The 72,089-nt window shown below is 33.4% G+C and overlaps 4 protein-coding genes across 4 annotated transcripts; 2 read left to right on the top strand and 2 right to left on the bottom strand.

The window, feature by feature from the left end:
* Positions 1 to 33,326: 33,326 nt before the first annotated feature.
* On the top strand, positions 33,327 to 36,366 carry LOC100775554 (reticulon-like protein B12). Its single transcript, XM_003516885.5, has 4 exons — positions 33,327 to 33,897; positions 34,188 to 34,368; positions 35,507 to 35,718; positions 35,843 to 36,366. The coding sequence occupies exons 1-4, from the start codon at positions 33,831 to 33,833 to the stop codon at positions 36,010 to 36,012; spliced, it is 630 nt and encodes a 209-aa protein (XP_003516933.1). The 5' UTR covers positions 33,327 to 33,830; the 3' UTR covers positions 36,013 to 36,366.
* A 10,584-nt stretch (positions 36,367 to 46,950) lies between these two features.
* Positions 46,951 to 51,461, bottom strand: LOC100820456 (mitochondrial uncoupling protein 1). Its single transcript, XM_003516884.5, has 9 exons — positions 50,890 to 51,461; positions 49,438 to 49,656; positions 49,249 to 49,327; positions 48,940 to 49,073; positions 48,739 to 48,837; positions 48,549 to 48,653; positions 48,155 to 48,229; positions 47,694 to 47,780; positions 46,951 to 47,180 (listed from the first exon to the last, which is right to left on the bottom strand). The coding sequence occupies exons 1-9, from the start codon at positions 50,971 to 50,973 to the stop codon at positions 47,145 to 47,147; spliced, it is 918 nt and encodes a 305-aa protein (XP_003516932.1). The 5' UTR covers positions 50,974 to 51,461; the 3' UTR covers positions 46,951 to 47,144.
* Positions 51,462 to 52,206: 745 nt separating this feature from the next.
* On the top strand, positions 52,207 to 56,627 carry LOC102665180 (uncharacterized). Its single transcript, XM_006574082.1, has 9 exons — positions 52,207 to 52,332; positions 52,410 to 52,705; positions 53,004 to 53,110; positions 53,298 to 53,437; positions 53,670 to 53,746; positions 53,820 to 53,940; positions 54,054 to 54,224; positions 54,295 to 54,354; positions 56,379 to 56,627. Exons 1-9 carry the CDS (start codon positions 52,207 to 52,209, stop codon positions 56,625 to 56,627), a joined length of 1,347 nt encoding a protein of 448 aa, XP_006574145.1.
* Positions 56,628 to 66,759: 10,132 nt separating this feature from the next.
* LOC100799632 (probable sugar phosphate/phosphate translocator At3g11320) lies at positions 66,760 to 70,844 on the bottom strand. Its single transcript, XM_003516280.5, has 4 exons — positions 70,026 to 70,844; positions 68,141 to 68,244; positions 67,775 to 68,003; positions 66,760 to 67,311 (listed from the first exon to the last, which is right to left on the bottom strand). The coding sequence occupies exons 1-4, from the start codon at positions 70,482 to 70,484 to the stop codon at positions 67,159 to 67,161; spliced, it is 945 nt and encodes a 314-aa protein (XP_003516328.2). The 5' UTR covers positions 70,485 to 70,844; the 3' UTR covers positions 66,760 to 67,158.
* Positions 70,845 to 72,089: the final 1,245 nt, after the last annotated feature.

Below are 72,089 nucleotides of genomic sequence, written 5' to 3'. Positions count from 1 at the left end.
GAGTATCACTTGTATGGTTTGTGGTCTCTCCATCGGTGCAAATGTCTCCTAAAAGTCAACTCCTAAACATTGAGTGAAGCCTTTTGCAACAAGGCGTGCCTTGTATCTATCTATTACACCATCACGATGATGTTTGATGTGGAAGAGCCATTTTCATCCCACTATGTTTTATTTTTGGGAGGTGGTAAAAACAACTAAGTGTCATTGCGAAAGAGTGCATCAAATTCATTTATGATAGGTTGCCACAAGGGGTCATATCGCATGCACAACCCTAAATAGACTATTCTACGTCTATTAAAAAGACTATTCTATGTCGCTTATTAACCGTTGTCATAGACATCATCGTAGAAAGTAAAGATTTTCTACGACGGTTTCATAAAAACCGTCTTAGAAAAATATACTCTTCTAAGATGATTCTTAGCTAAAAATCGTCTTAGAATAGTACCTATCCAAGACGGTCTTTAGTTAAAAGGTTATCTTAGAAGGATAGACTTTTGAAGACGGTTCTCTCATAAAATGTTTTTTTAAAACAAAAAAAAGTTAAAAAATTTGAAGCTTCTAAGATGATTTTTTCAAAACCCGTCTTAAAAAGTAGACATTTTAAGACAATTTTTCAGAGAATCGTCTTATAATATTTTTTTAAAAAAAATTAAAGATTTTAGATGGTTTTGACCTAAAAACCATCTTAGAATGTCTTTTTCTAAAAAAATGAAAAATTATTTTTTTAGTTTTAAACATAAGCATGTATTATGTTAAAAAAAAGCTTTTTTTATATACATAATTAAAGGAAATGGAAAATAACTTAAAATGTTTTCCTGGCATATTTTTTCCTTTTGTTTTCTCTTAGTCATCCTCTTGATGTGTTTCTTGATTCTTGCGGATTAAGGATATAAAAATAATTTGAATACCGATTAAATATAACATTAATGCTATATATTTATTAAAATTAAAAATAAAGCAACTAATTTCGACTTAAAGTTGGCTGCTTGGTGTTGTCGAGGGTAGGGCAAATGTGTTCAATAATAAAAAAGAGCTAAACTTAGATTAGAGAATCACGTCAAATTACCATTTCTAATGGAGATCCAACTACACCTAGGGGTATTTTCCTTCTCCCAACACTTTAAGTACCGTAAATAAATCCTGGCCTTAGAATTACTCATGAAAAAAGCATGTAATAGTCCATAAATAAATTTGCACTACCATCCCACCATGTCAAACATGATTTAAATAATTACACATACACATGTACACGTTATGCTGCAAAATTAGATATATTAAAGAAAGTTAAGGTTGCAATACGCACAAGTGCCTCATGGGTGTAAGCATTCTTGCAAAACACAAGGGCACATGTCAACCTGAGTTTCTGGGATCACTAACTTTGTCAACCTGCAATAAGAAGTCAGATACACCAGAATGTTTAACCTAGACTTCATGATGTACTAAATTCAATTTTGGGTGAACAATAAAGCTTGTTGATGAAGGGAGAAATTGACCTTAGCCCTCTTAAATAACATACTTGTGCCAATTTTAAGAGAAGAATTTCATTGCTATCAATCAAGCAAATTTTAAAGAAATAAAAACAATTTTGAACCAAACGCAATCCATTAAATCCTGAAACCGATTTGAAGCATTCTAGTTACATGACTTACATCCCAGTATCTGATGATGCTAATTTAAATGACACGATATCAATGCTGATAAAAAAAAATGAAAACAGGATAACAATTAAAAGAAAAAGCTAAATGAATGGAAAACTTAAGTCTAAGATTAGAAAAGGAGAGGATATTAATTAAAAGGAAACTTTTACTTTATATTATACTAAATTGAATTTCATTAGCTAGATAGTGTGCATGTGAGACCATAAATATGAACAAGAATGCCACCATAAACATTTACTATTTATGGTTTTACCTTTGGAATATAAGAAACATTTACTTTATATTATATTAACAAGTAAAATATACTATTTATGCAACTATAAATCACCACAAGCATCTTATACGAGTGTTAGTCAAGTACTAAAGTGTGTAGACCAAACTCATCATCAGAGATTGAAAGGATATTGATAAAAATAAGTTAGTAAGTACTTACCTGATCCACTTGAATATAGTTCCAGGTTTTGGGTAAAGATTGAACTACTTAATCCTTGAGGTACAGAATTGTTCAAGGCAATTGCTTCTTCCAGAGTCTAAGTAGCAAATTACAAAGTTCAATCATAAACTAAACTCCAAAAGAAATAGTCCAATGATAGAAGATATAGAATATATGCTACCTGAAATTTCATAACATACAGAACTGGACCAAACAATTCTTCTTTAACTACAGGAGCATCTAGAGAAATTTCAACAATTGTTGGTTCTACAAAATTTTCTCTTGACTCTAATACAGATTCATATGTTAGGATACTCCCTCCCTGATAATCAGAGTATCAAGTAAATTATCTCTACAATCCATTGTATATGTATGAGCAAAAGCTTGCATATCTTATTGAGCAAAATTACAGATACGAAATGGAAGGTTACATCCCCTAAATATTTAAAATAACTAGAAAAGAGTTAAATGAAACATACTTGAGATTTTATGACTGAAATACCCTACACAATTTTGTTCGAACCTGTAATCATTAACTTATATTGAATACACATTACACTAACTAATCTTATTAACTTATTGTCACTAACTTAGTACAAGAATCTCTCGTGTTCTACATAGCATTCCAGTGGCCATATAATATGACCAGAGAATCAATTTTTTCTTACTCCAATAGTTCACATTATGTGGTGAATTTCATTGGTAAAAGAACAACTTAATACACCACAAGCAAGAAATAAAAAAATGAAGCACTGATTTTAAACCATGAACCTATGACATATTCTATATTGAGCTTAGATAATATCAGTCAAAACATAAGGTAGGGGATGAAAGAAGTAGGCAAGGTATCACTTTCTCATAGCATGAGACTAGGTATAGTCAAATTCCATATGATTCCATGTGCTTCTCGTTTCAATGCTCCCCAATGATTCTAACTTTGCATTTACATCACCTATTGTCGTGCTTAATAAGGCTTTGTATTATAAGGTCCAAGAAAACATTCTAAATTATTCAGCTTTGTTTGTGTCTTAAAATGATTCCTTTGTCCAAAGAAACACTTTGTTTGTGTCTTAAAATGACTCCTTTGTCCAAAGATATGTTGCCTGCATGCCTGTTTAGTAGATACTACAAATATTCTCTACAAGAGATATAATTATGCTCAAGTCAAATAAAATACTATAATCAACAATATTATCCCTTTAAATAAACTATATATATGAAATTTAAATTTAGATTTTTAAATTAAACTAAAATAATTCTATATCAGTTGATTTACACTTTCGATATTCTTTTCTTTTAATTCTCAAGTATATATCCATTATATTATGTAATTTGATCGACAAGGAAATGGCCTAGTGGTCCCATTAAACAATTATCTAATGTGCTCCAATTATTAAGGCAACACCTATTGTTCATTGTGTAGTAGAAATAATTATATAGTCAATCACAATCAAGGAATATCTAAAGACAACTTAAAAAAAAGAAGATAAAAAGGATAGCATTTTTGTTGGAGTTCACTATGGCCGCTCTTGTGTGTTACATTTGTATAGTTTTTCTGACAACTTTTCTTTTCCCTTTTTATTTATTATGCTAATTAACAAGAAAGTCCATATCAAGTTTCCAAATAATAAAAATTCCCCCTATAGGTGACAAGACGCTCACCATGGAACGAAGGCAGTCCTAGAGGCCATGGCCATTGAAGCCTAAGGGGGAATCGAGATGGGTACATAGGAAATGTAGTTAATGGCTCAATTTCCCATAGAGACACTCTAGGTTGCCTATCTCCAGTTGTGGATTCATCCCAGCCAACTTGCAATCCAAGCCAAAGCCATGTTTTAATTTTTAAAATCCTTTCTGAATAGAGAGAAATTGTATATGACAACATATTAGAAAGGAAGCCCTTAATGCATACTATCACTTGACAACACTAAAGAAGGCATCACAATTTATGGTCGATTAGCACGGTGGATGCCAAGTAGTAGTTGATTCTTTTCATTCCTATAGAAGAAAATTCACTTGAGTCACACAAGATAACATATCACATAATTACAAACAAAATTAACATCGCATTGTATATTATCTTAATAAGGCAATCATATATAAGAAATAAGAAGCAACCACACATCTTAAAGGCTAAGCCACATGTCAATGAGAATGTTTTCAGTGTAATGATGTATTCTTTTATGAATGGCCAGGCCAAATGACATACAAGTGACATGGCTTGGTTCAAGGAGAAAAGTCAATCGGCCAAATAAAAGCCAAAGGAAAAATTCAAAACTGAAATGACGAGAAACTCAAGGTGGAGGAGCAAAAAAATATTAATGTTGTCCAGAATATAGCAACATGCCACTTTGGGGGGATGGAAACAATAAAATTACTTGCCAGATAAACAACATAGAATCACCAACAACTAGTCTTTTAGCAGCCACAAAGACACTCCATCCGGTTGTAAGTAGATGCCTTTTGGGCTGGCCTACAAGGGAAAAGAAATAAAAGCCAATTTCAAACATTGTAAACAAGAAAGAAACATAGAAGTCTCATACTGACAGAAAAATTCCCACATTTGCAATCAAACTGCAGGAAACTCAACTTTGTAACTCACCCCGGAAGATATGCCTGAATTTCCACTCATTACCATGCATATCCCTTGCAATTAATTCTTGAGCAGGAGGTTGTTGAGAGAAATCCTGCATGATCACAATTATAAATTATAAATTCAAGACATGAGAAATTAATAAATTTGACGAATAAGTTGACTTTTTGTAACATGGTCTTTTTCACAAAGGTTTTACCAATGGAGGAAACACTTTTTCAACTGCCCTACGAGGCACAGAGAATCCCCCATGAGTGCTTGCGCCACTGATTGTCAAAGTTTTGTAGAAATAGTTTGTTGGTTGTTTACTTGGGGTGACCAGCTCTGCTGGCTAGTATGCCTCCTTTTGGTCTTACCACAAACACGGTCTTAGTTAAAACCTAAATAACTACAAAAGCAATAACACTAGTTATCAATGAAAAGTTAAGACAGTGTTATCACTTATCGTACAAGATTCAGAGGTTGCAAGGTCATTTGCGAGTACACTTCATCGGTCTTGGCATCAGCCTGAACCCCAAATAAGCAAACAAATAATTAAAGACACAAGGTGCAGGAACCAACAATGGAAAAATTGAAATAATCGAAGGCCAAAACAAACCAGACTTGTTACTATATATAAAAAAATGTAAACAAATATCATACATGCATAGTCATATTAGGAAGTTGACAAATGAGTTGAGGAGGCAAGCTTGGATAGTTTGGGATATGAGCATCTACTTCCTTGTTGGTCGACACAGGAAGAAGAAAAAAAGTGCCATGTAGTTTATGTAGAAAAGGTTCATGTTGGTGGTTTCTGGGAGGAGGTAAGCGAAGTTACTTTATTAGCCTTTCAACATTTCAAGACTAAAGAATTGAGCTTGGGAACCAGTTAAGCATAAAACCACACGTGGTTCCCCAGAGTGAAGGAAAAAAATAGGTTGTGCTAAACAAAAGTGTAACAGTAAACCCCACCCATCCTCCAAATTACAAGCAATACGGAGACAAAGCCAAAAGACAAGAGAACATCATCCTTGGCTTGACAAAGATTTTCTATTGACTGAATAGAGCAATGTTGTCAGTATCAGGTCCAAGTAGAGATCAAAATAATAAAAATAAAAATAAAAAATATTTAAAAATGAAGGGATGAATAGAGAAATGTTGTTAGTATCAGGTCCAAGTAGAGATCAAAATAAAAAAATAAATAAAAACAATATTAAAAAATGAAGTGGATTAGCCGCAAGAGTCATGCCATTATTTTGTAGTTGCAATTATCAATCCATGTGGACTTGTAGAAGCAAAGACTTTGACTTTAATGTTTTGATGATGCCATATGATCATGCGCTTCTCAAGTTTAATTCAAGACAAAAATCCAAGAAATTCAAGATACATCATCAAGAAGATCTCTAGTGATTTAGGAAGGGAATTCCAAGTTAAAACAACAAGAGGTATGGCCAATGAATTCAAGCAAAAATGTTTTTACAAGAGATTTACTCTCTGGTAATCGATTACCAGTGACCAAAACACTTCCTAAAACGTTTTTAAAATGGTTTTGAATATTTTTGAAGGCATGTAATCGATTACATGAGGATTGTAATCGATTACCAGCAGTTGAAAATGTTTACAACAGTCACTAGAAATTTGAATTCAAAATTTATAATGTGTAATCAATTACACATGGATGGTAATCGATTACCAGCAGTTATTGAACATTTTGATTCAAACTTTAAAGCCTGTAATCGATTACACAAATCTTGTAATCGATTACCAAAGGAGAATTTTAGAAAATAATTTCCAAGAGCCACATCTGTTCAAATGATCTTTTAATGGCCATCAAAGGTCTATTTATATGTGACTTGGAACACGAATTTGCTCAGAGTTTTTCAGAACAAAAACTTCTTATCCTCTCAAAAGAAAAATTATCTTATCCTCTTAAAAATTCCTTGGCCAATACACTTGCAATTCAATAAGGAATTATTTTGAGTGCTCCATTGTTCAATCTATCTCCTTCAAGAGAGATTTCTTCTTCTCTTCATCTTATTTCTAAAAAGGGATTAAGAGACCAAGGGTCTCTTGTTGTAAAGCAATCTGAACACAAAGGAAGGGTTGTCCTTGTGTGGTTCAGAACTTGTAAAGGGCTTTTGCAAGATAGTGGAACTCTCAAGCGGATTGCTTGGGGACTGGATGTAGGCACAAGGGTGTGGCTGAACCAGTATAAATCTGAGTTTGCATTTTCTCTTCCCTTAAACTCTTTTATTTATTATTGTTTATTGCTTCTATTCAGTAAGTTTAATTTCCATAATTATTTAGGAATTCATTTTGAAAGGAATCTTGGGTTTTGGGTTAAAATCAAAATAGAATTTTTAATTAGGAAAAATTTTGTGATATCTTAATTCAACACCCCTTCTTAAGATATCTGAGGTCACTTGTCTAAGAAGTGGTATCAGAGCTTCATTCTTGTATAAAGTTTAGAAGCATCAAGAATAATGGCCTCATCAAACTATTTATTTCCTGAAGGGAATTCAATAAATAGGCCTCCTATTTTTAATGGAGTGGGTTACCATTACTGGAAAACCCATATGCAAATTTTTATAGAGTCAATAGATTTAAATGTTTGGGATGCAATAGAAGTAGAGCCTTATATTCCCACCATGGTTGCTGGAAATACAACAATAGAAAAGCCTAGGGAAGATTGGACTGAGGAAGAAAGAAGACTAGTACAATACAACTTAAAAGCCAAAAATATAATCACATCTGCCCTAGGAATAGATGAATACTTTAGGGTATCAAACTATAAAAGTGCAAAGGATATGTGGGATACCCTACAAGTAACACATGAAGGTACAACAGATGTATTGTACTAGTCTTCTTTCTTCTTCAGTCCAATCTTCCCTAGGCTTTTCTATTGTTGTATTTCCCGCAACCATGATGGGAATATAAGGCCCTACAATACAACTTAAAAGTTCTAGGATAAACACATTAACTCATGAATATGAACTATTTAGGATGAATGCAAATGAGAGCATTCAAGACATGCAAAAGAGGTTCACACACATAGTAAATAATCTTGCATCTTTAGGGGAAAATTTTCAAAATGAAGATCTCATAAATAAAGTATTGAGTTGTTTAAGCAGAGAATGACAACCTAAGGTAACAACCATTACTAAATCATGAGATTTATCTAACATGTCTCTTGCTACACTATTTGGAAAGTTACAGGAACACGAAATGGAACTGTTGAGACTAAATCAACACGAAGAAAATGATAAGAAAAAGAAGGGAATTGCTCTTAAAGCTTCATCTTCAATCCAAAAAGAAAGTGATAAAGAAGACTTAATTGATTTGAATGAAGATGATGATCTTAGCCTTTTTGTAAAAAGGTTCAACAAGTTCCTGAAAATCAGAGGAAATCAAAGGAGACCAAATTTTAAACCTAAAAGAAGGACAAAAGATTCATCCTCTACTCCAAAATGCTTTGAATGCAATCAACCTGAACATCTGAGGGTTGATTGCCCAATCTTCAAGAAAAGAATGGAGAAATCTGAAAAGAAAAATTTTAGTGAAAAGAAGATGAAGAAGGCCTACATCACATGGGATGACAATGATATGGAATCATATGAGGATTTAGAAAATTAAGAGATAAACTTGTGTCTAATGGCTAAAAGTTATGAAAGCAATGAAGAGGTAACATCTTCAAATAACAACTTATCCATTTCTTTTGATGAATTACAAGATGCATTTGCTGATTTGCATAGAGAATCAATCAAACTTGCAAAGTTAGTTTCATCTTCTAAGAAAACAATTTCAGATTTAGAAAATGAAATTTTAAAATTAAATAAAGAATTAGATCATCTTAAAACTGAAATTTCATCTTCTAAATCAAATGATAAAGTTTATGTCTCTACTATTCCTGATAAAAAAGTAATATTTGATTCATATAAATGTTGTAGTAAGTATGAAAAAGAAATTAAAGATTTGAAAAACTCACTTGCAAAATTTTCTATAGGTAAAAATAACCTAGATGTCATATTAGGAAAACAAAGATGTGTTTTTGATAAGGCAGGAATAGGATATAAACCTGAAAAACAACAAAAATTTTACAAAAATTTCTTTGCTTCCACACAAAAATATAATTCTCCTTTCATTACTTGTTTTTATTGTGGAAGAAAAGGGCATGGCACATCTACATGTTATTTTAAGAAAAATTACAACAATATCAAAATGATATGGGTTCCAAAAGGATCTTTAGTTAACACTAACACACAAGGACCCAATAAAGTTTGGATACCTAAGTCACAAACTTGATCATGTAGGTATCCTTGAAGAAGAAATGGTACATAGATAGCGGTTGTTCAAAACATATGACGGGAGATTCATCAAAGTTCACACATATCTCTCCCAAGAAAAGCGGACATGTAACTTATGGTGACAACAACAAAGGTAGGATTCTTGGAGTTGAAAAAATAGGTACGAATTCTTCAAACTCCATTGAAAATGTTCTACTTGTTGAAGGCCTTAAGCACAACTTGCTTAGTGTTAGTCAATTATGTGATAAAGGCTATCTAGTATCATTTGATTCTAAAAAATGTCTCATTGAACATAAACATGATACTAATATAAAGCTTATAGGGTATAGAGTCAACAATGCTTATATGATAGACTTAAGCCAAAAATTAGATAATAATAAATGTTTTCTTAGCAAAGATGATGATCCATGGCTATGGCATAAACGTATTGCTCACATAAACATGGAATACTTAAATAAATTAATTGCAAAAGATTTAGTTGTTGGTTTGCCTAAATTGAAATTTGAAAAAGATAGACTTTGTGATGCATGTCAAAAGGGAAAACAAACTAGAGTGTCTTTCAAATCCAAAAATATTGTTTCAACTACTCAACCATTACAATTGTTACATATGGATTTGTTTGGTCCCTCTAGAATTATGAGTTTTGGCGGAAGCTATTATGCACTTGTCATTGTTGATGATTATTCTAGATACACTTGGACATTATTTATCACTCATAAGAATGATACATTTCAAGCATTTAAGAAACTTGCAAAAGTTATTCAAAATAAGAAAAATCTCAAAATTACATCTATTAGAAGTGATCATGGGGTGAGTTTGAAAATAAAGAATTTGATTTATTTTGTGATAAGCATGGCATTGAACATAACTTTTCTGCACCTAGAATCCCTCCACAAAATGGAGTTGTTGAAAGGAAAAATAGGTCTTTAGAAGAAATTGCTAGAACCTTATTAAATGATACTCTTCTTCCAAAATATTTTTGGGCTGAAGCCGTTAATACTGCATGCTATATCATGAATAGGGCTTTAATAAGACCCATTTTAAAGAAAACTCCATAAGAACTGTTCAATGGTAGGAAACCAAACATCTTGCATCTTCATGTTTTTGGTTGCAAGTGTTTTGTATTAAACAATGGAAAAGAAAACTTAGGAAAGTTTGATGCTAGGTCAGATGAAGGAATTTTCCTTGGTTATTCTTTGCATAGTAAAGCTTATAGAATTTATAATAAGAGAACAATGACAATTGAAGAATCGATTCATGTTTCCTTTGATGAGTCTAATGATATTTCTCCAAGAAAGGATATTTTAGATGATATTGTAGAATCTTTAGAACAAATGCACATTCATGGACAAGATTCTAAAGGAAAAGGAGAAGGAAGCAATGAAGATCCTCTAGTAGAAGTCAAAGCAAATAATGATCTTCAAAGAGAGTGGAAAGCTTCAAGAGATCATCCCCTTGACAACATTCTTGGTGACATCTCAAAAGGGGTAACAACTAGACATTCTCTCAAAGATTTATGCAATAACATGGCTTTTGTATCTATGATTGAACCTAAAAATTTAAATGAAGCCATAATAGATGAAAATTGGATAATAGCTATGCAGGAAGAACTAAACCAATTTCAAAGAAATAATGTTTGGGAGTTAGTTGAGAAACCTGAAAACTACTCAATCATTGGAACAAAATGGGTGTTTAGAAATAAATTAGATGAAAATGGCATAGTTATAAGGAATAAGGCTAGATTAGTCGCCAAAGGATATAATCAAGAAGAAGGAATAGATTATGAGGAGACATATGCTCCAGTTGCTAGATTAGAAGCCATCAGAATGCTATTAGCCTATGCATCCATAATGAATTTTAAGCTTTATCAAATGGATGTAAAAAGTGCATTCTTAAATGGCTTTATTCAAGAAGAAGTATATGTAGATCAACCCCCTGGATTTGAAAACTCAGACAAGCCTAATCATGTTTTTAAATTAAAAAAGGCTTTATATGGCTTAAAGCAAGCCCCTAGGGCTTGGTATGAGCATCTAAGTAAGTTCCTTTTAGAAAAGGATTTTTCTAGAGGCCAAGTAGATACTACCCTTTTTATAAAGAGAAAATCACATGATATTTTATTGGTTCAAATTTATGTTGATGATATTATTTTTGGATCTACTAATGAATTATTGTGCAAGGAATTCTCTCATGACATGCAAAGTGAGTTTGAAATGTCAATGATGGGAGAACTTAATTTCTTTCTTGGATTACAAATTAAACAAACCAAGGCTGGTATATTCGTCAATCAATCCAAGTACTGCAAAGAGTTAATTCACAGATTCGGCATGGAAAATGCTAAGCACATGGCTACACCAATGAGCACTGCTTGCTATATAGATAAAGATGAAACCGGTCAGTGAATAGATGGTAAGCAATATCAAGGTATGATCATATCCCTTCTTTATGTATCTGCTAGCAGACTTGATATAATGTTTAATGTGTGTATGTGTGCTAGATTTCAATCAAATCTCAAACAATCACATATTAGTGCCGTTAAAAGAATCATAAGATATTTATTAGGCACTATGAATATAGGTTTATGGTATCCTAGGAATTCCACATGCACCTTAATAAGATACTCTAATTCAGACTTTGTCGGTTCTAAAACAGATAGAAAGAGCACAAGTGGAACTTGTCAATTCATTGAATCTGCTCTAGTTTCTTGGCATAGTAAGAAACAAAATAGTGTTGTTTTATCTACTGCAGAAGCGGAATATATTTCTGCCGGAAGTTGTCGTGCACAGATTTTATGGATGAAGCAACAACTCTCTGATTATGGAATCTTTCTTGACCATATACCTATTAGGTGTAATAATACAAGTGCAATCAATCTTTCCAAAAATCCAGTTCAACACTTTAGAACCAAGCATATAGAAATTAGGCATCATTTTCTAAGAGATCATGTTCTAAAGGGAGATTGTGTGCTAGAATTTGTTGATACAAAGAATCAACTTGCTGATATCTTTACAAAACCTCTCCCCAAAGAAACATTCTTTGCCATTAGAAGAGAATTAGGCCTCTTAGGTGTTAGTGATTTGGATAAACAAGGATTGATTGATTGATTGAAACATTTATGCTTAATGATTGATTGATTGTGTTGGTTAATTAAGTATGTTATTGTGCTTGATTTTGCTTGACTACTAGAAATTCTTGTTAGTATGATTGATTGATAGAGTTTGATGATGATTTTAGACTTAGACTTAGGAATTTTTAAGAGAAAAGGCTCCTATAGTGTTCTGGTAATCGATTATCCACCTGTGTAATCGATTACACATGAACAAATGGCCTGGTAATTGATTACCCCTGTGTGTAATCGATTACAGTATCCTGTAATCGATTACCAATGGTCCTCTCTATAAAAGCTCACATAAATCAGTAGTGCTGCGTAGCCACACTCCCCTCGACGTGCCTCTTTCTCCCTAAACTTCAAATCTTCATAACTCCCTCAATTCTTAACCAAATCACGCCCCACAAAGCCCAAACTTCATCATTTTCAATCCTCATTTGATTCAACCGATTGAAATCTGCAAAATTTTATCAAATGGCTAAATCATCAAAAATGCGAAAGGGCTCATCCACTTCCTCCGCCGCTGCTGCCCATCGACACCACGGACCATCTGAAGCTCCCACAGCACCACTTCCCCCTTCCTTGTCATCTCCACGATCATCTACTCTATTTTCTTCAGATGATCAACGTCTACGGTACACTTCTCAATTTTCTTCTAGGATCATCTTAGACCCTAAGTACCTAGACATAGATTTCTTTAATGATGAGACATTTGACTGTTATCAAGTGTTTCAAAACTCTGGATTAGTTGATTTTATGTCCTTAAAATTGCCTTATTATCCTGAACTAGTTAGAGTCTTTTACAGTAATTTAAAAATTCAGGATGGTACGATTCGCTCTGAGGTGCATGGTATTCCTATGATCATTGATCAATCTCTGTTCTTTTTATTAACTAAATTACCCAGTCAAGGTGCACCTTTAGAGGGCACCATTGTTTATGACTGGAAGTTCGATTATTCTAGTCATGATGCTCGTCGTATGGTCTGTAATGACCAGACTGATATGACTAGTAGATTGCTGGCCGAATCATTAACCTTTGATTATCGTATCATGCACTATATCATAGTTAGAATTTTGCTTCCCCGTTCTTCTAATCTGGCTCAAGCCTCTGAGGAGGACTTGATTTTGATGTGGGCTTTCCTTATCGGTTGTCAGATCGACTGGGCTCACTTGGTTAGGTACTGAATGCATAAGGCATTACGGGCCAATGCACCTCTTCCGTATCCTCAATTGGTCACCATTTTTCTCTGTCATTTTCAAATTCCTCTTGATGATGAGCCTTTTGTTCAAGTCAAGCAATCTTTTGCCATTGGTGCTAGTGCAGTAACTTCATTTGGTTACCGTAAGGATCGTGATGGACATTGGCTGAAGAAGGACACGTAACCTCCGCAAGACGAGCGTACTCCCTCTCCTTCTCCTCAATGACATGATTCCTCAGCCCTTATGAATGAAGTTCTTTCGGAATTACGGGGCCTCCGCACCTATGTTAGCAAACACTTTGATTCCTTGGATGGTCGCTTTGAAGGAATGGATACCCGCATCACCCAACTTGAAGAGGATGTGAGTTATCTTCGTCGGTGCTTCGACCTTCCACCACCTTCCTAGTTTTAAGATTATTATTATCTTTTATTTTAAGCCGTGTATTTGGCTATGCCTTTTAAGTTATCATTTTCTGCACTTTAGTTATATTTCGGTATTTGGCACTTAGTATTTTATGACTGGATTATATTTGGTTTTGACTTATGAATGATTATGCGAACTTTAGTTATATTTAATTATTATTCTTCCACCTTGTGTTGCTTACCACGTACTTTGGCTTTTTGATGTTGCCAAAAGGGGAGACAAACAGGGAGGTTTAGAAGCTTAGAAATCAAGAGATCATTAATTCCAAAACATAGGGGGAGTATGGAATGAGTGAATGTAACATTATATCTTGCATATATTCTATCTTGTATCTTGATTTTAGAAATTAAATTGTCATCATCAAAAAGGGGGAGATTGTAGAAGCAAAGACTTTGACTTTGATGTTTTGATGATGTCATATGATCATGCACTTCTCAAGTTTAATTCAAGACAAAAATCCAAGAAATTCAAGATACATCATCAAGAAGATCTCTAGTGATTTAGGAAGGGATTCCAAGTTGAAACAACAAGAGGTTTGGCCAATGAATTCAAGCAAGAATGTTTTTACAAGAGATTTACTCTCTGGTAATCGATTACCAGAGGATGTAATCGATTACCAGTGACCAAAACACTTCCTAAAACGTTTTTAAAATGGTTTTGAATATTTTTGAAGGCATGTAATCGATTACATGAGGATTGTAATCGATTACCAGCAGTTGAAAATGTTTACAACAGTCACAAGAAATTTGAATTCAAAATTTATAATGTGTAATCGATTACACATGGATGGTAATCGATTACCAGCAGTTATTGAACGTTTTGATTCAAACTTTAAAGCCTGTAATCGATTACACAAATCTTGTAATTGATTACCAGAGGAGAATTTTAGAAAATAATTCCAAGAGTCACATCTGTTCAAATGATCTTTTAATGGCCATCAAAGGTCTATTTATATGTGACTTGGAACATGAATTTGCTCAGAGTTTTTCAGAACAAAAACGTCTTATCCTCTCAAAAGAAAAATTATCTTATCCTCTTAAAAATTCTTTGGCCAATACACTTGCAATTCAATAAGGAATTATTTTGAGTGCTCCATTGTTCAATCTATCTCCTTCAAGAGAGATTTCTTCTTCTCTTCATCTTATATCTAAAAAGGGATTAAGAGACCAAGGGTCTCTTGTTGTAAAGCAATCTGAACACAAAGGAAGGGTTGTCCTTGTGTGATTCAAAACTTGTAAAGGGCTTTAGCAAGATAGTGAAACTCTCAAGCGGGTTGCTTGGGGACTGGACGTAGGCACAAGGGTGTGGCCGAACCAGTATAAATCTGAGTTTGCATTTTTTTCTTCCCTTAAACTCCTTTATTTATTATTTTTTATTTCTTCTATTCAGTAAGTTTAATTTGCACAATTATTTAGGAATTCATTTTTAAAGGAATCTTGGGTTTTGGGTTAAAATCAAAATAGAATTTTTAATTTGGAAAAAGTTTGTGATATCTTAATTCAACCCCTCCTTCTTAAGATATCTGAAGCCACTTGTCTAGCAGGACTAACCAGCAAGAAACATTTAAAGGACTAAATTAACCTAGTGTATTATATTATAATTTGTAAGGCAGAAAGCTGAGCAACATCGTCCCTTCCAATAAGGTAATTTTGCAAAATATAATCATGTTGCATTTGTAGCAACACATCCAGTATCAACAAATCAGACTAGTTCCAAGTGCACACATAATGATATTTTGGCCCTTTTAATAGCTTAACTTTTTAGTTTATAGGAGAGCTAATTAAGATCATGTTTGTAGTACTACAAATTAAGATTCAAAGTTAATATCATGTATTATATTGAATAACATCATTAGTGAAAGCTAACTCTTCGAGACTAATAATCCACTGCTATCTATTATACTGAATAACAACATTAGTCAAAGTCATAAAGCACCCTCTATGTCACTTCCTACTATGGGGAAACACGGTTATTGGTACATTAACACATTGATGCATGCAAATAAGGCAAAAAAAAAAAAGGTACATTCTGAACAGAAAAATAAAAAGAAGAGTTATTCAAATTAGTATGAAAGAACTCACTGAAGGTTCCAAGAGTTATTCAAAAAACTATTAGTATATTAATAATCAAATTGTAATTATATACTAAGTGGTTGTTGGCCTATGAGACCTTGTTACTCCTCTGTACATGGAAGCCCCTCTTGAGAATCCACTGCAAAGTAAGCTAACAAAAAAATAGAAAATTAAGATTTTCCAATAAAAAAAAGAAGCAAAGTAAGCACAAAACATAACCAAGGCTACAATCAAAATAAAACATTATGCCATAAAAAATAAAACCAATTTTCAAATTTGATATTTTTGCACCAAAATGGTTTCTCTTCATTAACCCTACTACTTATATCTATCAGAAACCTAACCAATAGTAATTTGTGAACCATCATTACGAGGAAAAACTGAAAACTATTAAACTAATAATCACCTAAGGGCTATGGCAACACCTGAATTACCCTCTGAGAGCATTATAAGTAGAATCAAATATATCAGTATAAGGAAAAGGGACAAGACAAAAAAAAACTCATTAGGACCTCTGTCACAATCACAAGAGTGATAACATTTCTCAACCCCTGACACCAACTCCCTACCTCTCCAATTTTTGCGAGAACAACTTGGTGGGGAACATGTTGTCCTCAAAATACTCCTTGTAAGGGTGGTCCTTGGGAACAAGCCTGAGAAACTTGTCGAATTGTTTATCAGCTTTATCTTTCTCCCCTCCCCCCCATGACTTTAACCTGGGCAATCAAGAGCTTGAAGTCTCTAACATCGGAATCCCTTGTTTGCTTCTTGCACACCTCATTTGCTTCTTCCATTTTTTTTAATAGCCCTTTCAAGGGCTTGTTGGACTACGAAGTTGCCATGACAAAGCCGTGGAACACTTCCATGCGAAGCGATTCTTTCTTGAGGATTTCCTTCAACAGTTCGCACACGCTGGTGTGGTTGTCATTGTAGATGTGCATGTTTGCCTTCAGGAGCGGCCACTCCAACTCCTCCGATTCAAGCTCAATCAAACGATCTAAAACCCAAAACGCTTCATCCATTTTACATGCTCTGATTTTGACCTCCATGAGAGCATGGAGTACGTCGATGTCACACGAGTTGGTGCTGAGACGCTCTTCGAGAAGCCTCTCGGCTTCCTCCTCAGTGAAGACGGCGTCAGACTCGGCAACGGGGGGAGTGAACGGGGCAACGATGATGGGGGGTATGGTGGAAGCGCACAAAGAAGAAGGCAATGGTGGTGATGATGATGCATGTGGTTTCGACGATGGGGCATAGAAACAAGGTTAGGGTTTGGAGGAGAGGGAGGGGGTGTTTCTTGGGTGCGAAACACGGGGTCGTTACGGCAAAGGGGAAGAAGGAAAGTGAGGTGGCGATAAAGAGCGAAAGGAGAAGGAAGTGGATAAGGGAGTGGGAAATGGGTAAGGCCCTAGAAGACTGGTTGTCAATGAGGATAAGGTTATAACCCTAATTAGGGTGCATGAGAATGACACTACTTTCAAAGACGGTTTTTGAAAAAAACCATCTTTGAATATTCAATTTTGACGATGATTTTCGTGAAAGTTGATATCTTTTTGTGGTTACGTAATTGAAATGTTCTTTATATTTACAAAAATGTCACTATCTTATATATTAAGATGGTTTTCTCGTGACCGTCGTCGAATTTGCATTGTAAAAGAAGACTTTTTTTAGTAGTGATGGCTTCTTTGGCTATGGATGGCTCAAGGTTCTCATGAAGTGGATGTTTTGAAGCATTGAAAGCTGTTTTCGGCTTATGGATATTGTTATTTGACAAAGTGATCATGGTGTGCAAGTTTTGTGATGTAGTATTCTCAAGTGGAAGGTTAATGGTAGGAAAATTTATGTTTAAGGGAAGAGCTTGATTACTTAATGACGTAGCAGTCAGTGGTGCTTCTTGATGTGGCTAGGTTAGGTTCATGGTGGTTGCATGGTCATTTTGTGGTGTGGTTGTGGGTGGTGGTGGTAATTTAAGGATTGAGATATTGGTGACAGGTTGAGTGATGGAATTGTGTTGTGCATTTTGAATGAGTTTAGTGTAGGGAACATGGTTGTCATGAAACAAAACATGATGTTAGATTTCAGTGGAAGAAGATCACAAAACTGAATGACAAAATAATGAGAGAGAGCTGAACTTTCTTCTTGATTAAAATGTTGAACAATACAATGTTTAAATACTAAAAACTTGGCTAACAATCTCCACTAACCACGTCTAACAATCCTATGTTAGTAGTGCTAACAATAACTTAAAAAGAGAAACAAAGTAGCTAATTTTCTCTGACTTTTATTCAGCTTCTCACATGCACATATGAGCTTGAATTATGTTGCAACACCTCCCCTTAATTCAAACTCATACATACCAATTTTCTCCATAAAGAACTGATGTTTGGCTTGAGCTAAAGCCTTGGTAAACAGATCTACATTTTGGACGTTTGTGCTGCAGAATCTTAGAGCTATTGTTTCCTCTGACACAAGCTTCCTTATGAAGTGATGTTGAACTTCAATATGCTTGGTTCTTGCGTGAAACGCTTAGTTTCTTGTCATAGCAATCGCGGACCTGTTATCACACCATATCTTAGTTGCTCCTTCCTGCTCACAACATAAATCTTTCAACAACTTTCTAAGCCAAACAACTTGTCTTGCTGTTGCACTAGCAGCTACATATTATGCTTCAGATGATGACAGAGCCATAGTATCCTGCTTCTTTGAGCTCCAAGTGATAGCTCCTAAGCCAAAACTAAAAACTGACCCTGATGTACTTTTCTTGTCATCCAAACTGCCTGCCCAGTCACTGTCTGTGTAGCCAACTAACTTGAATTCACTGACATGTTCATACAAGATTCCAAAACGAGTTGATCCTGCAACATACTTCAAAATCCTTTTTGCTGCACCTAGTTGTTGCTTTGTTGGAGAGCGCATGTATCTGGATACCACACTTACACTATGAGCAATGTCAGGACGTGTGTGAGTGAGATAATTCAGACCTCCTACATGACTTTTGAACAGCTTTTCATCAGCTTTTCCTGTGCCATCCTTCTTCTGCAGCTTCTCATTAGGATTCATAGGAGTTCTGACAGTTTCACATTTTTTCATTGAAATTTTCTTCAGCAAATCCTCAACATACTTCCTCTGACACAGAAATATTCCATCTTCTCCTTACTTTACTTCTAGACCCAAGAAATATTGAAGCAGTCCCAAGTTTGTCATCTCAAATTGCTCCATCATTGATGCTTTGAACTCATTTAGCAGCTTCTGAGAGGAGTTAAAGTAGATGATGTCGTCGACATAAAGACAGACAACAATGAATCCATTCAAGCCTTCCTTTTTCACATAGAGAGTTGGTTCATTCTCACTTCTCTCAAATTGATTTTGAAGAAAGAATGAGTCAATCTTGGTGTACCAGGCTCTTGGAGTCCATAAAGTTCCTTTTACAGCTTGTAAACCTTTCCTTCTTCACCATCTTTGACAAAGCCAAGAGGTTGCTCAACAAAAACTTTTTCTTGTAAGTCTCCATTGAGAAATGCGGATTTTACATCCAGCTGAAACACATCAAATTTCCATTGAGCGGCCAAAGCTAATACCACTCTCGCAGTTTCAAATCTTGCCACTGGTGAGAATGTCTCCTCAAAATCGATTCCTTCTTTTTGTGCATACCCTTTTGCCACCAACATGGCTTTGTGCTTCTGAATACTCCCATTTGTATTGAACTTAGTTTTGAATACCCACTTAAGTCCAATAACATTCTTCTCTTCGGGAAGATCAACCAATTTCCAAGTCTCATTCTTTTAAATGGACTTGATTTCCTCCTTCATTGCATCTTGCCATTCAACTTCATCTTTAGCTTCATCAAAACTGGTTGGATTTGCTGCCATCAGTGCAAAGTCATAGTTTGCATACAAGTCAGCAAGAGTCATGTATCTTCTTGGTGCAGAATCATTCGATGAACTTGATAATGAAGGACTTGAAGAAGATGATGAGCTGTGATTTGAAGATAATGGTGATGTAGGACGACTTGGAGACTGCTGATCATTTGTTGGCACAATTGAGTCCTCCCCTGAACTATCAGTCCCAACTATTTTTTGTTGAATATTGTCACAACTTTCTCTTTGCTCCCAATTCCAGCCTGCATTCTCATCAAACACAACGTTTCTACTGACCATAATCTTGCCAATAAGAGGGTTATACAGTCTATATGCCTTGGATTGAGCAGCATAGCCAATGAATACACATTTCACAGATTTATCATCTAGTTTAGATCTCAAATCCACCAAAGCATAAGTTGTACAACCGAAAACTCTTAAATGACTTACAGATGGTTTTTTTCCTCTCCATGCTTCAAATGGTGTCATGTTCATGACTGCCTTTGTAGGAGAGACATTGAGGATGTACACTACAGTAGCTACAGCTTCACACCAGAAGTTGTTTGGTACACCTCTAGCTTTGAGCATGGTTCTTGTCATCTCTACAACAGTCTTGTTCTTTCTCTCAGCTACTCCATTTTGCTCTGGAGTATATGGTGCAGTCAATTCTCTTCTTATTCCTTGCTCCTCACAAAATGTGATGAATTCATTTGACAAAAATTCACCACCACGATCTGTTCTTAAGGCTTTCACACATAAACCAAATTGTTTCTCAACCATAGCCTTAAAAATCTTAAAGTTTTCAAAGGCTTCAGACTTAGCCTTTAGAAAGTAGACCCAACTCATTCTACTGTAGTCATTAGTTATGAGCAAGAAATACTTACTTCCACCAAGAGAAACTGTCTGCATTGGTCCACAGAGATCAGTATGCAGCAGCTCTAAACTTTCACTTGCTCTACAAGCTCTGCCACTAGGAAATGATCCTTTTGACTGCTTTCGATATAAGCATCCTTCATACAACTCAAGGTCACCAATTTTAGGCAATCTTTGCACCATGTCTTTGGAACTCAGAAGCTTCAGTCCCTGCATATTCAAATGACCATACCTCAGATGCAACAGCTTGGCATCATCATCTCCTTTAACTGTCAGTGCTTTGCTCACACTGCCAGATAAATCAAGAGGGAACATTTTGTTTCTTCCCATAACAATCTTTACAACAACTGCTTTGGATTTCTTATCACAGATCAAACAGAAATCATTCTCAAACAGTACTGAATATCTAGAATTGAGTAATTGACCCACACTCAGCAAATTGTGAGCCAAATTTGGCACATGCTACACATCATATAAGAGCTTAGCGTTTCCTTGCTCAGTTTTGATCGCAATTGTGGCTCTTCCTTCCACTTCAAGTTGCTTTGCTTCTCCAAGCCTCACCTTGCTCTTTAAAGATTCATTTAGTTCTTTGAACATAGACTTGGCACTTGACATATGGTTGGAGCACCCACTGTTAACATACCACACGCCACCTCCTACATCATTGTCAGCTGCACTTTGTGCTAAGAACAACTTTTGCTCATTCTCTACAAAATTGGACTTTTGATCACCCTTTTGTTCATCCTCCTGCTTCTTCCAGCAGCTAGCTTCTTTATGGCCTGGCTTCTTGCAATAGTAAGTGGACCTTTATATGATTTCTCTTTTCCTTCCTTATTTTGTCCTCTTCCACGGCCCCTTCCTCTTGAGCCAGCTCTTCCTCTACCTCTTCCACTTAATTGCCATGTCTTTTCCTTGTTTGAGGATTCTCCTTTCACATGGAATGCCTTCTCTTCCTTCTTCTCACCATTTCTATTGACCCTCTCCACATGAGCTTGCAAGGATCCCATGAGTTCATCAAAGGTGTAATCTGCCATGTCCTTTGACTCTTTAATAGTCGCTACAACATGATCATATTTGCTTGTGAGACTTCTTAGAACTTTTCCAACCACATGCTCATTGGTCATTGTTTCTCCATATGACCGCATTTGTTGTACCACGGTGGATACACGTGACAAGTATTCTTGGACAGATTCTTTGTCCGTCATTAGAACTGTTTCAAACTCTCTCCTTAGTGATTACAGCCTCACTGTAATCACCTTCTTGTCACCTAGATACTCTTTCTTTAGAGTATCCCACGCCATCTTGGATGTGGTTGCTGAGGCAATTCTGGGAAAGATTTCATCATCCAAGGCCTGTTGTATCATAAACAATGCCTTGGAATCTTTCTTTCTCTTCTCTCTCAATTGCTGATCAGGTTCTAGAGGTTGAGCATCTTCAAATCCATCTTCAACAAAACCCCACAGTTCTTGAGACTTGAATAATGTTTTCATTTTCAAGCTCCAAAACTGATAATTTATGCCTTTAAAGATAGGTAATTGTGAAGTGGCGATTCCGGATCCGTTGTTCTGCATTATGAACAACCTTTTCTCTAACCCGTGTTTACCCTTGTGTTTAAGTGCTCTCTCTTCTCACTCAACAATTCCCTGGATATGAACCCGAATAATTAGTTAGCTTTGATACCAAATGTTAGATTTCAGAGGAAGAAGATCACAAAACTGAATGACAGAATAATGAGAGAGAGCTGAACTTTCTTCTTGATTAAAATGCTGAACAATACAATGTTTAAATACTAAAAAACTTGGCTAACAATCTCCACTAACCACGTCTAACAATCCTGCGTTAGTGGTGCTAACAATAACTTAAAAACAGAAACTAAAATTTGCTCCTAACAAATAGCCAAAAAACCAGCAACAGACTTTTGACAAAGTCTTCCAACAAAGTAGCTAATTTTCTCTGACTTTTATTCAGCTTCTCACGTGCACATATAAGCTTGAATTATGTTGCAACACATGACAGGATGTGTAGACTCTATGAGTGATGGGATCAATTCAGTAGTAAGCGTATTGTGATGGTGAATAACCTATGAACAGACAAGGTTTTGACTGGGGTTGGAGTTTGTTTATGGTGTAGGGGCGTAGCCATGGGAAATATAAGCATCCAAATGAGTGTGAGTGAAGTGGGTTGGTTTGGGTGTTGTGAAGGACTTCATGTGGGGATTTCATGTATAGGATTGGTGCAGGAAGACAATTGATAAGGTAAGTGGCAGTGGTAAAGAACCAGTAGTTAGGTGGTAATTATGCATGGTGTAGGATGGCACGATCTATTTCGACTGTATGTCTATGGCAACATTAAGTTTAGGGGGTGAGTGGGGTTGTGAAGTGAGATATGCCATGTTGGTTTAAGTAAGTTTTTAGTTTGAGGAATTTGCCTTCATTATCATAGTAAAGAGATACAAGGGGAGTATAAAAAAAATTACTACCAAATTTTTGAACTGAGAAAATATGATTGAGATATCTGATTTATTTTTCAATGGGTACAACCAAACATATTTTGAAAAGTGATCAAGAAGTACAAAGTAATACAAAAAAAAAAACATCTAAGGACCTAACTGAGGCTGGTCCCCAAACGTCAATATAGACAAGTTCAAAAGGCTTTTTGCCGCTTAGACTCGAATTTAAGAAGGGGAATTTGTGACTCTTGGAACTGTTGCATGAGACGCATAAGGCATGAGAGCTCTCTTTTATTTATGCAAAGAAGTCAGATGTCTAAGAATAAGATGAGAGAGGTGGCCAAGGATGTGATGCCATGGAGGGGTGGACGATGATGTGGAGACTAGTGCCTAGTGCTTTTGGCTTGAGGATGGGTGGTGGTATGTGGTAGAGGCCATGTTTATGTAGCACCTTGAGAAGAGACACCATTGTCTTCTAGTCTTTCAACCGAGAAATGGTTAGAGAAAATTTCAATCGAGACATTTTTAGTTTTACATAAAGATGAAACAAATAACAATCTTTGTGAAATTTGGGAACATGTAAAACTATTTGTAATTGAAGTGGATTTGATGTGGTTGAAATAACAGTGTTACCAGTGTATGTTATGGGAAGGGTTGTATCGTCACCAACGATGAGCTGATCTTGCCCATGGTATGAATTTGCTAAGTGCATATTGTCTAGGTCATTCGTGAGATGGTGGGTTGCACCAAAATCCATGATCCACTTGGTTGGCATTTGTTGAGTCGTTGCGCAAGCATGATGTGTTGTGGGCTCCATATTTCTCTTGGAGTAGCCATGTAGCTTGAAGCATACCTTGGTCGTGTGGCCAGGCTTGTCAAAGTCTTGGCAAAACACCTTTCAAGTGGAGTTTTGGGACTAGATTTGTTGTTATACAAGGAGGGTCCATGATTTTGAGTGTAAGATTTTTTATTTTATTTTACAGAATTGCTTACCCTTATGTGCAGCATGTGCAGTTGCAAAAGGTGCAAGGTCAGCGTTGATTTCATCTCTCTTGAGATAATTCTCAAAGTCAGAGAGGCGATAATGAAGTTAATCAAATCCAATAGGTTTTTCACGTGTTCTAAAGGCAACGAAGACCTCCTAGTATTCAACACCAAATATATTGATAGTGTGGATGACCAAGTCCTCATTATCTAGCGGAGAGTTGATGATCACAAGTTTATCTGGTAGAGATTTGATGACATGGAGATGCTCATCCATGGAGTGAGTGCCCTTCGAGTAGCGAGTGAGTCACTTGTTGAGATTCATGATTCTAGCATGTGTCTTGTTGGCATGCCTTTTGCTAAGGGTGTCCCATGCTTGCTTGGATGTCTGAACGTTGTCGAGCATGGTGATCACATTTTGATCAACCGATGATATGATTGCATGGATGATTAGTTGATCCTGGTGTTTCCAGTACGTGTAATCAGAGTGAGAGGGTTAGGCACGAGTTGGTGCCATCAACAAAGCCGATTAAGTCATACCACACGAGGAGGGCATTGATTTGACTGTGATCATTGAGCTTGACAGTGGCATGGTTGTTGAGTGCAACAGCTAATTGGGAATCTGAAACTGGGATTGAGGAAGTTGAGGATCGATTCAATGTTATGCAAAAGTTGTTGATAGAGGTACAGACTCTTCTTATATAGACTAGTTTGTTACAACTGAATACAATTGATAAAATGTAATTTTAACTAAAAAGATAAAGACTGATCTGAATAATAGGAACTCGTAACAAAATTAGCTCTGTGCTTATCTAATATAGTGTGTAAAGATTACTTGATTTAGTAATCTTAGGTAGATATTACATTATTGTAAGGCCTGAAAAGAATAAGTTATAAGTTGTTGTGGTTAGTGAAATACTTCTTGTAGAAGAGACTTGATTTGTGAAAGCTGGGAGAGATTCAGTGTTAAAAAATACATAGTTTAGTAATATCGAGTTAAGATTATGATATTGTAAGGCTTGAAGATGCTCTAAAAAATACTTGTAAATTGTTTTGGTTTGTTAAAATCATTCAAGTAGAAGGGATTAAATGTTGCTCTTAGTTTGAGAGTGAACCAACATAAAATATGCAGTGTGACATTCTATATTCTATCCTTCTTTCACCTTCTATCCTTCTTCCACCAACATAAAACTCACATACACACAAACCCCTTCTTCTCTTGTATATCTTGTTTATTTCAATATTTTTTTTATTGAAAATACATTAATGTTAAATAAAAAATTTAATAATTATTACAAGAGTAAATACATACCTACATATAAAAATATATACATAGATTCATTTATTCATATATATATATATATATATATATATATATATATATATATATATATATATGAATATATGTGTTCGCGGGAGTGCGTGCGTGCATGCATACATACATATGACATTATTAAAGTTTCACACCTTATCTTTAGTTTGAATTTATTAATATCCTACACACAAAAATTTAGACAAAAAATTGATCTTTATTCCCTTTTAATACGTTTATATTAAGGATATGATTTACTCTTCTAAAAAAAACATTTATATAATGTTTCTCACTAATCTCTATTGCCAAAGCTTAATTATGTCTCTCCTCTTATCATAAGTCAGAAGCCAATTAACTAGCATAAAACGAAGTACTGGCCAATGAAACTATGGGTTGGTTGAATAAAATCATAGTGTTGATAAGGGTGCTGTAATGCTGATCGATGTGGAAAATTTTTAGGGGGTTTCAAATGTTGTCATTTGAGGAGTTTGACAAAATCTATTTGAAAATAAGAACCAATGCTTAATTAAGTTTTTCATACCTGGAAAATAGGTCGTTTTCAAATTACTAACTAACATTCATTTTTTTTCAACTAAAAAATTTTATGTTTCAATTTACTACATGTCGTTAATTAATTCCCTTTTGTTAAGTGATGACATGAGAGATAAAATGTTATGCCATGATGCCTAATCACTAACATTTCATTGTGATGTTATCATCTTCAATGACGTGTCAATGAGTAATCATGATGAGTGACACTCCATTTGTCGCGTCATCACTTAACGGAAGGGGACTAACGATAGGTAGTAAACAAAATTTCTTCAAGTAGTTATTTGACAAAAAAAATAAATTTTTAGGTACTAATATGAAAACTGTCTATTTTCCAAATATAAAAAATCAATCTGAAAAATAATTTTTTAGTTAACAAATGATAAGGAAGAGTTTTATGAAAATAAATAATTTACTTTTAGATAAAATAATAAATGATAAATTTTATTATTTTATTGAAAATAAAAATAAAAATGGTAATCGTAAATTTAAGTTATGTTTAAAAGAAAATCTTATAAGTCAATAAGAAAAAATCGTTTCTCAAACACTTTTACTTTATCAAATAAATTTGTTAACCAACTGTCAAAAACTAAAAACTAATTAAAATAACTTCGTTAACATATATGTAATTTACTTTTATATAGAGTTAATAAACTTTATCCTATTCAATTTTTTAAGATAATTCATCATTCAAAATAAGAAATACATTAAATTAATAAGATATTTTTTTATTGGTAGGAATAAAAAAACTCTATTTGAAATTTACAATAACTCACCTATCAATTTATCATGTTTAACCGGCTGAACTATATTGATAAGATAATATTAAAGGTAAAATTAAAGAATTAAGATGCTTACATATAATATTTGGACAAAGCTAAAAAAGAATCTAACAAGATCAAATGGTGGAATATATATTTTGGGTCAAGAGAATAGTGAAGGAAGAATGAGGAAAGACATACCATATTACATGCGTACATTGATCATAGACCGCAAAACACAAATTATATATGATTTAAATATGTTTTTCATACCTAAAAAATATGTCATTTTCATATTACTACCTAACATTCATTTTCTTTTTTCAATAAAGTACTTGAAAAATTTTATGTTTTAATTTACTACCTATCGTTAGTTCCTTTTCGTTAAGTGATGATGTGACAGATGGAGTGTCACGTCATTACGCCTAATCACTGACACCTTATTGTCATTTCAATGAAGGAAATGACATGACAACAAGGTGTCAATGATAAGACGTGATTACATGATACTCCATTTGTCATGACATCACTTAATGGAATGAGACTAACAACAGATAGTATATTGAAATATAATTTTTTTTTCATGTATTTGGTTGAAAAAAAAATGAATGTTAGATAGTAATCTAAAAATGACCTATTTTTTAGGTATGAAAAACATTTTTAAATGTATATATTTATTTACACCTTTTATTACAACTTTTTTTTTGTAGAGGTAGAAAAGAAAAAACAAAACCAATAACAAAATAAATTATAAACAAATAAATAAATGTTGTGATATAGTTGATTAGTCTATTTAGTGATATATTGAACCTAAATAAAAATTGTAATATGAAATATTTTAGGTAGGTTAACAAACAAGCTAGACTTTTTTTAAAAAAAAAAAGACAACTTGTCTTATAAATAAAAGATAGCACAAAATACCTATAATCTCATCTCATATAAGTATTAAATTAAATATAAATTGTGTATTAGGCATTAAAATATAATTTATTTATTTATTTTTTAAGGGAAAATATTATTTATTTAAACAAATATTTGATTCTTTTTTATATTTATATTATTCAAAATATCGTTTATAAATTCTAAATATTATAAAACAATAAATTTATTTTTAATTACAATAAAAATAAAATAATTATATTATTTTATTATTTAATTCATAAATTAAAAATCATTTTAATTTAATATCAATTAAATCATTTTAAAAATTTATAACTAAATATATGCCGCGTGCATAGCATGGGTTAAAGTTAAACACTATCTAAAACAGAAACAGAAAAAATGAAATTGTTGAGTATGCCTATTTCTGATTGCATAAAATGTTATATAAATGCTAAAGAATTTTCATAAGAATATAAATTTAAAATTTATTCTTACCCAAATTGATTTTTTTTTAATGTAATGGGCAAAAGCCCAAAAGAACAAACAGACTACACTAGATCATTTATAGCCGAAACATCAGTTGATAACATAAGCATCACAAAGTGATTTTATCCCTCAACAAATTTAAACTTATACGAATAAATTTATATGGAAAAAATCTCACAATTTTGTTGAAAAAATAATAAAAAATTATAACTATTTTTAAAATAATGTATGCAAAATGATGATCTACAAATGAATAAATTTCTCCTTTTAAAGTCATTGTAATATTCTAAAAAATACTTAATAAAATTTAATAATCACACTAAATCAACATGTTATCAAATAATGGCAAATCATATGTGAGAGTAATTAATAAGATATTTATTTTGTTACAGTTGAAACATAAAATATAAAAAATTTAATACCTTTTCATTTATTCAACAATGTATGCTAATAGTGAATTATTTTATTTTATTTTTATGAGATATATTTAGACAAAATAAATAATATTTGATAAAGTGGATAATGGTTGCAACATACATAAAAAAAATTTGATAATGTTTGTCACATACATAAAAAAATCTATTTTTTATATAGAAATTAATAATAACAAAAAAAATTTATTTATTATTTTATTTAATGAGATATATTTATATAAATTAATTTTTGTTATGCATGTGCATAATAATTGCAATGTACATAAACTCTAAAAAGTTTATAATGATTGTCATATACATGTAATTTGTTCTAAAACAAAATTATAGACAAATTTCAAGACAAAATAAAGTAGAAAATTAAATTATAATAAAATAATGTTTTCATAAATAATAAAATGTAATTTAAAAATTTGTGTTAATTTTTTTATACATAATTATCATATTTTTGTTATTTTCTAATTACATAAATGATATATTAATATAATAGGCATAAATAAAAAAATTCTGCTTCCTTTTTAAACTTTGAGAAAAAGTGGGAAGCTTTTTTTCCATAACAAGGAATACCACTGATTTGTTAAATTTTATTAAAAATTATTAATTTTGGTGGATTTTTATTTCTCATTTAATTCTCTCTTTATTAAGAAGTAAGATGTAACTAACAAGAAAATACCAGGATTAATTTTTAATAAATTTTAGTTAATCATAAAAAAGTGTTTGAAAATATTACTAGCATTAATTCCTCCTGAGCTGAGTCACTAATTACAATCTCAAATTAAATAACAATATTTAATTTGTCATGGAAGGTCATGGAAAGAAAATCACTGAAAGTCTTAAATTGTATTATTGGGGTTCATAAAATTGGAAAAAGGAAAAAAAATATTGGTTAAATTAATCCGTAAATTTTGAATTATTTGATAAGTTTTAATTAAGAATTTGAACTATTTTTTTTAATTGGATCCTCAAACTTGTATAGTTGTATTTATTTTTTAATTAGGTCTCATCTAGGACTTAATTTAAAACAAATACAAGTTTGGGAACCAAATTAAAAAAGAATTAATGACCTATTTAAAAATAACAAATTATTCAATGAATTAATTAAAAATTATCAAATCTCTACTATCATATGTGCAGGACGGGCAGTATTCTCACCTATTCAGGTTGTGAATACTGATTCAGAACTTATCCAATTGCAAAAGTGACAATAATAACCCGCAGCCATGAGAATATTAAACTCCATATATTTATTAATTTTTAATTAGGTCTCTAAATTCTTTTTTTTACACTTTTGATTTCTGAACTTGTATTTGTTGTGACCTAATTAAAAAAACAAAAAATTTAAGGATCCAATTGAAGAAGAAAAAATAATTCAAAAACCTAATTAAAAATTAAAAATTCTCAAATAATTCTAGACCTACAAATTAATTCAACCTAAAATATACACTGTGCCGTGATAACCCATGCGTAGCACACACTAAGGATAAAACAACCCCAACCAAAATTTCCGTTTCTTGAGATTTTAAAGATGACATTTGATTTATATTTTTAACAAAATTAATTTTGATAAAAAATTTAAATGATTGAACATAATTAAATTGTGTGTTAAAATTATTTTTATGGCTAAATAATAATTTTTGTTCCCTCTTTAATTCTTGATTTATGATTTTGATCTCCTTAATTTTTTTTATAATTTTAATCTTCAAATTATAAAAAAAATTAATTTTTGTCTGATTTTCAAATTCACATACGTTAATTTTTTATTTTTTATTTTAATTAATTAAATTATTATTTAAATGGTAAGCCTTAATTTTCACCTCATCACAATATTAACCCATCATTAATCGACCGTTAAGTTAAGCGAGTGAACTAAAATTACAATTTCACTTAATTTTAATAACACATTTTAAATTAAAATATATATTATGACATGTAAAATTAATTTGAGTCCTGCTATTTAGTGCAAATAAAGAAAAGAAAAAAAACCTCACGAATCCGGTACGAATACTCATGCACATTTTTATTAGTTAATTGGAAGTTAGAAAAGGAAAAAAATAGATTAATGTGTTTGATGAAAAACATGGTGAATGTTTCGTATATTTTTCGTCTATTATTTTTTTTACTAAAGTATTACCCAATTAATTTTTAGTGCAAACTAAACAGACACCAAGCCACTTAATTGCTGTCATTTCTTTTTCGTCGTGATACCAACATTCGGTTGGGGTGGGTGCAAGTGCCCAAAGGACGTGTGAGCCTTACCTAAAATGAGGAAAATGCAAAGCAGGTTGATTTAAACCAAAAATCATAGTTGCGAAGGCAGGTCACCTTTATAGCTTAATATGACAGGATTATTTTTTTTGTTTTTTGTTTTTTTGTGTGTGAATATTTAATATATACAGGATGATTACAAGATTACAGATTTATTATTTTATTTTTAAGATTACACTACTTGTATTATATAAAAAAATTAAACTCTTCAGAGTATATTTAGTATACGTATAATTAAAAAGAGTATCATATTAGTATCCTTTGGAGGATAAGAAGGAACTCAAAATGGATTCTTTTACATATATAGAATGGAATAAAGATCAAAGTATATCCAAATTTTGCCCACCCAACAACATTCACTCCAAAACATGATTAACTATATCTATGAATAGGTGAACTATCTCTCACAATCTATGATTACTATTAACTACTTGTGAGATAAAGTTTATCATTATTAAACATTTCAATAACTCATACCATTATTAACCACTTGTAAGGTAAATTTAACTATTGTTAGATATTTTAATAACTTTATGATACTATTAACCACATATCCTTAATTGTATATAATTGCGTTTATTTATTTTTAACCACTTCCAAGGCAATATTAATTATATTTATGCATGACATATGACGGTGAATAACCATATGACACTATATGAAGGGTAGAAATAAATCAAATAGGCTACTAGTGGCTTATGAGCTCAGCTAAACTAACTTATATACTAAAATACCTAGACTTGAATTTTTTAAAAAGTTTATTTAAGTAAAAAGTCAAACTTTAAACTTTTAAAAAAAACCTATTAAACTTTGATAGGTTGTCCCATTTATGTACATAGAAGATATTATATTATTATATAGTATATACATAATTCTATAATATATATTTATATATATAATATTACATACAATAACAGAAAAAGTTATATAATTATTAATAGCTTTATTTAGGTTGATAGGTCTAACAATTTTTTTTAAGTCTTATCATAAATAAACTTTTAAATAGGCTTTCAGGTCATATTATATTTTTATGCATGATAGATCAAACCTTAAAAAAAAAACTTATGACAAATAATAGGACTTTGATTTTTTGGTAACTGTTATTTACACACCACTCTTTACTGGTATACTTTACATTTGTATTTTTTGTTTCAAAAATATTCATTTTCCCAAAAAGTAGTTTCCTAAAGTGTTCAAACTTTAACACATTCTTAAAAGTTGTTTTCGAAAGACATTTTCAAAAAAAGAATGGGGCGACGAAGGAGGAGGATTGGAGTAGTGGAAGTGATTGGTGGGAGAATTCACGCTAGTGAAAAGAAGGGTTATAGAGGGTGATGTTGGAGATGTAGAGGTGGTTGTTGCAGGATATTAGGACCATGAAGGGGTGGGTGAGCTTGAGGGTTTTGTTGAGGGCTTGGAGATTCCTATTCCTATAACTTCTTCCATATTCTCATAATTTCAATTTTTAACATGGTTTCTTTTGAAGAAATCAGCAGCAAAGTGACCTTATAACGCATAACAAGCACAAAGCAAATAAAAGACAATTGGTGTCCTATTCATTTTTTTTTTATTGTTGATTTTCAGGAAATACTTTCCCAAATGTGTTAAAATTTTAACACTTCCCATAACCCCTTTCCAGAAAAAAGGATATTTTTGAAGAAAACAAATATAAATAAAGGGTATGTTAGTAAATATGAGAGATATAAATAATAATTGCCTTCCATTTTCAATAACTTCATAAAAAATATTAATTACATATAAATAATTGATAATTATATGCAATTGTATTCATTTACTTTTTCTAATAAGTTGTTACACAAAATTAACCAACTTTATACAAGTAAGCGGGTGAAAAATGTCAGCAGTAAGATAATAAGTATACTCTAATTGTGCACGTTTGGATAGATAATTCAACCGAACAAATCAATTATTTAATGAATTTAAATTACCACGTAATTTATTAAGTTGTTTGCAGAATTTGAATTCACGTCATTCTATAGAAAATTGTAATTACCTAAAAATGTGGGAATTCAAATTACACCTAAACAAGGGAATTTGAAATTTTTCTCTCACCTCTCCAAGCAACTCTTCTCTCTCTCTGACCTCACTCCTACCTGCAGTTAGGAACTATGCTTGCAAATGTATTTGTTATAGTGTTGTGAAAGACTTGTTTGTTTAATTTTCAGTAACGTTAATCAATTTGATGATGTTCTATTTATCCCTTTTGAGTTTCATATATATACTTAACTTTGAATAACATTATAATTGCTTTAACAATTTGGCTTGAGAAAATATGTTCTAATAAAGATTCAAAATTGTTTAATCTAATTATTATTTTTTTATGTTTTTAATTATTAAATATTAAAAAAAATAATTATTAAATTTATTTTGAATATTTAAATATTCTAAAAATAACTAATATTTATTTGTATTCAATATTAAAATTTTAATTTTTAAATAAATATTTAAAAGTAAAAATTTAAATTTGATTGAAATTGAATTATTTTATTAAAAAAATTAAAATATAAAAAATTAAATTACTTCATCCAAAAAAATTAGAAAATAAAAAAAATTTAAATCTAAACATTAAAATGATATGTATTTAAATTTTTTAAAAATTTTCAAATCTTCTATCTAAGGCAAGAGAATTAAAAAAAAAAAAAAAAAAAGCTGTAAGAAGAAAGACAAGAGTATCTACAGTTAACAGGACAAAAGATTCGTTTGACACGGATTGGGTGGGCGGCGAACACGGAAGACGGTAAAATCAAAGGACGGTGGCTTACAGTGGAACATGAGATCAACCATAGCCTTTGTTCATTAATTTTTTTCTCTTTCTTTTCTCATTTGTATTTTTGTGTAGTGTTGTGTTGGGCATTGGGTAGTAGGATATGAGAGGTGCACTGTTATGTGAGCCTCAAAAGCAAAGAGTGGCACTGCACTTTTAGGCTGTAATCTGAGACATCCAACCCCATCTTTCAAAAACCCATCATCCTTACAAATATACACATAGTTCAGGGTCCGCTATCACATTAAAATTATAAAAAGTGAGATAGATAGGTAAGGTGAAAAATTGAATAAGACCATAAAAGTTCGACATAGTTGGTGTTCACTGCTTTTTCTCTTTTTTCCCGTGGATCATCCCAAAGCTCTCTGCTTTTTGGTGGCACAGATCCCTTGCTGGGTTTAAGTTCCTCACTTTGGATTCTCCCCCAAATGGGTTCCTTTGATCGATTGTTTAACCGCCAAAGAGGTCTTCATGAGATCCTTGGTGGTGGTCAAGGTATGCCATTTTTTTCTCTCTCTTAGTTTTGATTAAATTTCTCAGCTTTATGGGTGATTTGTTTTGATCACTGTATCGCAATCTTTTCTTTCTGTCTCCTTGGTGTTGTTTGTTTATGTTCATTTTGGTACTATTTTTAACAGTGGAACTGTGCCTGCGCATATTTGTTTTAGTTTTTTATTTGCTTTTAGTATCAATGGTAAAAGGGTCAGAATCAGAAGAACAGAATGGATTTGTAATTGATCATGATCTTTGAGTTTTTGCTGAATCAATGCCATGCTTCAATGCAGTTGCAGATTTAATTCTGTGGAGGCGTAAGAACCTTACTGTGGGGATATTGTTGGTCACACTAGGTGTTTGGGTTGTGTTTGAGAGATCTGGTTATACTCTTCTGTCTCTTATTTCTAATGTTCTCCTTCTCCTCATTGTCATTCTCTTTCTTTGGGCCAAATCAGCAGATATTCTCAACAGGTAATACTTTATGCAAATTAGATTTTTAATACACTTTGGATCTTCTTGTCTGTGCTATTTTGAACTATGAATGCGTTAGAATTTTGAAGCGTTTATAGAACATTAATGCTTCAAATTCTGATTATTTGTTCTAATCTGGATTTGTTGTGTATTTATAGTGTTCTTTTTAATTTATATAGTCCAAGGCTCTTTGTTAGAAAGATAAATGCCGGTATGATTAAGTGGCTGAATTTGTTTAACGTGTATATTATAACTTAGCTGCTGTAGTTTTTAGAAGTAAGAAGAATTGTTTGAAAACTTGATGGTGCACTATGGTGATGTATGTTTGTTTAGACTAAAATGTGTATAACACATGTATGCTAATGTTCAGAATTTACTTTTCTTGTACATTAAAGGGATAACAGTTTATCAGCAGCTGCAAATGTGCCTATTGAAACCAATTTTTAATTATCATTAATTGTTCTTGAGAGCCCTGAGTTTTGGTGCTGTTCTTGAGGGAGATTTTGTGATAAATTTGATTCATTAAATCTAGAGTTACGGTTGCAAGTTTTGATCCAATAAGATACTTCTGTTGGAGAAGTTTGCTCATGTTGTGGATTTATTGCATGTTTTGAACCTGAGTGATGGAAGGTACATCTTTAATGTTTGATCAGTGCACTGATGAAATTGAGCCTTGTCCTTAGTTTTGACAGCTGTTTGTAATGCAGAGGATGTAATGCCTACTATTTTAGTGTCCTGATCTTACATCCATTTAGTTACAGTTCATTTTGGTGCTGAAATGGGATAGATACCTTATTTGTGAAGAAAAAAAAAATACTCCTTAAACTAATAACATCCAGTTAACAATATACTGGCTACACGTGGGTGAGTTGGCTTGATGGAAATATCTAATGTAGTCAATCATTTCAAAGTCTAGGTTGGTTCATTATACTTCATGATTTTGTGGAAGTTTTGCTTCTTGATTGATACCTTTCCTTGAATAACATGTTGTAGTTTAGGCACCTCACAGTATTCATCATTCTTAACATGTTATCATGTTCAGTAATTTGCATCTGTAAATTTTCAGTAGTGGTTAATGGTTTATGGTGTTTCAACAAAATGTATAAAACAAGTTAAACTGTTAATTTTCTTTTGACAGACCTGCTCCACCTCTACCACAGCTGCGTCTCTCAGAGGAAATGGCAAATGAAGCGAAGACTTTTATCTGCACAAGAGTTAATGATCTGTTGTCAGTTTCTCAAGATATTGCTCTCGGAAAAGACTCGAGGCTGTTTCTCAAAGTAGCTGCATACCTCTGGTTAATTTCTATTATTGGTGGCTTAACTGATTTCCTTACCCTGGCATACACCAGTAAGTTTCTGAGCATCATGTGATTGAAATAGATTCAAACCACTCAATTGATTAGTTTCCAGTTTTTGAAAATTAAGTAGCAAATTAATAGAAATGAATTTGTTGTGGTTTGGTTATGTGGCAGGTCTTCTTTTGGTTCTTACAGTACCAGCAATCTATGAAAGATATGAAGATTACATAGATATGTATATCTTGAAGGGTTACAGAAAATTATGCCTATTGCATGTTAAAATAAATGAGGGATATGTCAGCAAAGTCCACAACTGGATTCTGGAGAAGAAAAAGCTAAGCTGAGTTTGTGTTTTTCGCATTCATTTTGATAAGTTCTCTTATTATTCTTCTAAAGTATTTCTTACAGGATCACTGGTGAGATTGTAATTGTGAGTTTGAGGGACAACAATAGTGATCTTCTCCCCCCAAAAATGAGTGTCTTCCTTTTTGCATTTTCCATCTTCAATGATGGATCCCTTTTTTGGTACATAATGATGAAACTCTTACGTTGGACTGGTTCATGTAGTCCACTAAGTATTTAAGATTTCTTCTTAGGTTAACAAAGAAAAAATATAGGTGTCACTACCTATACACAATATAAAATGTGTTTGCCAAGTATTTGTACATGTAAATAATATAGGTACAATTATTATTACATATGTAGAGCTGTGCAGATTCGCATGAGTTATTCACTTCAATTCAACAATTTAGCACACCAACTAATGTTTCTTTCCACTTCTCTAAAAGTGGTCTTTGTAACTTTTTCCTTGGAGAAGTTGTTGCTGTATAATGCAAGTCATTTCAATGTTATAAGTACTATTTATATGCCTACGATGTTCACTATGTTCTAAATGTGTGTATAAATTAGCTTCTTTATTCTTAATCCGAAAATTAAGTAACTTCTTAAGGATGCACCTAGTTCTAGCAAGTGCATTTGGCATCTACTTTAACAATTTTTGTAGCCTCGACATCAGCAAAGAATGGAGGAAAATGTAATTAAAAGAATCAATCTAAGGCTTACAATATAAAATAAAATCGATGTAATTAAATACATGAAAGGAAGCGTGGATTCTTTCATACTTTTACCAGAAACACTAGAGTATTACACAGAAGAAATTTCGTTTACTTCTCAAGCCATAGAATTTGTTATGAAATTGAGAAAAATCAAATTCAGGTCTTCCTAAGACATTTTATCAATTTAATTCCTGAAAGAAAAATTTAATCAATTTCTTAAAACTAAACAAAGCTAATATTTTTGTCCCTACAAATGTTTATAGGTAGCGGTGTTAAGTTCATCGGTAAGAGTTGACATATTGTTTGTGCTAGTAAAAAAAAATGTGTTCGTTTGTCATTAAATCATTTGTCCTTGATAAATATTTGTATTTTGTGTTTAGTTCATAATAAAGTTTTCCTTCGGATCGGGTCCCTAATACTTAAAATTTTTTGTTTTAAGTCCCTGCCGTTAGTCCGAAATCGTTATCCACCTATGTGATCATTAACTGGACACATAAGATTGTGATGTGTGGTGTCAGGTCGAAATAAATGCACACGTAAGCTATCGACGTGTTTGCTGACGTGTGACATTATATTTTAATTTTATTAAAATGTAACAAAAAACTATTTAGGGTTTTGGGCAATGCCAAAATGTTTTCGTTTGTTGTGTCTGTTGTGTCTTCTTCTCACACCAAGTTTCAATTGCGACAAAGAAGATGAGTATGACGGTCTGAGATTTGCACCACTACACCTTTGTATAGTTTTGGGTTATTTTGTATAGTGTTTCGCACGGTCCAGAGAAGAGAACGACATCCATGGGAGCCTCTTATTCGTCATTTGGGTCCAATTATGTTCGTTGTTTGTGCAACAAGTCGGGGATTCAACTAACATCTTGAACCAAGAAGCATCTTGACAAGATATTTTGACAATGAGTTGAGTGGAATGTAAGAAAAGTTTACTTTTGACATATTTGGTTTCTGGTATATTTTTGTTTGCGTTGTGTTTTTGTGGTCTATTTTTGTTGATTTTTGGTGTGTGTTTCAGCTTCTTCTTCATCATTTGTGTTTTGTCTCTGTTGTATAATGTGTAGGAAGATATGAGGTGTAAATTTTGGGTTTGGGATGACAATTTGGCGAGATAGTTAAACCAAGGTTGTACGCGTTTTTTGGAGGTTAATCCTTATCTATCACAAGTGGAGTAGTTGAAGTAGAATCTTATAGCAGTTGAAGAGAAACTTACCTCTCGTGAGGATACAATTCGTGTGTATGATGAACAAATACAGGAATTGAAAAAGATGGTTGCAAAAGAAAAGGCTCATTGTCAAGGATATGCCACTAGAGTTGAAGAGCTACAAAAAAAATTAGCAAAGCAACAGATGAAGACAAACATTCAGAAAAAAAAATATGAAGGTCCTAAGGTGCATTGTGGTCTTCCTTTCGGGTTTGCTGTGTGATGTCACAGTTGCATTTGCAATTAAGTATATCATGTAATTTGTTGCTGTTTTGTTTTTTGAGATGTAGTGATTGAAATTGTGTTGTGATCAAGTTTAAGGTTCTGGGTTTGGTGTTTAGTTAAGCTTAACCAAACCAACCCTTTATGTCATTTAAAATTTTTAATTACTTTCATTCTTCATAGACCAAACAAAAAAAATATTGTATTCTTCGCTAAATATGGTTTATAAATAATAAAAGACTAAAATATGTTTGTGATCTCTAATAAATATTTGAATTTTGTGTTTGTTCCTTAATAAAAAAATTTCTCTGTTTTTGCTCCCTAAAAAAATTATTTTTTTTCCTTGACACCTTTTTTAGTCTTTGATAAGTTAGTAAATTTTGTATTTTCTTCTTATAAAAATTCATTTGTTATTATTCCCTTTGAAAAAGACTAATAACAAATTAAAACAATTTATCAGGAAACAAATCTAAAATTCGCTAATTTATAAGGGACTAAAAAAAGTGTCAATGGCCAAAAACAAAATTTTTACTTTACTATGGACTCAATGCAAAGAATTTTTTTTATTAATGAGCTATTTTGTCAGGTATTTATTAGAGATTGAAAACATATTTTAGCCTTAATAAAATGGAACTTTAAAATATTGGTTATTCGGTATGCATTTTCAATTCTCCTTCTTTTATTGCCAAGTGATTTTTTTCTATATACTTTTTGTTGGTTTATAAGATAGATGACCAGTTTTGTCCTTACTGAAAGATGCATCATGGGTTAAAGGAGGAGGATGTTTATAAACTCTCCTCGGCTTCTACTCCTAAGTGATATAGGACTTTGTGGCATACTTGAACAAGCCCCCAATCGAGACTATGGGGCATGAGTGGTGGTCTGGCCCCACGATGGGTGCCAATGTTTCTGATCTCAAATCCTTTGTTAGGATCATCTCATCCGAGGAATTATCCACTTTAGTGTTTTATGGTCTACCATAGTTTTGTCCTTACTAAAAGGCACTTAGGTGGATAAGAGAGGAGGATGTTTATAAAATTTTATTGGCCTTGACTTCTAAGCAATGTGGAATTTTATCACATAAGGGAACAAGTCTATTATGAAAATGATGTAAATAACTTTGTGTAGCAAGTCTCAATGAATTGCACATACTATGTTGCAATTCTGCAGAAGTGTCGTCATATGTTGGTAAATTCACACAATACTTTACTTGTTTGTTCATATCAAGAGGAAAGCAAATTGTGTAACACATAGGCTATCTAGATTAGCTTTTACTACTTCTGAAAGATATTGGGTGGAGGATGTTACATACCATATTAGTTTTGATGTACAACATGACATTCAGACAATTTTGGATCCTGTTTCTCCTACTACTAGAAAATATACTTTTAACATTGCTAAAATAACATTGATTTTATAGAAAACTTATGTACGTGAAAACGCATTGGCATAATCGCAAATAACGTGACTTCATTAACATCATTTTTTGGAAAAATCGATGTTAACGTGACTTCTTTAACATCGCTTTTTTAGAAATCGATGTTAACGTGACTACGTTAACATCAATTTTTCCAAAAACTGATGTTAACTTGACTTCGTTAACATAAGTTTTTGGAAAAAACAAACGTTGTGTTATCCTATTTATAATATTTTTTGCGCTTCTCGCACTCACTCTGACTCTAACTCTCTTTGTTCGCTGTGCTTCAGTCTTACTCTCACTCTCACCCTTCAACCTCGCGATAGTCCTTTCCCTCACAACTCTGACTCACCACCATCACTCACGAAGGTGCTCCCCAGTGTACTTCTGCGATCCCGTCATTGCCCCACCTGTGTTCTGCTGCGACGTCATCATCGTTTCGTCTTCTCCATACCTCGCGACTTGAAGCCTTATTTGGTTTTGTGGCTTGTTCCCTCGCGACTTCCTCCCCAGGTTAGTACCTGAAAATGTGCTCTCTAAGCAACACCTTTGCTTTGTGTCTGAAAATATGCTCTCTAACAATGTGTTGATTGACCTTGATGGTATTGCTTTAACCATGAACATTGTTTCAATATTATAATATTCAACTCTGGTTGACCTTGGCCCTTTATATATAAGAACCTTTGAATTGAGTGTATTCACATATTGCATTGTTCATAATGGTTGGTCATCCTATTTGAAATTGATAATCATGCTAAATGCTACTAAATCCTCACGAGGTGAATTTGGGATTCTCTAATGAAGCTTATGTTCGTAAGCTATGGCAGTGTTGCTGGTTTTTAGTTTTTTTACTTGGTTTGCGGTTATGCACGTGGAAGTTAAATTATACTTGTGTTTTTAAGCTATAGTAGTGCATTATTTTGTGTAGTTGTGGCCTTGTGGGTTATGTATATGGTAGCAACTTCATGTACATAACATGGGGTTAATGGTAGTTCTTAATAAAACTTTGGTGACACAATTATGTTTCTGTAATGATGCATATATGGTGGCTTTATAAAATTTGCATAAGTGGCAATGCACCTAATACATAACAGGTCATACGAAGCTCTAGTAGCTACGGTAGTTAGTTCTACCAATGGTTACAATTTAGTTGCATTAGCTGGTCTCAATCAATTAAGATGTATAAATTAGATGATAACCAATCATGCGATCATGTTTTATGGTTGTTGGTTTTCTTCCATATGTGGTATAGACTTGAAAGATACCATTGCTTTAAGCAAATTTGTGATTCTTAAAATAGAAAAAATGAGCATTTTTTTTACCAATCCACACACTCCTTTTCTTTTATCATCATCTTTGAATTAATCCATAAAATAAGTATTATTAGTATTTTACTTTTTGCTACAAATAGTTATAGTACTCATTTACTTTTATTTGGCATGGAGCTTTATGAATGGTTCAAAGAAAACAAAAAGATTAGTGTTCTAGTATTAGTGTATGAACAAATTTTTCATACAATTGTATGCTAAGCTTATTGAGATGTTATTCTTTTTATATGTTTATTTATGCTTCACCATTTAATAATAGTAACTTTTATATTGTAAATAGAGTTTAGAAACGATGAATGAAGATCAAAAGAATTAGAATGAAATGGCTAAGACAATGATAAAGATTAACAGAAAACAAGAGGAAATGTTCAACACAGTTCATATTAAGAATCAGGTTAGGAATTTCAAGATTATTCTCAAATTAACATGACATGATATAACACATCAATATTGCTTATATTAGTTTACTTTAAATATAGTCTTATAGTGAAGTGAGTAGGTCCTTTGCTCTAAGATGGAGCGATCAACTAGAGCATACTTGACGTCTGCTAGACAGTAATGACAACATATACTCTGTTACATACAACCAAGATCTAGTGAACCTAACTAGACTAGCTGGATCGATAAAACTCATAGATTTCTATGGACTCATAGGAAATCATCAAGTGACCATGACCCATTTTGGACAGAGTATTTTCTTCCTAACCATCTTCAAAAGCATATCTCAACCAAAAGCTTATCCTAAATAGCACTCTTTGTACCACCAAATTCCTAACTCAGTCACTTTTAAAGTCCCGCTGAATGAGTACAAAGTGACTTATAACAATTTGGTGAGTAACTCAGCACTGTATATAATCAATACAAAAACACATATGTTTGTCAAATTTCAAAATCATATACATATCTAAGATGAACTTAATGTTAATTTTAGGATGTGCCGATTAACATGTACTCATTTATGAAAGGTATAGAATTTACCCATCTGAATTTGGAAGGGATTACAGAATGCAGGATTGTTTATAACCATTAGAGGAAGTATGCAAAAATGGGCTATGAATGGAGGACTTTTGCATAATCACAATATTTGGAAGCATCGAACTTTGTTTTATTTTAGATTTGTTTGTAATTTAAGTACATTATACTATACTAATATCTGTAAATTTTTGTTTATATCTCTTAGTGGTATATTTTGTGGGAAATGATGCTTGGAATGTTTCTGCTAGGAATCTTTTTGTTTTGTGGATAAAAAGTTTATTATATAAAATATATTACATATTTTAATTTTATTGCATTTAGTTTTCATTTACTTCTTTTCAAGGATGGCTTATGTTTATTTTTAGAGTTTTTACAACTTTGAATGATAAGTTGTATTATGCATAATTATAGTTGGTAATTAAAAAAACAAACAGGATATTAAAAAAATTTCAAAACACAACATTGGCTTTTAGAAAAACCGATGTTGGCAACATCGGTTTTTCTAAAAAATGATGTTGTGGTTTACTGACAACATCGGTTTTTAGTGAGCAGAAAACAACATCGGTTTTTTGTGTTGTTTAGTTTAACATCGGTTTTAAGAAATCAATGTAAATGTTGATACTTTTAACATTAGTAGTTTCAACATTGGTTAATAATCGATGTTGAAAGTCCTTAATAACCGATGTTAAAAGCCTATTTTGTAGTAGTGTCCACAATGAACCATTTGTTTTATATTTTCTTCATATTTATAAAAAGATTATGTAAATAGCGTCATATCATATGATACCCAAAAGTTTGAGCTACCAAAACATGAGGTCAGAATAGCGAATGAATATCCAAAGCGGTTGAACTTGAAACTGGTAAGATAAACTTCATAGTTTATGTCTGGTGTTTAGTTCACATTGAAAGATGTCTTCATTAAAGTTGCATGTGGGGCTCAAGCATTTAACACCTGGTGGCAACAAATACTTTGTCTCTTTTATTGATGAACATAATAGAATGATATGGCTACACTTGATAAAGGCTAAAAGTGAAGTGTTTGAAGTTTTCAAAAGGTTCAAAGCAATGGTTGAAAGACAAAGTAAAATTGTTCGAGGTTTTGAGGACACATGGTGGTGGAGAGTATACCTTTAGGGAGTTTGAAGATTTCTGTTAGAAATGTGGCATTCAACATGAAGTCATAGCACCCTACACTCCACAACACAATGGTCTAGCATAAAGAAGAAACATAACAATACTTGATATGGCAAAGAGTTTGCTTAAGCAGAAAAGCTTGCCACATAAATTTTGGGGTGAAGTATAACTATTGCAGCTTACTTGCTCAACAATTGTCCTACCAAGAGACTAAAGGAGAAAGTTCCTGAATAGTATTGGACTAAAAGAAAACCATTTGTGAGTAACCTCAAAGTGTTTGGTTCCCTATGTTATAGACACATTCCTAATGTAAAGAGAAAAAATCTGCAAGATAAGAGTGAGCCTATGATTTTAGTTGGCTATCATCCAACTGGTGCATACATGTTATATAATCCTATAAAACATAAAATTGAAGTCAATAGGGATGTGATTGTGTATGAAGCTAATTCATGGAATTGACAGGATAGAGCTAGCAATAGTCAAAATCCAACTGTTTCAATTCAATTACAAGACGTTCACTTGGAATATGAGCAGAACATAAGGGAATCAAGTGATGAGATTGAAGCAACAACTAATGTGAATTAGACTCAAAGGCCACAAAGGGAAAGGCACATTCCCTCTTGACTCTCAAATTATGAGATACTTCATGATAGTGAAGTCACACCTGATGGAGACTTAGTCCATCTTGTTATAATAGCTATTGCAGAACCAATTGATCATGAAGAGGCTCTGCAGTAAGATGTCGAGAAGAAATCCACGCTTGAAGAATTAGAAGCAATTGAGAGGAATCACACCTGGGAATTGACTAAGCTACATCTTCACAAGAAAGCCATAGATGTAAAATGGGTATTCAATTTGAAATTGAATCCAAATATGTGAATAGCTAGACAAAAAGCAAGGTTAGTGGTGAGGGGATTCAAGCAAAAGCCAGGGGTGGACTATACTAAAGAATTTGCTCCAGTAAGGTTGGAGATAGTGAGATTGGTGATAGCTTTGGCTAGTAGAAATGGTTGGGCCCTATTCCACATGGATGTGAAATCAACATTTCTAAATGGATTCTTGGATCAGATGGTTTATGTCACTCAACCTCCAGATTTTGAGATCAAAGGGAAGGAAAGGATGGTCTACAAGTTGAATAAGGCCTTGTATGGTCTTAAACAAGCACCTAAAGCTTGGAATAAAAGGATTGATTCATTTCTTATTCAGAATGAATTCACCAAGTGCACAATGGAATATGGTGTATATGTGAAAAGGAAAACTGAGGGAATACTTCTGATTTGCCTATATGTTGATGATTTGCTTGTGAGTGGCAGCAATAGTGAAGAAATAGAGAAATTCAAAACTAAGATGATGACTGAGTTTGAGAATTCAGACTTAGGAAAACTGTCATACTTCTTAGGAATGGAATTCCTAAAAATTTCATAAGGTATTATCTTACATTGTAGGAAATATGTAGTTGATGTATTGAAGAGATTCAACATGATTGAGTGCAATCAAGCTACCACACCAATAGAAGTGAATTTGAAGCTAGATGTTGCAAGTGATAATGATGAAGAGGTTGATCCAACCTTGTTTAAGCAATTAATTGGTTGTCTAAGGTACTTATGCAATAGTAGACCAGACATTGCATTCTCTGTTAGGTTGGTTAGTATATACACGTCTGAGAATTTTGAGTTACATTAAAGGCACACTCGAGTATGATGCGTTATTTCCTAACAAGCTAGTGTAGCATGGGAATGAATTGATTGGCTATTTTGACTTTGATTGGTGTGGGGATAAGTCAGACAAGAAAAACACTTTAAGTTACATATTCAAGTTCTTAGAGGCACCAATTTCATGGTGTTCTATGAAGCAACCAGTGGTGGCACTCTCAAAATGTGAAGCAAATTATATAGTAGGATCTTTTGCTGCTTGTCAAAGCTATGTGGCTTGATTTAGTGTTGAAGGAATTGAAGATTTAAGTGAAGAAGCCAATACAGTTGTTAGTGGATAACAATTCTGCTATCAGTTTGGCTAAGAACCCGATTTTCCATGGTAGAAGAAAACACATTAAGACAAAGTTACATTTTCTTCGAGAGCAAGTCAATCATGGAAGGATTGAAGTCATGTACGTAAGATAAAGATGTAGGTTGTTGATATACTGACAAATGCCTCGAAGATTGATAGATTTGTAAAGTTGAGGGAAGCATTAGGTGTGGTAGAAAGTAAGAGCTTTTGAATTAACGGGAATATTAGTTAGTGAATAACTAATAATTCAAAAGTTAGTTGGATTTGGAGGTTAGTTAGTTGATAACTAACTAGTGTTAATTATGTTAGTTTGTGTGTATTCACTCCCCATATATATATATATATATATATATATATATATATATATATATATATATAATTTATAAAGATTCAATAACATTTATTCTTCATCAATTTTTTATAAGTGAGTTTAAATTAGTCAAAAGAAAGTAAAAATAAATAAAATATAGAACTAGTTTGTGGCACAACAATTAAAATACTAATGTGACAATAAAATATTAATTTACTAGTCAAAGCCATAATTCACGTTTTAAAATTTATATATTGATAAATAGATTTTTTATTATATAAAAACAAGTTTAAATATTGCCTTATAGTAGTTGAATTAATTTTAATATATCAATTATATGTGAAATTTTATACAATACCTGCTTTTGCTATAAAATTAAAAATATAAAAAAATGATATTTTAAACACATAACTTTTTTGGTTATTTGTTAGTTCCCTGATGATAGTTATGCATATTGGTTAACCTTCAATCTTGAAGTTTTTTTTTTGCTATGCTCGGACACAATACAATTCAAAGATTGCTAACAGTAATAGAATGGAAACACAGTAAATTCTACTCTTCTTTAGAAAGGTTTATACATAATTTTTTTATCCATATAAATCGAAGTTAGTGTCCGAATGTTTATAATAATTTATGCATATTATTCAACCAACTAAACTAGACTTTCAAAGATTTATCCATGATTTGGAATGCCTCATGAAATTCCTTATAAATGACAAAAAAAATCTCTAATTATACAATATTCATTATAAAATAATATATTGACTTGCTAATTTATAGTAATTAAATTGACAATCAATATCAATTCCTGATTATGAGGCATTTCTTGTTTAAGTAGACGCGTTTTCAAGAGACCCAGTGGAAGATATTTTGTTGACAAAAGGCACCGTGAAAGATGATAGTGCCACCAAGGGTTGATTTGAAAGAAACTATAATTGTAACCATTTATGAAACATCGACAGATAATAGATTTGATAGAATATTGACTCAACTTATAGTAATGCCGGGACAAATGGTCCATATACTTGCACTTGAGAGTAATTTTTTTTTTTCATTTTCAAGGACACTAATCAATTTCCATTGGACAAAAACCTTTGTCGCCAATTGAGTTAAAGGTATCTCCAAAAAATGATTTAGATTCTTAATTTTCTTATAGCAAAACCTTTGTTGCCAATTAAAAATTAACACTAGTTGTCACTCCAGTGATAAAACTCACTGAGTGCTTAACTTAAAACTCCATACATAAGCAACCTTAATAGTTGTTATATAAACAACTTTTATAAAAAAAAAATTATGTAAAAACTCAATTGCTCCAATATAATTTTCAAGTTGCTTAATTTTAAGAACCACCCCAATTAAAGTTGCTCTAATATATTGCCTTGCAAACAGTCAACAAGGGATGATGCATCAATTGCGTGAATTTTGATACAACTATAATAGCCACCATTATAAGACAATTGGTCTTGATCAAGGGCTATGCTGTGTTTAAACTTATGAATGAATAAAACATTGGTTTTGAGGTTTGAACCCCCACCAAATTTGAAAATCGCATGGCATGTCCAAGCTCGGTTCATAATAAAGTTTAAAGAGAATCATATGAAAACTGCATGCAATCCCACAGAATATATGGCAATTGCTAAAAGCTAGTATATATGAATAACATATTATCATTTTACTATCCAATTTTTTCCTCCCTAAAAAAATGTTTGACCACATCCTGGTTGGCAGAATGAAGAGAAAGGGACCTTTATTTCAACAATTTTCCACTGCATTTGCAATTGCAACCAGTCCCCATAGAAAATTCTCAAGATAACTCAGCTCAGGACAACTCTAAACTTTTGACGAACCTTTTAGTCTGTCAGAGAAAGACACAAGTGAGAGCAAGTAAACACAAATTCAAAGGTTAGAAGTTCAATGAGTTTTTGGGAGTGCATGCAACAAAAGAAGCAATCAACTCTCATGCTTGATATCGGCCTAATTTGGATTTATTTGTAGCAAATGAGAATTTTTCAATTGAAATGAGTATTATATATATATATATATATATATATATATAGAGAGAGAGAGAGAGAGAGAGAGATAAGCCCTTCTTTACTTTACAGCTATAGGTGCTTATGGAAAAGTTAAATGAGAGAACTAACAAAAAAAATTTCAAAAAAAAGTATAGAACTAAAAACAAAAAACTAGTATATTTGCAAGGATGAAAAAAGTATTTAAATCTTTACCTTGTTTATTTTTTTTTTGTTCTATAAATGCTTATTGAAATATTTATCCAATGTGACTCATTATTTTAATAATGTGGGTTCTATTGGAGATAAATTACCACAGAAAAGAAAGGAAAATCAAAATGTAGCGGAGCATTCAATACCTGTTCTAAGGTTAGAAACATGATCACATTCCAAGATCCCAGCCGTCCAAAATTTGGGAGGAACCCTTTATAAAAGGCTAAGGGTCCCTGGAAAAAACATCAGATTACATAGGCACATCAGTTTTGATAAAGGATACACTTACAATATAACTCCTTGTCTGACCAAATTTAAGGCTAAAACATAGAGAAAAGTATGAAAAATGAGATTGTATAAATGTCAGATAACAAGTGACAAAGCAAGTTTGTTCATCCTGTGACGTTGTGGATTATTCCCGTGGCTTACAATTAGATGTGATGAAATGCGGAGAAGAATTTTAATTCACCTCACAACAACAAAGGATCCACATGACAAATGGTTGTAACTTGTAACTAAAGCAAAAATGGATGTAACTCTTAACTAAAGCAAAATGGTGGTAGATGTTCTTAAGAGAGCAAAAAAGTAGCAGTGGAAAGCAGCTTACATCATTCTTCAATGTTTTGATAAAACAATCAAGGGTGTTCCTGTAACTAGAATCTCCCATCATTCTTGACTTAACCTGCATAGACACCAGAATGAAGATAGAACAACAGGATTACTGGAATGATAGAATTGCACAAGCAAGAAGTTCAGTTGATCACCCCTTGCAACCAAAATTGAAAAGAAAATTATACACAAGTACCAAGTTTATTAATTCTACCATTTTCTATTCATCCTGGAATTCTTAATTGATCATGGTGGAACAGGGAATATGAAGTGCAAAATACATACCATATTGAAACAATTATTTATGAACACACTACATATATAATGGTGAGACAATAAAAATAAAAGACAAATCAACAATGGATATTCATTAGTAAATTCTAAAACATTACCACATCAACTGGGGAGCCAATACAGACCGCAAAAAACCCTGCCCCAAGACCAGCAAGGAGATGAGTTACAACATTGTCAGTGAATCCGGGAATTTTCAAAATAGTCTGCATAACAAAGACATAGTCATTTACAAATATAAAGGAGAAATGTTTGCTCCACAATGCTAGCCTCCAGTCACTTTTAAATCACCTGTTTCACTTGATCATAGCTGGCTAATTCAGCAGCATTGATGATACCATTTCTTGCTATATTGGGGCCAAGCCCAGTCCAAAGAGCCCCAACTCCTTCCTGTGTGTTAGATGATCGATGTAGGTTAGAATAAAAATAATAACAACTAAACCGAACCAAATATGTTTTTCTCTTCCATAAATTATATTGGATAGCACAGACCTGTCTCACAATTGTTGAATAAGCATTTAAAGATCCAGAGTACCGCCTGGGAACACCAGGAGGTAATTTTCCTTCTGCTTGAAGTCTAACTTTGACAAGATCAGTTGGATTTGCCACTGCAATTGCAAAAGCACCTGTTGACAAGACAAATTCGAGGAGTTTATGATTGAGTTATTGCAATGAGTATTTAGATGGGAATAATACAAGATCCTCCTAAGAAAAAGTAAATAATCCATAGATGAGAAAAGAAACTCATAGAATAGAATATATATACAAAATATTCCCACAGTTTCCAGCATTGAGATTTACCAGTTGTAAATGCAGCAAGAATTTTCTTTGACAATGGAACATCTCCAACATGGTCTTTCCCCACATAGAAAGTCTTAACCTGTTAACAACCCATGTTATTTACATTTTACATCATATGATAACACATGCAAACAGTATATATAAACTAAAATAAATGAACAAATTTCAGCAACAAGATTCAAAACTCACAGGGTCATATAACCCAATTCTTAAGCCTCCATACAAACATTGACGATGTAACCCTGGCACAATGCCCTTCCAGAGTGCTGAAAGACCTTCTTCCCTGGCAATGGTTGCAACTGTTCCCAGCATACCCTTATATTTAGGTAAGGAGACTACATCACCAGTTGCAGCTTGCTTTTGAAGCTGAAGCCTAACTTTGGCAGTGTCCAAAGGAATAGTACACACCTATTTCAATTACAAGAGCTTAATAACAAATCTGGGGAAATAACTGTAATTGAGTACATTGTAAAGCAGTAGAGAACTAAGAAATCAGTCACAAATATATAACAAACAGAATCAATCTCAGGAAAAAGAATCAACATACGTGAAGAATACTGTTGCCATGTAAACCTCCAATAATGCAAAAGATGTTTCGCATACAAGATAATTTGGAAGAGTATTCAATTTTTCACGTATGTAAGTAATTCTTTTGTGCTACCAAAGTTCAAATGTGTAACAGCTGGATCTGCATAATGTATTTGGATTAAAGGTTAGGAGGAGTGGGAATGGGAACAGGGAAAACAGAAACAAGTTCTTTCTTTGGGAGATTAAAAATAAATTGAAAAAAAGAAATTCCAGAGGTAATGGAGGTCCATTCAATTTGATTACTAATCATCCAAACTAGGAGAAAAAGCATTGTTCCTTTCCTCTTCTTCCCTTTTCTGCCCATTCCCACTTGATCAATTCGGTTACATTAATAATAAAACATCCAGTGTCTATTACTGTTCCCAAGTACATTTTGTCAGGACATACAAGTCATCAAGGAGGGAACACTCCTCAACCATGTTGAACCTTGAGAAAAAGAACAAACAGCAAGGAATGCATCATATGCATGCCTTTCATCATGTCACAGCAGTCAAAATCCACCGTGACCACCATTGACTAACAAAGACTATTAACAGAAAGAGATAAATAAACTCAAAGGAAAAGAAAAAAGTTCTTGGTTTGTTTGTTCAGCACAGCCCTGAATTTTATGAACATTACAGAAGACAACATAAAACCATAACGCATGAAACAAAAAATCCATACAATACATCTAACAAAGACTGGTCCTGTGTTTGGTTTAGCAGTGGAGGGAGACATCTACATCCATGTTTGGTGATGTCTAACATGATTTTGCCAGAAAAAAAAAATTAATATACATACACACACACACACATATATATATATGCTAGGCTGTTTCCAACCACAATGAAGTAAGTACTCTACCACCAACCATGGTTTGTTCCACAACAAAACAAAAAACACTCAGAACCATGCAACCCACCAAAGTGATACAACAAATCAAATCCGTTGCTACTAAGACTACATAACAGCAACATAAAAGATGGGTCTTTTCACAAGATCATGAAAAAAGAGAGAATTCCCAGAAACAAAAAACGAAAAAGAAGAAAACCCAGATAGCATTTTGGGAATGACCTCAGCGAAACATGCAGAGAAAGCACTGCTGGCAAAGGTTTTGCCGAAAGAGAGGTCGGATTTGGACTTAGAATCTGCCACCATGGTGAGTGTTGGGAAAGGAACCAAAGGTTACGTGTGCAAATTTGAGTCCTTCCCTTCTTCCCTTCTTCACTTTCTCTTTACTTCCTTCCTCGACTCAAGGTGTGATTCGGTGGTTGTCCCCATGTTTTGAGCTTCTTTCCAGTATATCCTTTTTTTTTCGGTTGTTTGGTGTTTGATTACGTGGTTTTTTGCTCTTGGCTGACTTTGCTGTTTTTTTTTTTTAGGTTGTTCTCCTTTATTTTTCAGTTTCTTTTGCTACATGCTTGTGTTCATGTTTTGTGGTTCCTTCCTATATCCTTTTATTTCGTTTGTTTAGTGTTTTATTACGTGTTTTTTGAGTTTTTTCTGACTTTCTTGTTTTATTTGAGGTTGTTTCCGTTTGTTTTGTAGTTTGTTTTGCTACCTTTGGTTGTGAGGAGTCAAGGTAATATCTTCCCACATAGGCATCAACTTTGGTTTGGTCTTCCTTTTGGTTGTAAATTTTTGAAAAAAAAAATCCTCTGTTTCCTATCTAACTTTTGAAGCACTTGACGTTTGGTAGAGCTTCTTTAGCTTAAGTATTTTTTTGGGTTTTTTATCGTTGGTGTTTTCCTAAGATGTTTTGGTTTTTGTGAATGCATGGTTGGATTTTTTGTATCATTTTGTTTGAGTCAGTTTCTGCTGGGGTTTGTTTTCGAGAAATTGTGGCTGTGTTTTGATTATAAACTGATACATTGACCATTGTTTGTTTCTATATCTTTTTTTCATCTCATGATGACACTTGCATGTCTATTATACACTTGTGCCCGTAGGTTGCCTGATTCTTATGCATGTTTGCTTTTTCTTTGTTGGTCATTGTTGACACTTGCAAGTCAATGTTATATTTTTGCACGGGCATAGGTTCATTCTTATCCATGTTCCGGTTTTGTTTGTTGCTCATTGTTTGCATTTGCAACTGCATGTTTTGTTTGTGGCTCATCAATTAACTTTCTGGTTTGTCGTGGCCATGCTTTCCCATTTACTGATTGTCTAAGTAAAAAGAGGAGGCCATTGAAATGCCTATTATGCCCATGGTTGAAATTCTAACATGTGGCACTTTTGCTGGGTTTTTGCCCATTTGACCCCTCCGGTTTTGGCCTTAGTTTTCTGGCACCTAGCTTGCTGGCTTGCCTTTGTTTTCTGCCATGTGTCTTGCTGCCTTGCTGCACCTTCGTTGGTTCTCCCATGTGCATTTCTGCTCAAGGTTTACCGGTCATGTCGTTGTGGCAAAATTATGGATCAAAAGAGGCTCTTAAACTTGTTGTAAGGATTACTGATCTTTGGTTTGTTGGGACCCCCAACAAGTCTGAACAAGCGGAAATGGTTATAATTGATTCTCATGTATGGTTTTCTTTGTTTTTTTGTTTGGTTCATTATTAACCATTGAACCAGTTACTTATATACTTTGCCTGTTACAGGGAGATGAAATTCATGTTGTTTGTAAACAAGATCAGCTAAAGTCTTGGAAGGCTAACTTGATGAAAAATTGTACTTATGTCATGCATAATTTTAAAGTCATGAAGAATGATGGTCAATTTAGAGTCTGTGATCATCAGTATAAATTAGCTTTTACTGGAGTTACTGTTGTAAGGCAATCTGATTTGGAGGATCTTCCTTTTAAAAGATATAAATTTGTTGAATTCACCAATGTCATTGTTGGACACTTCCAACCTAAGTTGTTGGTTGGTAAGTTCAGCTGCAATTTGTTCAATCGGTTTGCTCACAAAATTTATACCTCTTTTAATGACATGTCTTTATTTTATGATTTCTTGAGACATTATTGGCATCGTGGATGAGGTGGTCTTCAGCCATGTGGGATCAAAGAGCACAAGGATTGTTTTCAAAGTCAATGATTTGAGGTTATGTTGTGCAATTGACCTTTTGACGAATTATGGCTTTTTAAATTATTATATGTCGTTACTGTCATCATTGTTTGTTTCGTATAGTGTCCAATTGCTATTTGTATTTGATGATTATAAACTAATGCATTGACCATTGTTTATTTGCTGTAGTGGCCAAATACTGTCTTGCACTCTGTGGGATATTTATTGCTTACAGTTCTTAGAGTACTTGAATGAGGCTGAAAATGATGTTCCCATCATTATTATATTGACCCATGGTCAGTAATTCGTTGAAGGCCTCAAAATTATTGATCAATGAACTTGTGTTTGAAATTCAAGAATTCAGCGAGAGGTTTTATTGGTCATGGGCTTGGTCCTGTATTTATAAACTTTATGAATTACATGTGTTGATTATTTTTTCCCACAGTTTTGGTTTATTCTATGTCTATAGGCTTTCTGATTTAGGCATTAAGGTCCGGTCAGTTTTGGCACCTCGTGGCCAGGGGAGTTCACAGCTTTCAAGTTCAAGTCAATTGTCATCAAAGGATGCATTTCTTTCAAAAGTTGAGGCAATGACCATTTTTGAGATTAACAACATTTTTGAGGTAAAATTTTATTTATGTTTACTGTTTATTTAGTTCAATGGAAAGTCTAATGAAAAGTCCTGGTAACTAAAGTCTATAAACTGTAATAAAAATGTTGTTATTTATTCAATGGCTCCACCAGTTGGTTTAGAATGTGACCCCTATGTTTTTTTGCCAGGAAATTGTTTGTGTTACTCGACACCATTAATAGAATTGTTATGGATATTCATGGTGTTATCCAACTTGCATTTAGTGCTACAAAAAAACTGATGTTGAGACAGCGACATTCACATGCGCATGTGGAAAATATAATGATCAACTTGTGCTAAGGTTATTGTACTCGTGCTTGATTGTTGTCACCTTTATTTGTCACTCTTTTTTACACTCTTATGTACATTGTCAGGTATAGACTTGAGGTAGTGGTCAACTACAAGGAGGAAAGCACAAAATTTTTGCTCTGGGACCGTGAATGTACTGAGCTGATTGGGCAATCAGCTAATGAAGTTAACAGGCTGGAAATAGCAGTACCTAACCAAATTATCATACAATGCTTTTTAATATTTGAATGATGCTTTATTAGTTTGCTATCCAATTTGATTATAGATATTAATTATGGAATCTTTTTCCTTTGCTCAAGGAGGGTGATGTTGATTTAAATGTTTCTCCTCAAGCCCTTGATAAGTTGCTCGATTATGTCGTTGCATTTAAAGTCAAAGTTCAACCAAAGTTTAACAATGTTGTTGTTTTTAGATACTCAAATGACTTAGATTTGATCAATGATGTGGTGGACATGCTGCCTGATGTTGAGGTAATGTTTTGTAAAGCATGTTGAAGGCCTTATTGTCATATTTGTTACCCTCAACTTATATCTTATGTAGGCATGTTCCAAGGTCCATCTTCCTATCCTTGACGCTGATGATCCTTCCCAACTTGAATCTGTAAGTTGACATTGTGACAATGTTTTCCAAATCTAATATGTATTGCTAGAATCTCATTGAAAAACTCCGCTGCCTCTAATTTCAAATTTAGGTTATTGATCAGTGTAAGTGTTATGCATCAATCTGTGTCTATCACAACAGATCATGATCCACTTCTGGACCTTCCATTAACACTAACAAAGCGGATGACATCTGATGAATGTGATGATGAACCGAAAAGCTCTCAGATTTCACCCGCCCAGCATTCATCTAACAAATTAGCAAGACATGATCAAATTGAATGAATGTAGTTACTTGCAATTTTTTTTTTGCGTTCTTTAGACTCTATTATTTGCAAGTCATGAAATTGTTGAAACATTGACGTTCTTTTCCTGTACTGTTCCTGTTTAACATTTTGTCAGCCTGGACATATGTTATGGGTTCCTAATGTGGAAGCAGAAATTAACTTTTCCCTGTTTAGATATCTTGTGTGTTAACATTGTGCAATTTCAATTATATTTTTGATCAGTTCTAAAGCCAATTACAAAGTCATTATTAACAAAATGTAGCTTATTTCATTGTGACCATAATTGATATTAATTAACACAATTAAATTAGGAGAATGAATTACTACACCCTTTTTCCTAAAAAAAACACCTTTTGTGTGATACGGTAGCTTTTTGCTTCAAGTTCTCCATAACCTCTTGCTTAAAGCTCTACATATGTTAACTTAGCACTGGAATCTGTTATGAGTTTGTAGCGTGGAGCCAAAAGTTTTTTTCCCACAATTAATTTCGTGTGTTGATATTGTGCAATTTAAATTGTATTCTCAATCATCTCTAAAACCAAATATAACGAATTATTACCACACTATTACAGAAACCATATCATGGGAAATATTGGATTCAATTGTCAACTGCTCCTAACGCAAATAGCATTGACCGCTCATTCGAGCAATAGCACATGATACGATAAAACCAGAATAAATATGATACACTTTTTTCATCATAATGTCAAATAAAGGAAGGAGATTTTTTGTGAAGTTTACCAAAACCCATTCTGCCTACTTCTGCACAGACAAGATCTTTGATATTAGCTTTTGCCCAAGAGTCAGTGAGCCATGGCTCTACATGCAAGTATCATTATTCCTATATCTCCAATTTTCGTAGCTGTCAATGTTGAACTATACACTTAGCCCCTCAGCTAGCCATTTCTATTATCTTCTATATTTGTTTCATCCATCTTAGATTTAAATAGCCTATGTCTTGATTGGTTTCACCGACGATTTTTTTATTAATTTGTATCTTGGTGAAGTACAACAATAGCCATTAAGAACATGAAAAATCTTAATATAGAAACAAGCCTGATTCAGCAATAAACACAATCTTAATTACTCAAATTTACGAAAAGCTGTTTTGGTTTAGGATTGCCTTAAGCTATTTGTGTCGTCTTTTGTTCTAGATCCTCCGAAGAAAAAAAACATGCGTCAAGTTGAATGATATATGCTATACATGTGATTAAAAAAAATACAACTCTCTAGATTGACAACCTATTCCTGCACATACAACATCTTTCATATTAGCTTTCCAATGAGTCTCATCAACTGATGCCTCTACATGCAAGTGTCATCATTCCTATATGGCCCATTTTCCCACTGTCAATGTTGAACTATAGTTTTAGGCCTTTAGCTCTCCATTTGATAGAAAGGTGGATCAAGTGGTGGGCCTTGACAGTGGGCCCAAGCCAAAGATTTGGAGGGTTTACAGGAGAAATAAAGGAACAAAAGAATAAAATGAATAATCATAGGAGTCTGTTATTGTTATTATAGGAGTTGTTATTGAATAAGTTTGTTATTTTAATTAGGGGGGTTTGTGTCGATAAATTAGGAATAAGCTTATGGCTATAAAAGAGGACTGAAAGGTAGGGATTAAGCGGGGAGGAAGTCCATTAAGATTCACCATCTTGGTGAGGGAAGCACTGTGTGCAGATGATGCGGGGAGGAATTCCATTAACAATATCTGGGTTATTTTATGAGTGGTTTGAAGGCACAAATTCGTCGTAGGGTTCAGACTCTCAATCCCCTGAATCAGATGCAGATGATGCGTATCGCAAAAGACGTAGAGGAAGAGTTGAGAGAAGATGATGATGACGCAGGCAAATATGGTAGCAAAAAAGGAGGGCGGGATCGGTTGGGCCGGGTCAGCCTTTCGGAGCAGGAGCGGGTCAAACCCAAAAGAGACACATCATTCCAGTTGGGCCAACCCGACTCAAAAAACAGGATCCAGTGGATCTAACACGCTCTCTACGACGTCATTAGTTTCAACCAGGAAAAAGGGTGCAAATGATTCGCGATCTGAAAAATGGAACGGGATTCACAGCATTCATAACGACGAGATGGCGGAGAGAAGGGTGAAGGGGCTGTGTTTCAAGTGTGGAGGCAAGTATCACCCTACTCTCCATAAGTGTCCTAAGAGATCCTTACGAGTGTTGATTCTGGGTGAAGGAGAAACTCTTAACGATGAAGGTGAAATCATATCTATGGAGGCAGTGCAAACTGGTGGTGAAGAATTAGCAACTGATGACGAAGAGGAGGTAGAATGTCAATCCATGGGTGTGTTGGGAAGTATGAGTGGAAATCGTACCATGAAAATTGAGGGAAAAATTGACAATGTGGATGTGTTAGTGTTGATTGATAGTGGTGCGAGCCACAATTTCATCTCCCCTCAAGTAACAAACGCGTTGGGGTTAGAAATCACTCCTGAACCTACCAGGAGCATCAAACTTGGAGATGGACATAGGGTGAATTCTCAAGGGGTGTGCAAAGGAATTGTAATGAAGATGGGTTATGTGAAGGTAGTCATTGATGCATTGGTGCTGGATCTGGGAGGTTTGGATATGGTGTTGGGAGTCTCGTGGCTAAGCACACTGGGAAAGGTAATAATGGATTGGAAGGTGTTGTCTATGCAGTTCATGTATGAGGGGCAGATGGTAAAGGTGTTGGGTCAAGGTAGCAGGCAAGGAGAGCATAGTTATCTGAACTCATTTTTGGAAGACAAGCAGAATAGGATGGGAGTTGAATGGTGGGGATCTCAGCATCACCAATTCAAAGCTGGTGAGGTCTCTGTGCCAGCAGAATTAATTGCAATCCTGGAACAATTTCCTACAGTTTTTAAAGATCACATTCAGCTGCCTCCAGAGAGGTCTCAAGTGCATCATATCAAATTATTTCCAAATCAAGGAACAATCAATGTTAGACCTTATCGGTATCCTCACCATCAGAAAGAGGAGATTGAGAAACAGGTGACTGAACTGTTGCAGGCAGGAGTGATCAGACCCAGTATGAGTGCTTTTTCTAGTCCGGTGATCTTGGTAAAAAAGAAAGATAAAAGTTGGAGAATATGCATGGATTACAGAGCTCTTAACAAAGCTACAGTTCTAGATAAGTACCCTATTCCCATCGTAGACGAATTATTGGCGGAATTATACGGCTCGACTATTTTTTCGAAGATTGACCTTAAGTCCGGTTATCATCAAATCAGGGTGCATGAAGATGATATTCCCAAAACAAATTTTAGAACTCACAATGGCCATTATGAGTATCTAGTGATGCCATTTGGGTTAATGAATGCTCCAGCCACTTTCCAAGCAACTATGAATGATATTTTTAGGCCTTTTTTGAGGAAATTCGTCTTAGTTTTTTTTTTATGATGTTCTCATATACAGTAAGAACATTCAAGAGCATCAGAAGCACTTAAGTCAGGTTCTTTCGATTTTATGTGAGAACTGTTTTATTGCAAATCAAGCTAAGTGTAAGTTTGGGTGTAAGCAGATTGATTACTTTGGGCACATCATCTCAAGTGAAGGAGTAGTAGTAGATCCTGCTAAAGTACGGTGCATTTTGGATTGGCCAGAACCAAAGAATGTGAAAGGAGTTCGTGAGTTTTTGGGACTTACTGGGTACTATAAAAAATTTATTAAGGATTATGGCAAAGTAGCCAAGCCTTTGACTGAGTTGACCAAGAAGGACAACTTTGCATGGGGAACAGAGGCAAATGCAGCTTTTCAATTGATGAAGATTATCATGACTTCACCCCCTGTTTTGGTATTACCTAATTTTTCTTTACCCTTTGAAGTGGAATGTGACGCAGCTGGTAGAGGTATTGGAGCAGTGTTAATGCAGCAGAGGAAACCTGTAGCATTTTTTAGCAAAGCATTATCTCAGGGAAAGTTAGCGAAGTCGGTGTATGAAAAAGAGCTTATGGCTTTGGTATTGTGCATTCAACATTGGAGACACTACTTGTTGGGAAAGCAGTTCACAGTATACATTGATCACAAGAGTCTAAAACACTTCCTGTAGCAGTAGATAACTTCCCTAGACCAGCAGTGTTGGTTGGCTAAGTTGCTTGGCTATCAGTTTGAGGTGAAATACAAACCAGGGATGGAGAACAAAGCTGCGGATGCTCTATCCAGATGTTATGATGATGCTGATTTGGGTACTTTGATTTCATACCCTCAATGGACCGATAGCAAGAAACTTTTAGATGAGGTGATAGATGATCCAAAAATTCAGGACATAATACAAACCGTGTTGTCTACTCCTGATTCCAAGCCTGGCTATTCTGTTAAGCAAGGTGTGATGTTTTATCATGGCAGGCTGGTTCTTTCCCCCAAGTCCCCATCTATCCCTCTTCTGTTGGAGGAATTTCATTGCACTCCGACGGGTGGACATTCAGGTTTCTTGAGAACTTATCGGAAGCTGGCGGATAATTTATATTGGTGGGGAATGCAGAAGTCGGTGAGAGATTTTATGCGTGCATGTGATGTCTGTCAAAGACAAAAATATGCAGCCACGACTCTCGGAGGTTTTCTGCAACCTCTCCCCATTCCTAATGGCATTTGGGAGGATCTTTCTCTAGATTTCATTGCAGGTTTACCTAAGTCTAAGGGCTATGAGGCTATACTTGTGGTTGTGGATAGGTTATCTAAATACAATCACTTCATATTGCTCAAGCATCCTTACACTGCTAAATCCATTGCTGAATTGTTTGTAAAAGAAATAGTGAGGCTTCGTGGAATTCCAAAGTCCCTTATCAGTGACAGGGATCCCTTATTTGTGAGCCATTTCTGGTTGGAATTATTTAAATTGCAGGGCACTAAATTGCAGATGAGTTATGCCTATCATCCAAAAACGGATGGGCAAACGGAAGTGATAAATAGATGTCTGGAAAGCTATTTGAGATGCTTTGCTTCAGATCAGCCCAAAACTTGGTCAAATTGGCTCTCTTGGGCTAAGTTTTGGTACAATACCACCTATCATGTGTTGATTGGGAAAACTCCTTTTGAAGTGGTTTATGGAAGGCATCCTCCTAGTATTCTGCGATTTTTATCAAATGAGACTAAGGTGGCTGCGGTGGCATTAGAGCTAAGTGAGAGAGACGAGGCTCTAAAACAACTTAAATCACATCTACAAAGAGCTCAAGAACAGATGGCGAGCTATGCTAACAAGAAGAGAAGAGATGTGCGTTTTCAGGTTGATGAATGGGTTTTTTTTTTAAATTACGACCTCACAGACAACATTCAGTGGTTAAACGGATCAATAAAAAATTAGTGGCACGTTTTTATGGGCCTTTCAAAGTTGTAGCTAAGGTTGGAGATGTGGCATATAGACTGCAACTGCCTGATCAGTCCAGGATCCACCCTGTTTTTCATGTGTCGTTATTGAAGAAGGCAGTTGGAGACTATCAGGTTCTAGGGGAACTTCCCAAAGATTTGGAACTCACAGATGAGAGTGATGTGTATCCAGAGAAGGTCATGGGCTCTATGATGACTCTGAAAGAAGGAGTGATTGTGCAGCAAAGTCTCATTAAATGGAAGCACAAGACATGGGAGGACATGACATGGGAGGATAATGCCGTATTGCAGGGTCAATTTCCAGATTTTTGCCTTGAGGACAAGGCCGTTTCTATGGAGGCGGGAATTGATAGAAAGGTGGATCAAGTGGTGGGCCTTGACAGTGGGCCCAAGCCAAAGATTTGGAGGGTTTACAGGGTAAATAAAGGAACAAAAGAATAAAATGAATAATCATAGGAGTCTGTTATTATTATTATAGGAGTTGTTATTGAATAAGTTTGTTATTTTAATTAGGGGAGTTTGTTATTTTAATTAGGGGGATTTGTGTCGATAAATTAGGAATAAGCTTATGGCTATAAAAGAGGACTGAAAGGTAGGGATTAAGCGGGGAGGAATTCCATTAAGATTCACCATCTTGGTGAGGGAAGCACTGTGTGCTTAGGGGCTGATAAATTTTCACCATCAATTGTTATTTTCAGCTTTATTATTATATAATTGAGTTATTATGTTACTGTTTCATTCATTTATCCGTTATTTTTTCCATATATTCTTTTAAGAACCCATCACCTTTTCTCTGATTTTTAGAATGTCTTGCATGCATTTCAGATTTAAATTTACCGTTTCTTAGTTGATTTCAATCACCACTTTCTCATTAATTTATAACTCGATCAAGTCAACAATTGCCATTAACACCATGGAAAAGTACCAATTTACGAACAAGTCTAATTTAGCAAAAGCCAGAATGAACAGGAAACGAATCATAGATAAAAAACGACAACCTTAGGCTCAGCCCCCTCCACAGGCAACTATGGACTCTACTTCACAATTTAGGAATTATCATAGTAAGAAACTATATGAACCATGTTCCATGTAAAATATATTTCTTTACATTAATTGATTCCATTTAACTTTTATTTGTCTCTATCTATAAGTAATTGTATCTAATTCATCAGAGTATCTAAGTTCTGAATCAACACAAGGTACCATGCAAAGAAACTCCTTTATGCACAAATAAATCATTAGGCACAAAAAAATTTAATCAAGCACTACCAAACATGCAATGTTGATTAAGGCCCATCATTAAAAATTCTTATTTATTTTAATCACACACACACACACACACACACACACACACACACACACACACACACACACACACACACACACACACACACACACACACACACACACACACACACACACACACACACACACACACACACACACACAGTTAAACAATCATCTAATTTTGTAAAAAAATTTTGGTTAATAAAAAAAAATTGTCTTCTGAAATTATATATTTAGAATATGTATAATTGCTTTGTTAAGACCACTAATATTAAATATATGTTGTTCCAAATGTCATATGAATCTAATTATTATCAATCACATCATTTAAAACGTTTTTTTTTACATAATCATGATAATTTTTTGTAATACATTATTTTTCCTGCATTTTTATAAATATCAATATTGGTTGTGACATTCAGCAACAAAAAAAAAACACTTCAACTCCCTGCATCACCAGAGATACATTCACAATGATTCAGATGACTCTCCACGTCCAATCTTCAAAGCCAACATTCAATGCTCTACAATTCCCAAATTCATTCATATGTCGCGCCAGTTACACGTTTTCACCAACCACTACGTCACTCCAACACTTCTTCTCCAAACAACGTTTCTTCTCCAGACATCCATTCCTCCTTCATTTCGGAAAAAACCAACACTCAGACAATTGCCAACATGAGTTCAGACTCATCATCTGCCTCAAGTGAGACAAGCATGAGTTCAGACTTATCATCTGCTTCAAGCAAGGCCAGTCTAAAAGGAATAACTCAGTTACCTTCTGAAATTATTTTGAATATATATTCAAATTTCGTTAACTATATTCTATGTTGCTCTGTTAAAATTTTAAATGTCAATATGGTACTGTGACCAATCTTATCATCCAGGTTGCCAAAGTTCTACCTCGCTTTTGTCAATACATGCTTAGGTTTTCTTTCTCTCCTCCTATTCTCTTCTATGTATCAAACAAAAACTTCTTCCTTAGTTCATCTTTTCAATGCATCTACGAATATATTTTGACTCATTCATATTATCAAATTTTACTTTAAAATTTAACAACAAACAATATATAAATAGGTGTTGGAAATTTAGTTTTGTTATCCTTTGATTGCCAGACAACAAATAGGGAATTATTTTTTGTGTTTCTTCTGTTTATTGATATTAATATGCAATATAGTACTATATATTGATCCTAATTTGCAATATGCCACTGATGGATAGTAATTAGATAGAATATACTCCGGCTAGGATCCCTAGCATGAAATCCACATTGCATTATTTTTTTAGAATTTATTAGTAACTCAGATTGAAGAACTGATATAGGTCATATATAAATTAATTAGAGTTCCCTTTGGTTTAGGGCAAAAATGAATTAAATTTATCTAAACTATAAATTTGAGACTAATCAATTTATGTTTTTTTGTCAACAAATAAAAGGACTATATTGACCAAAGGGAACAAAATTGAGTCCAGACCCGCTTTGTCCTAGGTATTCCTTTTTTTCTCAATTGGTTTGATTTTGATAGATTTTTCCTGTTAGGTGTAGCTCATGATTTTGAAGGGTTTATGATGTTAGAAGCTATTTTTTAAGACTTACTCTTTAACTCAATTGTTTTTAGTTAGTCAATCATGATGCTTAACTTCCACATTTGGGCCTATACTGATTTGTCATGTTAATAGATAATTACACATTGTAATTCTAGAGCAAAACTTTTTACTGCGTTCAAAATTCGGAGAGGATAGGAAACTTGCAACACAAATCATGTGTGATAGGAGTATGACAAAACTTGATATATTGCCTCGACTAAAGTTCCTACTTCATACCTATAATATGCAGAATAGGAATGAGGAGAGTTTTAGGAGAATAAAAAATGGTAGTGTGCAAAACTTGATACAATAGTTCACCATTGTATGGATAACAGGGTAGCAGAAATATTGCCTGGACTGAAGTTCCTACTTCATACTACCACCATAAAAAACTATTCTCAAACCAATCACTAACTTAATCTAACCACTAATTGATCTACGAAGTATTAGTTCCTTGTGATGGTTTCTGTTAGAAAAGAAAATAATAGTTCCTACTCTATTTTATCATATGAGTAATCTAACATGTAACTAGAGCAGAAAACATACATAGTGCAACAAATTTTAAGATTGCTTACTGTTTCCCAAACCAAAACAATCCCAAAACTTGGCTATACCTTTTTTGTTCTCATTCTTAAACCTGTATTCCAACTGAATGCCACTTCATCCCAGCAACCTCTGTGCATCTAAATGTTTAATTCCAAAATACACTTTATAGAACCTGCTAACTTAAGCATGACTATCACCCTCAATATTTGATCAAAAAGATTATAAGGGCATTTATAGTAGTACGAATACTGCTAAACTTTGCTATTTCTTAACTTTATACGTATTTTCTTTTAGTCATTGCATGAAACATTCATTGATTTTATTGTGTTGTTGTCATTGTCCAGATATTTTAAAATTTTCACTTTGAGTACCATACTTGGTTTTAATTTTTCCATTCTATCTCACTGCAGATTCAATATCCAGTTAACAGAAAACCATTAACCATGCAGTTCACAGCACCATTCCACAATGATAGGGTAATCTTATATACCCACTCTTTTTGTTCTTTTGGTTCTTTCATTTGTGTAGTTTCATTTTCTTTTTCTTACTATGTTTTTTTGTAGGACACCATAGAAGTGTCTTCTTTTTATCACGAGCAATGGGCACCAAAATACCCTGACTTTGTCCGCTTCAAATATGATGGAACAACATACCAAATCAACTAAGACAGCATTGGCAAAAAGTCTACTTTGCTGAAGGACTAAACCAGTTCAGAAAAGATTTAGGAATTTTTGAATCTGCCACCATTAACTTCTTGGCATACGACAACAAATCCATATTCGACCTTCATTTCACTCCCTCACTAGAGAACCATACCTGCGAAAGACCATGACTGACCTCAAGAGAGTATATTTGGACGCTTAAAATCACACAATTGATGCTTGGTGCACTAGAACCACCGGTAACCATCAAAAGCTGTTCATTGTTCCTTATACAAATTCCTGCTTATATATAATACTATTTTTTTTTTCCTCTAGAGACTTCCAAATTGTGCCATCATACATCTTAATGCATGCGGTCAACACATGACCATCCTTAGAAGATTTGGACCTCCATTGCAGTGGAATCTTGTGGCCCTTGACATTGGAAATGTTGTACAATCATGGTATCAATTCCTTGCGGATAGCGATTTCTCCCACGGTGATGAGGTCTCCTTCTATTACAAGCGTAGGGAGAAAATATGGGAAATTGTCATCCACTGCAAGAAAGACTGGGATGACAGTGATACTGATTAAATTCAGTTTACGTACTTTGATTTGTCTATCTTTCTTGCTTTCCTGAACAATTTGTCAACTATGTAGTTTCTTTTAATTTACTTATTTGACTTTGAACATCAAATATATTATCAATGTTTAATCTATTTTAATTTGCATATCAACTTTCATTTTATTTCTGCTTTGCAAAACAAATAAGCATACATGCGAAAAAATTTGTGATCGATCCATGCGTATGCACGGGTTACAGACTAGTTAATTATATAAAGATGTACTCCCTCACTTATTTATAGCAAATTTTGTTATAATATAATTAATTTCCAGTTAAATATAATATTTTTTTAAGTAATTACATGTTTAAATAATTACCCGTTCTAATTAATTTATAGTAATTACCCATGCATCTACAGATTTTGTTATAATATAAACGTTACATTATAATCCGTGCATATGTTCAGGTGTAAAATCTGATTTGGATATTAAAATAACTATATTATAACAAAAAATTTCAAATGCCTTTTAATTTCCTATTTTAAAATATGCACGGATTATATTATTATTATATATACAGTAAAAAAATATATTTTTATCTAGTAATATTTGATTTATAACTTAATAATAACCTTTTTTAGTGGATCAAAGATTACCGTGTCTACTAACTCACTTTTGATTATAAATTAATTTTGTTCATAGTACCAGATTACCGCTGGTCTAAGCAATTTTGCATTCAATCGAAATTCAACAGGTATAATTTTTTTCCATTAAATAGATCATTTATATACATGTGAACATAATAGTATCCTACATTATTATATCAATAATTTGAGTTAACTTAATAAAAGCTAAATAAGTTATGATTAATATTTGATATTTTTATCTATGCAAAGGAAAACAAATAAATCTTATAAATTAGAAATCAGTGCACAATCACCAATTATATTTAATCCGTGATGTATATTTATAGTTTCTTATTGTAAATTTTGTTATAATATAACTAATTCTTCATTAGATAAACAGTTTGATTTTTTATTTCGTATGTTAATGTACATATTAAATATTATACTTGTTATATTAATTTTATTGTGATTTTTCATATTTTAATGTTATTAGTAAATATTGCTTAATTTCATTAAATTAAAATAAATAAATTGAAGATATAGTTGTCATATTTTTTTTGACAAGCATCTATGCTCAATTTGACAGGTAAATAAAAAAAATGAAAAAAAATATACTTAAATCCTATATTTATTCCGTAAATCACTCGGACCAAAATCCACTATTCTTGAATAAACACAAAAAAATTACAAGAAAATTGTAAATGCCAAGTTATAAAAGGAATTTTGTATAGAATATTTTGGGACATTAAGTTAAAAAATAAAAAACATTGACTAAAACATATTTATGATATTGAAATTGAAATGATAAGAAAAATTAATATTTAAGAGTTGAAGGCAGTTAATAAGACATATTAAATTCATTTAAATTAAAATGTTTATGATTAGATGGAATAATATATTAATCTATTCGATAATATATGTAACTCATTTGACCATACAATCTAAGTTTGTGAGGAAGATTTGAATTCGATTTCTACCAAATATACCTTAAAAAAGGACAAAACAATTTAAGTATGATTAAGGAGGATTTAGAATTTAGGTCCTTCCTTTCACTTTGATCCCTCTCCAAAGGCACCAGCTCGGTACCTCTCTTTCAGTAGATGTGTTTCTGGATTTTGGTAGTACTATTTGGTTTCTGAATACTCATTTATTGTTTTGCAAATTTTCATTAAGCTGGCACGGTCCACTTGGGAGAATGCAATGCATGTTACACGGTTTCGTTTTTTACTAATGTTTTGCATAATTGCATCCCTCCAATAAATTAAATCAGTAGGCTGAGTCAGGGTGAGTTGGAATTTTGACAAGACCATCCATAATCTATAGTATTCACCAAGGGTTTTTTTTGTTACATATTCATCAAGAGTTTAGAATTAATATTATTATTTATTAGATATAATTTCAAATGACAAGGTTGAGGTTGTATGCAGGCATTTTACCTATTTCGTTATAGGCATCAAATAAGTGAGATCTTATATAAAAATTAAACATTGGTCAAAAAATTAAAAAAATATTTTTTTATTAAAAATTATGTCGGAGTGCATTAACAACACTTTTTAATAATTTTTTAAAATTTCTTAAGCAATGCACTTAAGACAGTAAACATTTGCCTAAAACTTAATAAGGACAAATATATATGTAAAATCTTGCATATCATGTACATAACAGAATCCTCTCTTGCTAAATTATTGGAGTTCTTCTTTTAAATGTTATGAAAAAGAAATTGCATTGATTGAAGGAGCCGAAAGGAAAGCCAATAAAATATGACTGATTAGGCAATAGGCATGAAACTCGAGTCCACATCAAAGGGTTTATGGGGAAATATTCTTGTTCACGTGTAATAAAAGTGGTTGCTGCAATGTCATAATTTTGTATGCATAATAACTTGTTGGCCCTCTCGCTTGTGGTATCACACTCTGCTTTGATTGGTAATGTTGTTAAGTTTACTAATTTTTGCTATACCTCTTTTTGGTTTCACTGTACAATATAACTCCAATGACAGTGAGTGCATAGCCAAGCATTCCTATCATTGAAATGGGGTTTTTGAATATCAAAATTGAGACCACCACAGCAACTGCTCCCTTTGCATTTCCTAAAACCTGGAAAGATTTAATAAATTGAGATTCACTTTATATATTTAGTGGTTCATTTCCAAATACCAAGAAACAACAACAAACACAACAAAGCCTTATCCTACTAGGCGAGGTTGATTACATGGATCACACGATGTCATTTGCCACAATTAAAAACCAAAGTTTCAGAAATATTATTCAAATACCAAGAAAAGTGGAAGTTAAATTCTAGTGGTTCCTTCAAATACTAAAGAAACGTTTACTATTCCCTGGATGGTAGAATAGAAATATCATTCAATGGAACATCTTGAGAATAATGCTCTACAAGTGTTTGCTTCATTTAATTTTTCTCCCTTTAGAATTTAGTATGTGAAATGCAGGTAACATGTTAAAATGAGTTCTTAATCTATCAAGTCATTTCCATATGAGAAATGACAAATGTATATAGTAAGCCTTAAACAAGAATTGGATTTATGGTGTTAGGATATACCTGAAGGGTAAGTGCACTTGTATGTTTCGTCACCAAAAAATTGGTCAGGTTCACAAAATACGCAAGAGATGAACTGAGAAGCAGATACCAAAAAATTCTGATATCCTTTCTGGCAAGATCCATTGTGATCTGAATCACATTTCCCTCCATCAACAATGTTGCAGGAAGTAATACCATCACTGCTATTGGAGCCATATAAAGCAGCAGGTTCATAGAATTCAACTTTTCTCTGAAAACCATAAAAATTATTTTATGTTGGTTTACAAGTGAAGTACAGAACAATAGCACTTGGTGCAATTCAGAACCTACAAGTTCTTTAATTCAATCATCTTGCTACAATAAGGACAAAGCAGATAGAATCATTACCCCTCTGAGGACAACAAAATATCTTGAAGGACTGATTTAAATGCTCTGGCAGCTGTCGATGAAACACAGATTACAAATCCAAACAGATGGAAACTTGGTTCACCCTGCAGGGTTAGTGTTACATGTGAGATTGCGAAAAAACAAATTGATTCTTGGAGAGATTAGAAAACCAGTAACGCTAGCAATTGTTTTGATAGGATGGTTAAGAAGAAAAAAGGTGACTTAAAGAAATTGAAGTAGGAAAAAGGGCTAAATCTGGACTATCATAAAACAAGCCATTTTGTTGTTACGTTAATAATGAGCTCAAGGTATTAAGTTTGCATTCCCCTGAATCTTCACTAAATGGCAACTCAATTTCATCCTCATTGTACCAACTTCTGGACTAGGTGCCTTTTTACACTTTGATAGAATTGATGTTGATAGAACTAATTTTAAACTGTTGAACGTTAAAGAAATGCATGCTCAAATTAATCTCAACTATAGGTTTTACATTGTAATGTGTGCAGTGTGAAAAACTGATTTTTGATTGTAAAACAAACAAGGCTTAACATCTTTCCTAGCCAAATGCTGTCTCAAGCTATTAGTCTTAGCTAATCTCTCTTTACCTGGCATTGTCACCAATAAGTTTTGATTTCTTAACTTTCCCTCTCACTTTGTATAGCCATGTCTTGGGTTATCTCTAAATGCCATGAGGGAATGGAGTGTTCAGAAGTTTGTCATTTTGACCACACTGATTATGCACGCAAATTCATTGACAAAATAATTAAAATTAGTTCAGTTCTGACAAAGCCAGTACTGAAATAACTCTAACTTATCAAAACAAAAAAGAAATGTCAAGAATAAATTTCACATCACAACATGTATTATTAATGCAAATGGTCAAACAAAGCTTAAAACCCTTTGGAACTCGGGGGCAAATTGTAGGAAAAAAAATGCTAGTTAAGGAAAAAAAGAGGACTAAGAGTTCATTTTCCATTGGCTTGGTATGCGTATATAGGAAAGTGAGAAATGTGCTACTTTTCCAAACACCTCTGGCTAGGGAAGAGTTTTGAGAGATGGGCTCAACTTCAATCTCTTCGGTTCTGTCTTCTAATTTTGTCCAAGCATAGTCATGTTTAAAGTCAAGACACACGAAGCTCGTCCTAATAGGCGATCAAGCCCATGTCTATAGTATCTATCAAATTTCAATGGTAGCTAGCTGGAGAAATTTAAGGATTTGAGTACACTTCTTTAGGAGATATTATAGATTATAAATTGATTTGGTAGTGGACACAGAGAACAGAAAGGAGAATCTCCGGCAAACAAAAACTAACAAACTAATCATTAATATTTGTCAATGAACATTTACCGACCAAGGAAGAAAAGGACACTTGTTCTTTTGGATCAATAGTTAAATGAGTTCAAACAGAAAGAATAAAAAAAAGAGAAAGATTTTCAATTCCAAAACCCTTTAAATTTCCGAGATTATATTATAGTATATCCCTTAATGTAGGCGTATATGCACTAACATAAAACAAGCATATGTTCACTTCTATTTAATTCTCATTATATGTAAAATTTTCTTTCTCTTGGATTAGCCCACAATCATGCATCCTAAATGAGATTGATCTTAATGGGTTGGGAGGCACAATACTTATCCAAAAGAACAAAAAAGAGAGCAAAATGAATATTTTTTTCTCCCGTTCTGTATTTTTTTTTACCATCTAATAAACTGCTAGCGAGATTAATCTTGATTCAGTGGGTTCAGATACACTTCTCTTAGTCATAAGAACAAAAAGAGACCAAAATGGATGTTTTTTTGTCTCCCGTTCTGAATTTTTTTACCATCTAATACAGTGATTCAAAACCCCCCCAAAAAAAATATTTGAGGATGAAAATTATTTACCCCACTAGCTACGACGACGCCCGCAACAACGGGCAAGAGCGTGGCGTAAGTAACCCACGCCTCCCTCTTGGCGCTCACGGCGTAAGCGAAAACGGCGGTGAAGAACGGCGTGGTGGCTCCGATGGCCTGGTTAAACGACACAGGAATGTACCTGAGCGACACGTTCCCGCAGACGACGGAGAAGCAGAAAACGACACCGAGCGCCACGATCCTCCCGAACTGGCTCCTGGACCGCACGCGCTGCAGCGGAACTGCGTCCGTAACGGAAACAATAACGTAGCTGAAGAGCGAGCACACCATCATGTGACACGTGGTGAGGAAAACGGGGAACCTGAAGCCGTAGTTGCTGAGCAAGTACTTGTTCAGAAGGAGGACCCCTATGTTGGAACTGTACCACGCAATCACAACGCCAATGGTTGACCACGGAATAATAACAATATTGTTCATCGTCATCATCATCTCAATGGGTTTGTGCAAAATGGTTTCTTTGTTATTTTAAATTTTAGTGCGTGTTTTGAGTTTTGATGAGGACTATTGAAGGGGAGAGAGAGAGAGAGAGGGAGGGGGGTTTGGAATTAAGGGGGTTTATAGTTATACGAATAGTGTAACGTAACGTAATTGGCGAGAACTGAGAAGGAAGGAGGAGAGAAGTGATTGTTGGAAGGTGCAGGGTTTATGCCAAGTGCATGCAGAAAATGGGATGATTCATAGTTTCATGCTACCAACGAGGTTGATTTGGTTTGGTGGATCCGAACTCATTTTCTGAGCTCGGAATTAATTGACACTGAACTTGCCATTTGGTGTGTAGGTGAATGTTTTCCAAAGGTTTAGTTTAGGGTAGTTATTGTGGGACTTGGATTCTCTACCGTCCTAGACCCCCTACAGCAGCGTTATTGTGGTGTGAAGATGGGTGTCATGGAACTTCAAAAACACAAAATAATACGTAGTAATTAGATACCACATCTTGTACATTGTAAAGTGATTGAAGATGGGGTCACGAAAACTTAAAAAACACAAAATAATACGACGTAATTAGATACCACATGTTGTACATTGTATAATGATATTTTTTTTTTCGAAAAAAAGTAGTAGTAATTAAATTTTTGAAAAACTTGTCTTAATTAATCTGCTTATGGAACAAATTATTCTTTTTTTAAAAAATAAATAAAAGAATGGAACAAATTCTTTCATTTATATATTGTTGGATTTGATCTCAAGGCTAGTTAGCATTAATTTAAACTAATTTTTGGATCCGTGCATAATTTACTCAATTATATTAAATTTTAGCATATTTTGATTAGTTTTGAAGAAAATAAACATACCAAGAAACTATGATATTAGTGCGAAATATCTATCAACTTTATTAATAACTAATGTAGGTGGTTGATCATCTTTAGTAGTAAAATTTTTTCAATGGATCATATTTTTTTAGAGGAATGCTAGCACACTCTATTTGACATTCTCTTTCAAAGATTATTTATCATTGATTAGAATTTATTGAATAAGAAACAAAACTTACCAAAAATAATAATTTTTAATAAATTTTAATTATTCATAGAGGGAGTCTTAAAAGAAAGAGTATTAGGTAAATTATCACTAACATTACTCTTTTTCTTATTCACAAGGTTAGTACTCTTACTTAACAGACTAAGATTAGTTACACAACGCTTTGTTTTTTTTTTTTCTTTTACTAGTATTTATCTTTGATACAAAGAGAAAGTATTTTTTGATAAACAAATACTATAATCAGACTAGCTAGATATGTGCATTTTGTTTTTGTTAAATATACATATATATTCGCATGATTATAATATTTATTTATTTGTTTATTATTGTCTGAGTAACAAGCAAAAATCTAAGAAATACAAATTTTATAATTTATATATCAATATCTATTAATTATTGTAATGCAAGTTAAAGTTACTCCTATATCTGAATTCTCAAGGAGTCACAAACACTATAAATGGGTCTGTCCTTGGAGAACATAGGAACACTTTGGCTAATAGCACAATTCCAACTAGAATCTGACAAGTAAATGACGCTAATTAAATTGCCGGCCTTGAA

Source organism: Glycine max, chromosome 1, assembly GCF_000004515.6.
Source record: "Glycine max cultivar Williams 82 chromosome 1, Glycine_max_v4.0, whole genome shotgun sequence".
Classification (NCBI taxonomy): domain Eukaryota; kingdom Viridiplantae; phylum Streptophyta; class Magnoliopsida; order Fabales; family Fabaceae; genus Glycine; species Glycine max.
This window is presented reverse-complemented; position numbering and strand designations above follow the sequence as displayed.

What these genes read in the sequence shown, in the direction of transcription:
- LOC100775554 (XM_003516885.5), top strand. Translation starts at nt 33,831, where the DNA reads ATGGGTTCCTTTGATCGATTGTTTAACCGCCAAAGAGGTCTTCATGAG. An exon ending in TCAGCAGATATTCTCAACAG is followed by an intron (nt 34,369 to 35,506) that starts GTAATACTTTAT and finishes TTCTTTTGACAG; the next exon opens with ACCTGCTCCACCTCTACCAC. An exon ending in CCTTACCCTGGCATACACCA is followed by an intron (nt 35,719 to 35,842) that starts GTAAGTTTCTGA and finishes GTTATGTGGCAG; the next exon opens with GTCTTCTTTTGGTTCTTACA.
- LOC100820456 (XM_003516884.5), bottom strand. Translation starts at nt 50,973, where the DNA reads ATGGTGGCAGATTCTAAGTCCAAATCCGACCTCTCTTTCGGCAAAACC. An exon ending in TCTCTGCATGTTTCGCTGAG is followed by an intron (nt 49,657 to 50,889) that starts GTCATTCCCAAA and finishes TAATTGAAATAG; the next exon opens with GTGTGTACTATTCCTTTGGA. An exon ending in ATTCAACAATTGTGAGACAG is followed by an intron (nt 48,838 to 48,939) that starts GTCTGTGCTATC and finishes TCTAACACACAG; the next exon opens with GAAGGAGTTGGGGCTCTTTG.
- LOC102665180 (XM_006574082.1), top strand. Translation starts at nt 52,207, where the DNA reads ATGTCGTTGTGGCAAAATTATGGATCAAAAGAGGCTCTTAAACTTGTT. An exon ending in CATTATTATATTGACCCATG is followed by an intron (nt 53,111 to 53,297) that starts GTCAGTAATTCG and finishes TTTCTGATTTAG; the next exon opens with GCATTAAGGTCCGGTCAGTT. An exon ending in AGATTAACAACATTTTTGAG is followed by an intron (nt 53,438 to 53,669) that starts GTAAAATTTTAT and finishes ACTTGCATTTAG; the next exon opens with TGCTACAAAAAAACTGATGT.
- LOC100799632 (XM_003516280.5), bottom strand. Translation starts at nt 70,484, where the DNA reads ATGATGATGACGATGAACAATATTGTTATTATTCCGTGGTCAACCATT. An exon ending in ATTTTGTTGTCCTCAGAGGG is followed by an intron (nt 68,004 to 68,140) that starts GTAATGATTCTA and finishes TATGGTTTTCAG; the next exon opens with AGAAAAGTTGAATTCTATGA. An exon ending in CAAGTGCACTTACCCTTCAG is followed by an intron (nt 67,312 to 67,774) that starts GTATATCCTAAC and finishes AAATCTTTCCAG; the next exon opens with GTTTTAGGAAATGCAAAGGG.